We start from the raw sequence: 72089 nt of genomic DNA, 5'->3' as shown, positions 1-72089 counted from the left end.
TGACAGAGGGGCTCTACGATCCCTCCAGATTGTGCAAACCCCAACATCAGCCCACAGATGGACGTTCCCTACCCCAGGAGTCTCCCCAGAAAGTCTCCCTGGGTCAGCCTGTGTGTGGCAGAGGTCCCCATCTGTCCTCAGCCGGTGCAGACAGGCACCTGGAGCTGTGGCAATGTCACTCTGCAGTCCCCGGACTAGGTTGTTATCTCTGTCTAGCAACAGGAAGGGACACTCCGGGTGGAGGATCCACAGATACAGGAGGCGTGGACTGGCGTCTGGCCCTTCGTGGGAGCCGTCCCATGAGCACGCACAGGTCCCGTCTGCCAGCCAAGTTCCCCGGGCTTCCAGGTCGGAGAACAATGTGCAGAACCACAGTGCGTAACCTGACTCTTGTTTGCACCCGAGACCGTCTGTTTTTCAGATCAGGATTAGGAAAGAGTCAACAGTAAGTCCCAGGTCTTGGGGGGAGTATTATGAAGTGCTCATCGGAATGAAAACAGAAGTTAAAACAGTTCAACATGGAGAAAAGCTTTCCTCCCTCACTCACAAACTGCAAGGCACAGAAGTGCTGATGCTGTCTAAACAGACACGGTATTAGGCATCTGAGATGGAGAAGAGTTGAAGTCCAAACCCCTGATGCAAACCATCCACAGCAGACACCCCAGCAGGGGCTATCTGAACTGACCTCGGCGATGATTAACCTGGGTTTGCACCTGTTCTCTGAGCCGTTTTCCACTGGACAGAACACAGTTCTACGTTGTGTTCTTCTTCACTGAAGTTGTTTTGTGCATGACTCACATTAAAATGAGTGTGAGAAGGTTTCTTGGTAAAACCCCTGGGAGGCTTTGAGTGGGGAGTTTTCAACGGTAGTTGCCCCAAGCAAGGAAGCTGGAGTGGGTTGAATGGTGGCCCCTCAAAAACTACGTCCACGTCCTACCCTGAGACTCTGTAATTGTGACCTTATTGGGAAAAGAACCTTTACAGATGTACTTAAAGTTCCAGATCTCAAATGAGGTCATCCTGCATTACACAAATGGGCCCTAAATTCAATGACGAGTGTCCTTGAGAGAGACAGAAGAGAAGACACAGGCACAGAGGGGAAGGCCACATGTAGGCAGGGAACGGGGTGAGGCAGCCACAAGCCCACTGCCCGGAGCCACTGACGCTGGGAGAGGCAGGAGGAATCTCTCCCCAGAGCCTGCGGGGTGAGCGTGGCCCTGCCGATACCGTGGTCGCAGACTTGCAGCCTCCAGAACTGCGAGAGAATACATTTTGTTGATTTAAGCCACCAGTTTGTAGCGCCTTGTCACAGCAGCCCTGGGCCGTACATACGGCCTCCACGAGGGAACACAGCACTTCTGATAGCTCAGTTCCGGACTGCAAGGCCCTGAGCACGCCGTGCCCTGCTCCTACCCCAGAACCGCGAGATAAGTAGATGCTGTTTTAAGCCACTAAAATTGTGGTCCATTTGTTACGGCAGCAACAGGGTACTAGGACAGTAGGGATGTCACATGAGTGACCCATAGGGCACGTGGCCCACCCAGACAGTCAGGGAAGGCCTTGAGTAGTGGCTCGAGGCTGACAGTGAGTCAGTGGATTGTGGAAAAAGACCCTGGGGGGTGCAGAGAAGGCTCAGAGACCATGGCCTGGAGCGCAGGACGAGTGGCCGTAGTTCTCACAGTCGCAGCTCTAGGGAGGGGACACCATCTGAGACCTAAAGCTCAGAGAACAGAAAATCCAAAGTGTGGTGGGAGGTGGTGGCCTCCATGGAAGCTGGAGGCAGCTGTTCCCTGGGACGATGACGGTAGCAGCCTGGAGGCCCCGTGACTGACATCTCCTTACGTCACCCAACAGTTCTGGGGAAACAAAGTCAGCCGTGGGAGAACAGCACTTTCCTGCGGGGTCCTGCCTTCCTGGACAATTTCCTGGAGCGCACAGGGCCTGACACCGGCCTCCGAGTTTCTCAATGATGACAGCAGCAAATCCCTCAAGAAAACCACGTGTTACCCTAGTTTCTTCCCGAAGGAAATTCTAGTCTGTCTAAAACATGCTAGTCAGACTCTGGTGACATTAAACAAACTGGCAGCTCTCAAAATACCCTGGGTGGCCAGCTGGAGTTGCACATGTTTTATGCACCGATAATCACGGCTAACCCACAGCACGCGTGTGATGCATAGACGGGCCCAGAGAGGCTGCACCTGGAGCCTAGGGCCACAGAGCACGGAGGGACACACCTGTCAGGTGGCCAGTGAGGACAGCCCGACTCGAAGGCCAAACACCAGCAGATTCTGCACATGGAGACAAAGTCTCCTTTCTCAATTGAACGGTGGATTGTCTAAGGAACACATCAGCTGAAAGCAAAAAGATAAATTGTGAGGATGTCAGTGTTTACCAGGAATCTTGAACCTTTCTCCATCAGTCTGAAACGTACCCAGGCAGGTCATGCAAATATTCAGAATATATTTGTCCAAATAAGATCTTTTTATGAAACTCAACAGACCAGCTCATAAATGGCAAATTCTTCGTTGCACCTTTCCAGCCACACAGAACAAGACTTCTTTGTTGAAAGTTAAATTCAACTATTATCAATGTTATTCTGTCGCAAAGAGCAGGTCAGGGCTAAGCTGACGTTTCCTCCCGTTGTGACAATACAGAACTTTCCCATTGTCTCGGGCCTCCCTCTTCTCTCTTTATTTCAGTCCTCCATCACACGCGGAAGGCATGTCAGAGTTCACTAAAAACACAACACCCGAAACTCCAAGGCCTCGCACATGTCCCCCTACTATGCACAACTAGGAGCGACATTTTCAGTAAGGGACAGCAATGGATCTGGCCAGCCAAAGACAGCGAACTTGTGTGTAACTAACAGGAGGCTCGTCTAACACAGGCCTACTTTTATAGTTATATTCTGTTTGTCTAGAGAAGAATCACAAGAAATCACACAGTGGTGTGTGACTGGCCTAGTTCTCTGACCCCTCTGACTGGGGACCCTCCGCTGGAGTTATTCCAGGCAGGGGTCCCAACCCCCCAACCCGCCCATCTTCTCCCCACACCTGCCACTGACCAACATACCTGGCACGTGTGAGCAGCTTGTGGGACCCTGGAAAACCCCTTGATCTTTTTGGTGTTTCTTGGTGACTTTAGTTATATTTTCTAATATAACTTTTCTCCACCTTTATTAGTTTCCTACAAACAACTACAAATTCAGCACCTTAAAACATTTATTATCTCACAGTTCTGCAGGGCAGAAGCTGGAAAATCATTCTCGCTGGGCTAGAATCCAGGTGCTGGCCGGGCTGGTTCCTTCCGTAAGGGGGAATCGTCTCTTTGCCTTCCCAGCTTCCAGGGGCCGCCGCGTGCCTTGGCTCGTGGCCCCTTCCTCCATCTGCAAAGGTGGCGGCAAAGCCCGAGGCTCCTCCAACCTCTCTCTGCTTCCATCGTCCCGTCACCTTTTCTGACTCAGACTCTCCTGAGTCCTTCTCAGAAAGTCGCCTGTGGTTACACTGGGCCCACCGGATAATCTAGGAGCGTCTCCCCGCATCAAGGTCCTTAACATAATCACACCTGCAAAGTCCCTTCCGCAGTGTCAGGTGGCACATGTGCAGCTTTTGGGGCCAGGATGTGGACATTTGGGGGGCCATTCCTCTACTGCCCCCCGCCAACTGCATTTTCGCCAGCACGGAGCCGCCATGTCTCACAAGAGGAGTCTTTGTCCCCACTGCCAGCTGGAAGCCCAGCCAGGTCACGCACATCAAGGGGGAGGAAGCGGCTGTGGTTCTCTGGCCTGGCATCCTCTGGTGATGGCATTTATGACCCAACTCTCCAGAAAATCCCTGAAAGTGCCTTTTTCCTGCCCAGCTCTGTGCCCAGATCTGGTGTTTGGAAAACATGGTCACTAGGAACCAAACAAGAATCTGCCTGCCCTGTGCTGTGGGCGTCATCCCAGTATACGGACACCTACTGAGAAGCTCTCAGGTGTCTGCAGATGCCACCAGCCCAGCTGCAGTAACAACCACAGCCACACGGGCCTGTATGCAACCGCTGCAGGTCCGGCAGCACCCAGCCAAGCAGCCCACATCCTTCCCTCTCTGCCCCGGCTCTCCCGGTCCAAACCACCATGCTCTCTCCCAGGGACGACTGCAGCAGTGGCCTGAGCAATCTTCCTGCTTTCCTGCCCACGTGGGCTGCCCAAGAGCCACATCCTTTCTGGCTCAGAGCCCTCCATTGGCCTCCCATTCCACGCAGAGGTACATTCAAAAGGCCCAAGCCCCTCTCCAGCCCCACCTCACTCCCTGCCCCTTCATTCATCTTTTCCAGGATGACATCCTCTCTTCTGTCCCTCATGTGGCTCCTTCCTGCTCCGAGCCGTGGGCTGGGCGATTCCCTCTACTCTGCATCCACCCCCACGACCCACCCCCGGCTGTGGCCAGCATGTTGACTTTCATCACCAGCTGTCTCGTCCTCCTCCAAGGCAACTTCCTACTGCAGAGGCTGGGTGTCATGTCCCCAGTTTTCATATGTTGACATCCAAACTCCAAGTACCTTAGAATGCAACCTTTTTTGGACATGGGGACACAGCGGATGTAATTAGTTCAGATGAGGTTACTGGGGTTGACTCTAGTCCAACATGCCTGGCGTCCTTATAAAAAGGGGAAGTTTGGATACAGACACACACGTGGGAAGGATGCCACGTGAAGGTGAGGGCAGGAATCTGAGCGATGCCTCTGAGAGCCAAGGAACACCAGTGACGGCCAGCAACGCAGCAGACGCTGGAGGCCAGGCCTGGGACACATTCCCCTTTGCAGGCTCAGAGGGAACCAGCCCTGCTGAAGCCTTGAGCTTGGGCTTCCGGCCTCCAGAACTGTGTGGTTAAGCCACCCGGTGTGTGGCACTTCTGTGGCTGCCCTAGGAAACTGACAGACTGGGAAAGCTACGGTCCTGTTTCCCCGACCCTGTGAGGCTAGGACTGGGAGAGCTGGCCCCGCCGACTCAATGCCCTGCGTGAGGTTTGGAGGGCAGCAGTGAGCGGAGGTGGGTGGCTGTCTTGCTGTGACCTGGGTGTTACTCCTGGGCGGCCCAGCCACGGCAGCTCTGGGGTCCCTGCAGCAGCGTCCAGAGGCGTCACTTTGTGAGTGTCCAGAGGCAGTGCCGGTGGCAGCAGCAGGCTGCTTTCAGGCCCCTGGATCCAGCTGTGACACGTGGCTGTGGCTGCCACCCCAGCTGCGATTCCCCAGTGTTCCCGACAGTGGCAGTGAGCGCAGCTCCTGGCAAGCCACCGTGGTGTGATTTTGTCACTGGGACAGACCTGACAAAGCAGATTAAAAAGAACTTAAATGGTTTTCTTCCTTCTCTTCCTTCTTTCTTTTAACAATTTTACTTTAAGTATTCGTCATCTAGAAGCACAGCTGCTCAAGGACACCAGGTGGCCCAAATCCTACAAATAGCCACGTGACCCAGTGCCGGACGCCAGAGGTCCAGACCCACGCAAAACTGGTGCAGACCAGCGCAGGCGACCTCCGGTTTCCTTTGACTCATTAATATATCATTATAATGCCAAACGCCGCTCCCCCCATGAGAAACTCGCCACTGTGCACACCTGTGACATGTGAAGCCGTGTGCGTGTGAACGCCACCTGGGCATGCCGACACACTCCTCCGCGCCGCACCAACGGTTTGAAATGCCAACATCTCCCTTTGCTCAGGGAGAAGGTGCTTAAAGCACAGCTCTCCCTTCTCCACTCTCTGGCTAAAGGATTGAAAACCGGAATGCCTGCCCAGTTGGATGTTCTTTCTTTGCAGCTGGTAGAAAGCAGGGAGAGAGCAGAGTTGTCCGGTGATCATTTGGGAGCCATTCTGGAGGCCCGGCCCTTTGAAGGATGCTGAAAGCCCTGCACGAAATCCTGTTCTGCCCAGCGCAGCCAGGAGCTGCCCTTTCTGCCGCCGGACGCTGGCTGGCGGCTCACCTTTAGACTCAGGCACGACTTTCCTTGAAGACCCGTCGACCACCCCACCCCCGCCCTGGCTGCGCTGCGTTTTCGTGGCGCTCGCAGATTTAAGGGAGGTGCGCCTGCTTCCCTGTGTGCCCACTGCCTGGACTGCCACCTCCATGGGAACACTGATCTGGTCACCTCGGGCCCTTCCCCCACGTCCTCATGACTAGAGCAGGGCTTGGCGCACAGTGGGCGCTTTTTGCACATTTGTAGAAGAAAGAGAGAAAAAGAATTTCTAAGTTTGGCTTCTCCTTTAAGAAGCTGCCGAAGGCATTTTTTGAACACCTAAAATACGTGAAATAGGGCTGCCTGGGTTAAATGTTGGAAGAACTACAGTGAAGACGACTCTGCAGTTGCTGACTTTCCTCCTCCGCTCTGGAATGTTACGCTTTGCGGTTTCGAGTAAGAAATGCACAGTTCCCCGGAACGTGCGATAGATTACTTTTTAAAAAAGTCACTGGCGTAACGGAGGTTCTGTAAGGCAGGATCCACAGGACGAGGTGGAAACTAGACGTCTGTGCCTGTCACTGGCTCGTGGCCATGGTCACCGCGGACCACCTGGAAGCCCCTCACACGGTCGTGCTCCTCCTCACGGCAGCCCGAGGCATCTGGCAAGGTGGGGGCTTCACCTGGAATATTACATTTTTATTAAAAACTTGATTTTGGCTTTCTAAGGGATGCTCTGGGCTGCCCCATACCAGGGTTGGCAAATGATGGCCCACTTGTTTTTGCCAAATGGAGTTTTGTTGGCATTCAGCCAGGTCTGTTTGTTTGCATGTTGTCTATAGTGGCTTTCCAGGTTTGAGTCTTTTATGGGCCACAAATCCTAAAATATTACCCATCCCCGGCCCCTTAAGAAAATGTCAGCTCCTTCTCTAAACACACCCGCTGGCCCAGTGGCCGCTGGCCCTGCCCACAGCCTTGCTGTGGCCTTTGTGCATGGGTCAGGGACCAACCGAGCCCCCTGGAGGCCCCTGGCCGCTCCTTCCTGGGGGGTGGGAGCCCGGGGTTCCCAGTCCGAGTGGCAGCTCTGGCAGGTGAAACAAGGCGCAGATGCAAGCAGGAGTGACCTGTGCCAGCTCCAGGCTTGGGCGGTGAAGCACCCCCTGGGCAGTTCTCCATCTCGCCCCTCTCCCCACAGCAACCAGAGAGTCCCGGAGAGCTGGAGCCACGGCCCCTGGCTGGCAGAGGAGGGTGGAATCCGCACCCTGATGAGTATGGTGGTCTTTTGTGGAAATAATGTGCATTTCTCAAAGGTTAAATAAAAGGGTGCACTGGCCCCAAATCTCAGATGGACATTTTTGAATTTAACTAGAGAAAAAAACACAGCTAAGATCAACTGTCCTTTTCTTCAGCAAAGACGGCAATTCATTATGCCTCTGAGCACGTTAATGAGTCCCCGAGACTCCAACACCTCTTCCTGCCACTACTGATGATGGTGACGGTGACGATGACAGCAAGAACGAAGAGAACATTGTCCGTGTGCAGGCGCAGTGGCGACTGCTCTCCAAGCATTTTCCTATTTAATCTGGACAACACCTATGAGGCAGGGAGTGTTCCGATCCCCGTTTTAAGAAGGAGGAACCTGAGGCTTAGGGAGGGTAAGTGACTGGCTCAAGGTCACCCACAGCTATCAAGTGACACACCTTGGATATAAATCCAGGCTCCTTTTGTGGGGTATGGAGGGAGTCAGAAAACACAGAGGTAACAGACTCTGACTGACACCGTGTCCTTGCGATGGGAACAGGTTGAGAGACACAGGGCAGCTGTCTGGGTGTCAGGGGAGAAGGGGTGGCCACCTCCAGCCATCCAGCCAAGGAGGTCGGGGGACATGCTAGCCCCTGCCTTTATTTCCATTAGCAACCTCAAAGCCACCCCTTGAGATGATGAGAATAATAATATTTAAATGTGGATAAAAGCTTCTAGCTGATTTTATTAATCTGAAACATAACATCTACGTAAGAATTTGCAACATGATTTGCAAACTTAATTGTTTCTTCCAACCAGATTATGTCCCCAAGTCTGTCCTTTAGGGAAATTCCAGAACCTACACTGATGTCGAGCTCCCTGCCCACCTACAGCCCAGCCCACCTGTGGCCACACCTGATTAGCAGGCCAGGTGTAGGGGCAGAGCAGGGCTGAGGGGCTTCACCGTCCCCCCCATAACAAGGCACTCAGTGCTCTGCCTATTTTCCTGGGTAGAAATCACCTCTCAGGGATTTGACTTCATGAAACTGACTACATGAAACTGACTACATGAAACTGTGTCTCATGTTTCAGTGGCTTTGGTTTGCTTTTGAAAATTTGGTGGGAAGTTTCATGACATGAATCAAATTATTAAATTTAGTTATTTAAGTTAAATTATCACATCCTGTTACCTGATCGGGACCGCTATAGAAACCAGCATGCTGGGAGAAAGGACAAAGGCACCTAAGGCACCTTGCCACGTGGATTGTGTTGGCAGTGCCCTGAGATGGCGCCACCAAGAATCGAGACAGATTTGAGACCTTACTGCGTTTCAGCCTGGCTGTGGGCACTTGCAGAACTGTAACTCTTAGCATCCTCGTTGTGCTTTGTGATTATCAAAATATCTTCCCAAATCCCGCATGGATCAGGACACCCTTAAGCCTCCAGGCCCAAGGTCATGAAGCCACACGGAGGTGGTTTCAGGTACAGAGCAGAGAACATTGAGGATGCACCGAGTTGTCCGAGATCTGTGGGCCCTGGGGAGGTCCACAGCCACAGGGAGAAAGCCCCTGCCTCAGTGGTTCTCAATCAGGGGCAATCTTCCCCTCAGGGACTTTTGGCCCTGTCTGGAGTGGGGCCAGGACTGCAGTAAGGCCAGGCACAAGGAGACAGAAAGAATCTCCAATCATAGGGCCACGAAAGCGCAGGTGCCTTGCTCTCCTGCCTTTGTCCTGCCGCTGGCCTGGAGACATTCTTGGTTGTCACCAAGGGGCGAGGGGATCCTACTGGCATTTCATGAACAATGCCCAGGGGTCCTGCTAAGCGTCCTACACTGCACAGGACAGCCCATTCAACAAACAATGACCCAGCCCCAGATGTCAATAGTGCCGAGCTTGAGAGCCTCTGCTCTAGTTTAGTGTGTTTAATGAAGAAACAAAAGCCATGGTTGATTCTGGAATTCTAAACTCGTATGACAGCCAACCGCCAGCTTCCACCCCGCTATAATTACCCAGGCAAAGTGAGTTAGCAGTCTGAGGCTCCCCATAAAACTAGCCCTCTAATTGTTGTGGTTTAGCAGCCTGAGACCGCGGGCTGAGCAGGAGAGGACGAGGTCAGGCCCTGCGGAAGCCAGACACAGCCACACCTGCGGGCAGCGAGGAGCGAGCACCTAGCGGGTGCAGCGGGGCTCCGGTTCACAGAGAATGCCATCTCCAAGGCCAGTCACTATTATGACGTCACTTTAGGAAGGAAATAGGTAAAGCTAAACTGTCGACTTAAATATCCCCAACTGTCTAACAAATGGGAAGCCCAGCGTTATTTTATTCCAGTAAAACCCAATGACGTAGGGTTGACAATTATTGCCCCATTGGTTGATGAGCACTCTGAGGTTTAGAGGAGTCCCATGGCCCACGGGAGGTGACACGGCCAAGCGACGGTCCTGGGCAGCTGGGGCCCATCTCCTGGACCCGTGCCAGGGCCACTTGCTTTCTTCAGAGCTCAGGAAAGACAATGGCACCCGCTGCTCGGCACTGAACGCCCGTCCCTCCCGGAGGCCAGGTGAGGCTCTCGGACAGACTCAGCACTGGGCGCCTTAGCAGAGCAGGCTTCGTGCAGGGACAGCTGTGGCCTCTGCTCACACCGACAGGGACCGCAACAGCAGACACAGCCCGCACAGCCTGCAGCAGACAGACCACGCGTCTGGGCTTGGGGGTCCTGGTTTGGATGAAGGCGCTGAGGGGTCTGTTTTGTTTGAACAAAAGAGGCCGTGTCAGTTTCAGAGCCACTTTTCTCTTCAATCACGCACGGCCGTGTCCTTCCACGCCTCTCTCGGAGGATCAGCCGCATGGGTAATGGGATTAGAGCTTTGATCTCGGATTTTGTGTCATTTATTCTGCCAATTTCTGATTCATCCCTCCCAATGGTTTTGCCGCAGTCTCTTCCTGACTCATGTAAAGTAGGATCCGGATCAGACCCAGCCTGTTGTGAAACAGAAATGAAGAAACAGTGTTAAGACGCGAAGGCTCTGTCCGAGAAGTGTCCTTCGTGGACATGTACGTGGGCTCAGGCTCCTGTGCCTGTTTTGTTGAGCACATGCACACGTGCACCCAGAAACCGGCGGCTGCTTCTGGTGGGCACCGTGCCCCCTCCTTCCCTGGAGCCCCCACCCAGCGCCCCGGCCCTGCTGTGTTGCCCACACGTTGGGTCCACCCCGCAGAGCTGACCCCAACCACCCTCTGGAGGACCCTGTGTCAGGGCCTGGGCTTACACCTTTGCAAGTGCGTGTTTGTTGTGACTTGAACTTTCCTCTAATGGAAATCTAACTTTTAGGCCTAATGGAGGTGACCACAAGGCCAAGCAGCCCCTTTTTGCTGGTGGCCAAACCTTCATGATGAGGGCCCAGCCCACTGCCTTGCAAGAGTGACAGGTGTGCCAAAGGGCTTATGGGCTGGATTCGAAGCTCCCACTTCAAGGAGGAGGACCCTGTTGAATTTTCCACGGTAATACTGGAGCAGAAGCTTAGATCAGAGACAGTCCTCGAGGAGAGATCTCAAGCTTGGGGGCTGTTTGCTTTGCCATGTCTGGTGGTGTCACTGGGCCTGGGTCCGCCATTACTTCCAAGTGGCCCACCCACCCCCTGTGGTCAGGGGACAAGTCTGCCATCAGAAGGGAGGGAGGGGGTCTGGGAAGGCAAAGCTGGCATCCCCTCCAAAGGGAGGGAACCGGCCTTCCTGCGGGGCCTACCCTTGGGGGCCTTATCCAAGGCCCACTTGACCTCTCCTCCCGCTGACCCCACCCCAGCCTCCCCACAGTGCCCACTCACACCCCCTTAGGGCTCAGTCACCGTCTCCCCGACATTGCGTTTATTGATGGGCAGTTCTCGTCATGGCTGCTAAGGGAACGAGTGACTTCACTTAACACAGCCTGGCGGTACATGCTGAGTGATTGAAGGAAGGAAGGAAGGAAGGCATGGTGATCTGTTCTCACAGCTGTCTGCTACGACAATAAAAAGTCATTGCTTTTGTCATGCTACGATCACCAAGCCCCCTTTCCTGCCCTCAACCCCAGGAAGCCGGATTTCAGCTGAACCCTGGCCTCACACAAAGGCAAGCCCCGGGCAGGTGTTGTCACCCTGTTGTCGGTGTTGTCCTTGTTCACCAGGGCACTGGGGCTGCTGGGAGAGGACCCCAGAGAGGAACCAGCAGCTCAGAAGAGCCCAGACCTGGCCCGTCCCAGGCAGGGAGTGTGCCCCCCCCCAAGAGGGACATGCAGCAGCCACAGGTGTGCCCCAGACACCTGCCCTCATGCCCCTCCACAGAGCAGCCCTGTGTCTGTGGCCTCGTCTCCTGGGCTCCTGGTTTCTTCCACTTTGTCCACTAGAGCCCTTAGCACAGTAATGATCATTATTTTAAATTCCTGATCTGATAATTCCAACACCTCTGCCATACCTGAGTCGGATTCTGATGCGTGCTCTTTTTTCTCCAAACTCCTTTTGTGACTTTAGTATTCCTCCTAACTTTTTAGTGAAAGCCACATATGTGCACTGGGTCCACAGTTCCCACGCAGGCTTCTGCCCCCATAAATTGGGACTGTCTGCATCTGCCTGTCTGTCTCTCTAAGTTTGGGGGCAGAGGTTTGCCCTGTGACCTCAGTTTTCTGATGGATCTAAGAAGAATGTTGATTTTCAGTTCGTTGAGCTTTCTTCCAGTTGTGTGGGCAGGAGTGACGGCTTCCAAGCTCCTTATGAGCTGAACCAGAAACCGAAAATTCCCCCACTCCTCCATCCCCAGAATCCACACCACCTTCCGCCATCTGTCCATGCACTGCCTCCCAGCCTTTGAGAACCCCGTGGACTCCACCTGGGGTCCTCCCCCTGCTCCCCATCTGCATGTTGCCAACATCTCTTAGGTCTGGCTACAGGCCGTTTGCTCTGACAGTTCTCCCTGACGCCCAGGTGGGATGGCCAAGGCCCTGGCTCCATCTCCCTACTGGCACATCAGATACTGCCCATGACATGGCTCATCGAGCGCCGTCTCTCTTATGAGACTGAAAGTACCTTGAGCACAAAGAACGTGGACTTGGTATCTTTCCATCCCCAAGAGTGGAACTGGTCAGATAAAGATCTACAACTTTAAATCTCTGTCATATGGCCAACCCATCCTGCATGCATTTCCAAAACTGTATTATCTTGACATTACTAGAGTATCTTTGGGGGAAGTGGCTGTCACTGTTTACCAAAATATCACAAAATACAGCTGCTTAAGGTAGAGATTACGAAGCTGAGGACAGGATCAGTGTAAAAGAAGTAGCACCATTGTGGTGCTAGGAATTACCTTAAGAATTTGGGGAAGGGCAAGGAGAAGTATTATAGAAAGGCTTGGCAGACAGGGGAGGGAAGCTGAAGACAGTGAGAGCCTGGAACGGAGCAAATGACCATGGGGCGTTTTTAGGCACAGAAATGCTTCTTCCCAAAGTTGTTGGTGTTGCTGCAGCATAAATGCGCCAGTGGCCAAATCTGCACACGTACACGACGCTTTGTGTGAGTGCACGCAGGAGGGAGAGACCCTGTGCTCCATGTCTTAGCAGACACAGTGAGAAAGGAACAGGGATTGCAGAACAAAGGAGAGACAGTCCCTAAGTGGAACCAACTCAGCCAACGCAGGAATTCAGAGTATGGGGCTTCCCACGACCCGCAGAACAGGTTTGAAAACCTGCAGAACGGATTTTGAAAAGGTCAAGTTGCCCCGTTGCCTGTGCGGTGCAGATGCAGGACAAACACAGGGACAGGTGCAGCCTGTGCAGCCGCGCTTCAGGGAGAACCTGATGGTGTGGACTCTATTTGCGACGCGAGGGTCCAATCGAGGCAAAGCTGTGTGGGGGAAGGAGGCCCTTGTGGGATTGTTTGTTCTGTTGTGTTTTGCAAAGGAGACTCCACAGTGACTTCATCTGCCCCAGATGGGGGCAACTGGCAGGAATTTGCCGCTATGGTCTGTTGGCCAAGAGCCGGGCAGCCATGCAGGGGGTTGAGGGACAGATACTCTGAGCCACTGGGCCCTCCAGCCAGCCTCCCGGTGTGGGCCTGGTCAGAGGGCCCAGGGTGACTGGGCCTCCCTGAGGGGTGGAGCCTGGGCTCAGGGATGACCAGGAGTGGGACCACCTGCCTGGGCTGTCAGCCTGCCCTCACCTGGGTGCCAGCTGGCCCAGCCCTGGTGCCCAAGGTTGATTAACCCAGGAATAAAAAGTCAGTCTCTCTCTCTCTCTTTCTCATTTCTATTATTTCTGTCCTGGAGCCAAGGTTCTGAGAAGCCTGCACCCTCAGATCCCATCTGTAAATCTTCTAGTCAAACTCCCTCCAGTAATCCCATTATCTAATACCCTAGATGTTCTCCAAACACATAATAGAACACTAATATGACTGCCGGGGGGCGTCCCCAGAGATTGCAAGGAAACTCTGCAAAAGCAGAGCAAATCCAAACCAAACAAACCCTTCTGCACGAGGCCAAGGAGCTGGAGTAAGTTGTAAGGAAACATCAGTAATATTGTTTGGGAAAACAAAGAGTCATATAACGCATGGCTTTTCAAAGAAAGTTATTGAATGCTTTCAAATAGCTCGAACAACAGCACTCGGCAGATTAAAAGCCGTAGCTGTACCTGCAGGTGCATTTCAAGCTCAGATATCTGATTCCGGGTCCCAGGCCCTGGAAGGGCGGCAGGCCCAGCTCAGACATAACCATTCTTGCTTAATGCCTTTTTCAAAGCCCGTGTAATTCATTGCTGGAGTTGCCTTTCATGTTTAGGTTGTCTCGCTTTCTTTGTTCTTAGCAAAAAACCAACCAACACCAGCCGGCCAAGCATTCTTTAGAATCATGAAATCACAGAATGTTAATATTGGGAGGCAGCTTGGAAGTCCAGACTCCAATCCTTCTGCTTTTCAGAAAAGCTAACTGGGGCCGAAGAAGGAAAGCAAATGGTTCTTTGGGCCAAAGGAGGAGAGATCCACAGCAGGGAAGGGGCAGCCCTTGGAGAAGAACCAGATTCTTACATAAAATACCACTTCCTGATTTCACATCACCTGGACTTAACAATAATGACACCACTATTTGATTTTTATTTTTAGTTCATTAAGAGCTCTCAGTTGACCTCTCTTTTGACATCTGCAATCTGCCTCTAAATGCAGGCATTAGGAACCACATGTTTCAGAGTAGGAAGCCAAGACTTAGAGAGATTCAGTGATTGGGCCAAGATTCCAAGGATGGGGACTTATGACTAGGCTAGCCATGGCCTTGTCAGTTTTGAGAGTTTACTGGTCACCGGTGTGAACTGTGACTGTCCCAGGCAAATCAGGGGCTGGGTCACCTCGTCTGTGACCTCAAGCCCACGCAAGTCCCATTTGGCCACCTGGTCCCCAGCCCCACCCTTCCATTGCATTAGGCCTCATATTTTTCAAAACACTTTTATGGTTCTCTGGTGCTAAGTGACCGGGGGAGTTAGGCAGGGTGGACATGTGCGTCATTGACACAAGAGGAAACGGAGCATCCAGAATCAGCTTTTTAGAGGCCATGTAAACCAGAAGGATTTGCCTGGGTGCAAAGGCGAGCGTCCTGGATCCAGCAGTAGTTCCGAGGATCCTGAGTCCCGCTGCAGACCTGGGATCCTCAGTCCCACTCTGGAATTCTCTTTCCCACATACATTTCCTCCACCCAAGAAAGGAGAGAGTAAGGAAATATTTAATAGATTAGTAACATAGGAGACCAAAAAAGTTTTTTTCAAGTAAGAGAGAGAAATGACGGTGGAGGGAAGAGTCATCCACGTGGAGTCTGGCCTTCAGGGGTCCGGCATGTCAGAGTGGGTCCCAAACAGCAGGCCCATCCCACCGGGTCTGGGCCCCACAGTCCACAGAGCATGTGGCCAACTGTACCCTAAAAAGAATGAAGCCTCAGCCTGGTTATGCTGGCTCTCTTGGCCACACGACAGCCTAAATTGGGGGCCCAAAATCTGGCAGCCCATGGAAGTCACCTGGAAGCCGGGGGCCATCCCGGATCTGGGATCTGTGGGACCAGAGTCTGGTTTGAACCAGCTCTCGAGGCAACCCGGATGGGCAGCCAGATGGGAAGTAGGGATTTGGGTTTTTTTGTTTTTCTTTTTTATTTCAAAATATTATGGGAGTACAAACGTTGAGGTTACATATATTGCCTTGGCACCATTCGAGTCATAGCTACAAATGTGCCCCTCCGCAGACAGTGCGTACCGCACCAAGTAGGTGTGAATTTAGCCATCCCCTCCCCCCGCCCAGAAATAGGGGCTTGAATGCGATTGATTTTTATCACCGTGTGTGCAGAGTAATTCCTGAGATCTGCCTGTTATGTTGCATGAGATAATGCAAGGAAAAGCATTTTACAAACTTAAAAAATAAACTATGTAATTACTATTTTTACAATGTGGTTTTAGGTATTTGGGTAAAGCACGGATTTAGTTGAGACCCTGTCCCTGTCCCTTAGGGAGCGGTGGGACCTCAGGCAAGTCACGCAACCTTCCCAACCCTTGGTTTTCTCAGCTGTAAAATGACGGTGATGGTTGAATGAACATTGCAGGCAATGGTCAGGGTCAAATTATATGGTTTATATAAATTGCCTCGTACATTAGGGACACTTGGAAAATGGTAGCTTTGGGGGAATGTTGTTTTGTTATCTCTATTCCTTGGTAGTTTGGGCACTTCACAGCGTGAAGGGTGGATGTCTGCTTCTCTCACTACATTGCGAATCAGTAGCCCAGCTCAAGCCAGCACAGTGGCCGTTTGCCTGCACTTGGCACCCAGCCCTGCAGTCTAAGATGGCATCTTGCTGGTCTGGGTCTAAGGCAATTGCAGGATCACTCCCTTATTGAGTATTTTCCCCAGCTCAGGGTCAGACTCAGATGCTCTAGGGGAAACAAAGGAGTCCAGTGAAATCTCTTCCTGAGAGTAAAGTAGGAGAATCACCATGGCAACTCAAACCTGAAAACGGGGAAGTCATGCCAACGGTGCAGAAGGAATTCAAAGGTGTGGGCAGGAAAGTCTCATGTCGGGGAAGGTATCTCAGCTAGACTTTGATGAACGGTGGGATTTGTGCATGTGGAGATGGCTGGAAGGGCTCCCTGAGCGAAGGGAACCGTCTAGATGAGAGCTCAGAGGCTCAGAGGAGGACACGGTGGCTCTGAGTCAGGGTGGGCGTGAGAGTTCAGCAGGCTGGCGGTGATGTGCCCACACTCATGGGGCAAGGAACAGCGTGACACCTGCCCTGCCCACCCCCACTCTGCCTGCCCAGGAGATTGGGGCTCCCAGGTGGGATAGGCCCCTTCCTAATCCCTGCCAGGTGTTTCATTCCATAGGCTGACCTGAAGCCACAGCCACAGCTTTAGCTTTACAATTAAGACACTACTGACTCCATGAACATCCGGAGGTGCTTATCCCAAGAATTTTCAAAGTTAGACTGGAGAGGCCAGGACACCAGAAGGTACCATGGAGGCACAGGACAAGGGTGAAACCACATGATGTAAAAGTGACATCCCAGCCCTGGTCTTTCTGGTGGTCGGCACCAGAGTCACATTTGGATTGGCAAAGAGCAGGGATTGGTTCTAAGGGCTACAACAACCAGCCTGCACAACTTCATGTACGACGCACTCTGTATTGGTTTTGAACTGAGAGTTCCCGCCCGAGTACTCCACGCTCTGCCTCGGCTCTGAACTGCATTGCGAGACCATGATCTTAGGCAGTCAAATGAAATGTGGAGTATTTCTTTCTCTGCAAGACAGCGGATGCCTCCATTGGAGAGAAGTTGGAAGTGCAGAGGAGAAAGCAAAGCAATGGTGTTTCAAGATAACAATCCCTTGTCATGGAAGGTGGTCCCAGCAAGGTAGGCGTGGGATCCGATCTCATTCGCCGTCTTGCCAGCCGCATCTGGTACCTGGACGTGCTCGATGAACAACGTTTTAATGCACAAAGGAGGAGAAACTCCTCCAGCTCTAATGAAAGTAAGTGTTTCTGTGGAGCTGTAGCAGTTACTAGGAGCAGAGGCACTTGCTTGGCACTTAGACCTTTGTATTTCTTTTAGTCATTAATCCAACTCCAGGTAGAACATTTATCAGGCTAGAAGACCCTGTTTTGACATCAATTGAACTGTTGGCATTTTGTGTCAAAAGCACAGGTGGACTGTACGGTGTCTTCTCTGAGATAGTTTCACGTGGAGGGAGCGTGGCAGGAGCATGCCTTCTGAACCCACACCAGGCTTCCTCCACCTGGAGTTCACTTTTGGGTGCTGGGAGAAAGCAGGTCCCTAGGCCTGCCAAACCAGTTTCCCCGGGACAGGACGGTGTCAGAAATCTGCATTTTTGAAAGATCCTCAGAAGAATGTAGTGAACACTGACATTTGAGAATGACCCTGACTTCATCCAGCAGCACACCCTTCCCCCAGGGAGGGCTCCTTCTGGGGCACGTGGTGTCCACAGGGCCACAGCCACCCCTCCCAGGACCACACATTGACCTCTTTTAGTGACAGAAGCATCCTGGCTACCAACAAATGCCCTGGCACCAAAACCAAAGTACAGCAGGAAGAGGGACGCCAGCCAGGCCATTCTGTGCTTGATGGCCAAGTTCCTTGCAGAAAGAAAAATAAAAAGACCTATCATTTATGTCTACGGTGAGCAGAGCTGACCCCACAGCCTCCAACACAGTGAGTAAGCAAGTTTACAAGTTCTTGAAATAAATTTAAGCAGCATTGCAGTATAATTATCTTTTCAAAACTGTATTTCATAACCACAAGTTTGGCCTCCACCGAGGCCGTTCCGGAGATGCCGTTACCCACCCTGCTAGCAGCCCCCAGCGCACCTCAGATGATCCCCTCGCCAGCCTCTGCAGCCAGCTCTCTACTCTTCCCTGTGTGTCCCCAATGCCACATTCCTCTGGCTGTGGCCGTGTGTCCTCACCCTTGGCCATCCGCCCTGATAAAGGAAAGCGTTTTACCTTCTGAGAGAAGCCTTCGCAGATTGCAAGAGAGCCCGTTCCTCCCACCTCCCCGCCCCAGCAAAGCCCGTGAACATTGGCAGATCCCCGAATTACTAAAGCTGTGAGGGAGGAATAGAAACACAATGAAAGAAGAATCAAGAATCGAATAACAAATTTGTTTTCCAATTTCTCTAGTTCCTACTGGGCTTAAGCAGAAGCTCTCTGTGAACGCACAGTCAAGGTGACCTGGGAGCCTTTCCTACTGGATTAGACGAGCACAAACCAGGGCTAACCTGCGGGACACAGGCACGTCTTGGCAGAGGGAGCCACGCTGCGTGGGACGAGGATGGGAAAGGGTACTCAGGCCTTGTCCCAGGGCACGGAGGGCACCTCTGCCTGCTGTCCATGTGTCCAGGTGCCCAGGGGACAGAATGCACCCTGCATGTGAGAGCCACAGGGCTGCATGCACTCAGCCCCCTACCCCAGGCTCAGTTTGTGGATTCGGCCAGGTGACCCCAGAGAGCCGGCTGTTCCGGGGGGGTTCGTGTAGGTTCAGGACTCCTTCTTCACCTGACCGTGGCTCCACCGCACAGGGCATTCGTTGGCATTTCAGCAAATCCCAGTTTGGTTTGGGGCTGCCTCCCCATCCCTAGAACCTTTCTGGGATACTTGGAATGCGGTGGGTTTTCAGGAGGAATCCAAGAGCGTCCCCTGCCCAGCCCCCGACAGTCTCTGTCATGTCCTGGTTAGCGGAACCAGGGATGTGCTGAGTGACCCAGCATGTCCCCACATTTTCAGGGAAACAGTGCAGCTTGACAGAAAGGAGTCTGAGCTTCCTTTTCATGAACGAGTCGGGATGACAGGTGGAGAAGGGTGTCTCCAGACTCCCGAAGTCCCCAGCCCTTCACAGGAGAGTTGGGACCACAGATCAACTCTCCCTTGAGAAATGGCCATCTGTCATTGCAGTTTTGCTTGTACCACAATGTAAGTCCAAAAGCAGCAACTCTCTGTGAGAAGGCCAACCAGGGCACCCAGGGCCCAGGGCAGGAGGAGAGCACCCAGCTGGCCCAGCAGGTCCACGGCTGCCTCGTGACGCTGGGACACCTCGGGGCAGCAGCTCAGGGAGGACATCACCAGCTCTTTGATCCTGTGACTCATGCACTGGCCCGTGGGTGAGTTCTGGGCCTCGATCGCACACTTCCTCAGTTTCCCCAGCTGTCAGCGAGAACAGGAGTGTGATTCTTGTCTGGACCAAGGTGCGCACGAAGGTTATTACCGCAGCCTTTAGGACGTGCCTGCAGCTTGACCCTGCCCCGCCTAAGGGTTACGAAAGCAGCCCAGAACACCTGCCATGCCCCGGCCCCAGCAGCAAGTCCTGAGCGAACCTGGGGCACAGGCAGCTACATCCCTCCTTTCAGCGTGTGCCGGCCACAGGGGATTCTGCAGCCCTCTGCACAACCCGTTCTTCCAGGAGCTCCCTGTCTAGGCACCAAGCGTGCCCGTGCACAGTTCCCGGCCGCCCCACCCGCTAAACAAGCCCTGCTCGGGCTGTCTTGGTTGAAGCAGGAACTACCTAACTCCATCTGGAATTTCTTTTCACTAGCGCCATTATAAAAAAACAGCTGAATACTCAAGAAATGCCCCAAGTATGAGAAAATGGTGGAACTGGGGTGGTCCAATGGCCCCTTGGTCCAATGGGGGGGGCATTGGCCAATGCGGGGGATCCAATGGTCCCCTTCCCCCAAGACTATGAGCACAGTCAAAGTTCAATCAAGTGGAATACTCAAAAAACAAGGAATCTAAGTTCATTTTACTGTCTGGTTGAAGAAGACCATTGCAATCTCTGCACATCTATGGGGTGAAGTCCAGGGTATCTTCCTGCCTTAGCAAGCAAGTGGAGTGAATACAATCACTCTTGCTTATTCGAATGTGGGGTCTGCACTGGAGGTCACATGTCTATGACAATCCCACAAGACCTAGAGATGGAGACACTCTTGGCCTCTCTCTGGCATTGCTTAGAATGTGATTGCTTCTTTCTCCACAGAATTATTTGCCCCCCAAAAAAGTCCAGTTAGCTGAGAATTCTAGTTAGCAGTTAATACAGGTATTATGATAAAATACATGTACACATTGGTCCAGAGCAACACTGTCCAGTAGAACTTTCTGTGCTGATGTTAATAACGTTCCGTGTCTGTGCTATACAAATGGTAGCCGCTCACCACTATTGCCATAGAGGAACTGGATTTTAAATTTAATTTTAATTATTGTAAATCTAAATGGCCACCCGTGGTTCGTGGCTGGCATCCCGTATGGTGCAGGAAGGCCGTGACAGGAGGCTCACGGGAGCACCTGGAACGAGGCTGTCTGGATTCAGACACAGCAGCCCAGCCTCACCGTGTGACGTGGGAATTCAGCGACACAAGCCGGGGGGAGCCCGGTGCTCCGTGCCTGGCCGGCGCAGGTTCTCTGCAAAGCTTGCCCGTGTTATTCTGACGCACCCCTGGGCCAGGGCTAGGTCAGGCTGGCTGTTGCCTCTCCATCCTCTCGGTTTCCACATTCCACCATCCCTTTAGACTCCTCCTCACCCAGGCACTGTAGTGGGCTGGACTGTGTCCTCAAAAGGGATATGTTCAAGTCCTAACCCCGAACCTAGGAATGTGGCCTTGCTTTGAAGCAGAGTTTTTGCAGATGTGATCAGTTTAAGGATCTTGAGGTGAAACCCTCCTGGATTCAGGGTGGGCCCTACATTCAGTGACGTAGGACACACCTGTAGGAAGAGGAGAGGACGCACAGAGACCCAGAGACACACCCCGGAAGACAGAGGCAGAGACTGGGTGGGGCACCTGCAGGCCAGGGGACACCAAGGAATCCCTGGAGCTGCCAGAGCTGCGACAAGCCTTGGAAGGATTCTCCCCTAAAACTTCAGAGGGAACGTGGTCCTGCTGACTCTGATTTCAAATTTTGGAAATGCAGAACTGTAAACGAATAAGTTTCTGTTGTTTCAAGCCTCTCAGTTTGGGGTAATTTGTTGTGACATCCGTAGGAAATGAACACAGGTGCCATTAAGTCACTTTGCTGAAAACCAGGCTTCCTTAGTTGGTGTCTCGCTTCTTTAGGAAATTATTTAGAATGGAAGGGACCCACTATGTGAATGCAGGCCCATCTAAAAAGTACCAAAGCATTCAGTTTGGTTTGACTCCTTGAAAAGGGTTAAATTTCTTAGTCTCATCATGAGGACCCAGTGCAATTAGGAGACTTGAGGGAAGACAGGACAGGATTCAGCAGTGGCCGGGGGCGAGAGGGTCGCAGAGCTGCCAGGACCTAGTGGGAACCTGCACACAGATGGCTGGGGCAGGGCCGCATCAGCGCGTGCCTGCGGCCACCACCACGGCCCACAGCCACCCCTGCTGTGGTGCAGAACACGAGATCTGACCCTGGGTTGGAGGTCAGGGGGTCTGTGAACTCGGATGGGAAGGAAATTCCATTTTCATGTTCACCGATCTCTCCCTGCACATTAGCATGTTTTTCCATCGGGAGCTCAGGCAGCAGAGCGCAGCGGTGGACATCCCTGTGGTTGTCAAAATCACAGGTATTTGCATCCTGCTCTGCAGTCGCCATGGGCATCATCAATAACTTCTAGCTTATCTCCACCCAGACAACTCAATCTTGTTTTTAATGTATTGGTAAAGATATACGTGGGTTATCATATCACAGTTATGGGGGGTTTGTTATATTTTGTTATATTTCAGTATAATGGTTTCCTTGGTAATCCTACATACTTTATTTCGTGCATTTGAAGTTCTTATTCTGGGCAGGGGTCCATAGGCTTCACGAGGCTGCCCAAAGCGTCCGTGATACACAGAGTATGAAGAACTCCTGACTTAGCAATTGGAAACCTACACACGTGCTGTTGTGTCTCTTTTAAGATGCGCTCTGTGCAGTTGGGACTGTTAAAGATACACTGTCACGTGAAGAAGGCAGGTGATTTCCTACGGCACAAATAGAAGCAAGTAGATTTCTCTCTCTTTTAGAACAACACAATTGATAAATAGCCAATAATCTCCGCTCAATTGGCACGAGTCAGCTGCCCGAAGGGAACAAGCGTATTCATCTTTGTGAACTGGTTTACTATGACGCTGCCTCATTTCCAGGAATCAGATGGTTAAAATGATATATTTGTGTGGTTTGGCATTTGGAGCTTCGCTCTGGCTTCGCTGGTAACTGCCAACATCTGCAAATTATTATGTGCTTAAAAAAAAAATCAACCACCACTGCAGGCTGCCCCCATGGTCCAGGCTGGGCCAGGCCTCCTGCCAGGCCACAGGGCAGAGTTCTTGGACTAGGAGGCGGCTGGGCCAAGCCCAGGTTTCCTAGTTATCCCTTGGAGACCGTTGTGGGTAGGACCAGGTGCACAATATGCGCGTGACAGCCTCTCGGTTCCCAGCGCTGGTTCATACTCGTCTATTTGAGGTGACACCAAAAAGCTGTGGCTGAGAAAACTAAAAATGTGCCCATGTCAGAGGTTATCCATGTCAAGAGACTTTTATTTCTTAGGCTCATATTGGCCCAAAGCCCCCAGAGGTGAATTCTGTATTTGGGTGCTTTTTTCTAAATGCAGAAACACAGGCTCTGGCCAGTCATGGAAGACACATCAAACTGTTGGAGAGGCCCAAGCCTGGTGCTCAGAAACTTGGCAGGTCCAGGCACCTCCCCAGGAATTCACCCCTTGCTCGGCTAAGCCGGCTGGCTCTCGTGACTGGCTCGGAACAGCAGAGCAGATGTGTGTGTGGGAAGCAAGCCTCGCCCCACATCTGTCCTCCGGCGGGAAGACCTGGGTGTTCGCAGATAGAGCTGGAGTCCCCTAGTGGGTGGCGCAGACAATTAGCTGGCGCTGCGTCACATGTACCCTAATTATAGGGGGGATAGGGTAAAACCCCAAGTGATAAGCACGCCACTGCTTCGGGTGGCTCTGTAATTTTTCCTCTGTTCATTTTCTCCATAACTCATGAGAGTGTCATAAGGGTTAATTAAAAAGAGCATGAGTGGCCTCGTGTCACATGTAACTGAACAAAAATTGTTGAGTCCCTGCTTATGCATGGACAAGGCTGGGGGAAGAGCACACCACTGAACTTCCAGTGGCATTGGGCACTCAAACAGAGACAGCAAAGGGTTTAGGTAAAACAGACACACGCTGCACATCTGTCCATCATAACAATGCAAATTGGGACACACCCAGATGGATTATATAAACAATGAGGATGGAAGGCAAAGGGGTAATTCCGGGCAGACTTCCTGGAAGAGCTGAGCTCTTAAAAGCCACAATGTGCACAGTTTGAGGGGAGCAATAGGGAAAACCGAGAGCACTAGAACCAAGGAAAGAGGGAATCAAGATCAAAGGGCAAGAACCCCAAGCCACATGGCTGGAACCTCAGGGCAAGGAACCGAACTCAAGGAAAGAGTCTCCTTCAGAGATGACACCTGCTGGGGAAGGGAGGTGTCGAGGGGAGGAGGAAGTCTCACCCCAAGCTATAAGCAAACGTCTGGTGACAGGGACCCCTTGTCTGCAACCCATGTCAAAGCAACCAAGCCTTCCATAAATACCATCCAGTGTGGCTAAAACACCAAAAGAACGAAGCTGGTGACATCTAGGATTGGTGCATGGTGGGCAATGAATAAAATCCTGCTGTCTGACTTACGAACTTTGACCTCAAACTCATCACCTGTGGGCCTTGTGGATGAGCTCAATGAGACAGAGTTAGTTCTCAATTGTTCATGACGGAGACGTGCATCATCCTGAGCCATGGGTAACTGTTTTCCAAGTGTTCTTGTATGCATATTCGATCACATGGAAATCACTCTGTATTTCTGGACCACACAACGACTGATGGAGTTGAGGGGGGAGGGTGGTGAACACCCGAGCACTTCCTTACCCGTAGCAGGAGTGGGTGTGACAGCCACATGATCCCAGAGCAGGGAAACTGGCAGAGGCAGCCAGAATCCCCTGATCTAGGCGCCTTGCTGACAGTACCTCAAGCCACCCTTTTAATTCAGGACTTCATAATGACAATCAAAATGACCAACAAAGTGACTCCCAGTGCTGGGAATCACTTGATGTCCAAGTGGGTCCTTGGCTTCACACACGGAAGAACTCAGAAGTGAGCAGACAGTGTAAAATGAAAGCAAGTTTTATTTGAGAAAGTATAGACGGTCTACTCCGCAGACGAGCAGAGGCTAGTCTCCCTGTGGCAAAGAATCAGCCCCATGGTTCCTTTGGCCCCTCTGTTTAATCTAATCACAGGCTAAACAGGGGGAGGAATATTCGTGTTATTTCTTGGAAAGGGGCGGTGTTTTCCTGGAAATAGGGTGATGCCCTCCTTTTGACTAAATATGACCCAACAGGAAGTGTCATGGCGTCAGGTGCACAACAGAAGTGGGAGGTTTCCTTAGAAATTTTATGGTAATTTTATGGTAATGAGGGTAGAATGAAGCTGTAAGGTCAAGAAGCGGTCAATTCCTCCGCCTCCTTGGTGCTAACCCGTTGGAACTTGTCCTGCCTCCGTCTCGTTTTGATCAGGGTAGCTCAAAACGTTGTTTCGAGACTTCCTGACTCAGTTAAGCAATCCCTGAAGCGGTGCCCCACAACAATGCCCAAAGCAGCACCCGCCAGTTCCCCGTTTCAGAAAGACCACTGGGTGATGACACCCCAGGGGACGGCATCATAGAGAGCATAGTACATAGATAATAGAACACAGTGTTATCTACACACACACTCACACTCACTCACACACCCAGTTAGGAGCATCTGACAGTGCAGTGTCCCCAAGCCTGTGGTGGGCGTGAGAAATAGCCCAAGTCTGGCCAGATCCTCTCCTTGCTTTTTTGCTCGAAGTTTGCTAATCCCAGTAGACATAGCGATGCTCTCTGCTTTTGTGTCCCCCACTCCAGAGGGTGTTGGAACAGCCTCTTCCTGCATTCAGGATCTGAAATTAACCACAGAGAACATGTTTTGTCTACAATCAAGTGAAGGTGGCCATATGAGGTTTGCTGGGGCTGCCATAGCAAAGCACCACAAACCAGGAGGCTTAAAACAACAGAAATTTATTCTCTCACAGTTCTGGAGACCAAATGTCTGAAATTCAGGTGTCAGCAGGGTTGATTCTACGAACTGTGAGGAGAGTCTGTTCCATCTGTGCCTTTAGCACCTGGTGCGGCCGGCAGTCCTTGGCTTGCGGGCACATCGCCCGTCTCTGCCTCTGCAGTCTCGTGGTCTCCCTGCTCTGCGTGTGTCTGTGTCTCTCCTCTTCTTATAAAGGACACCAGTCACAGTGGATTAAGGGCCCACCGTACTCCAGTATGACTTCATCTTAACCAGTTACGTCTGCCTATTTCCAGATAAGGTCACACTCTGAAGCACCAGGGGTTAGGGCTTCGACATATCTTTTGAGGGGACACAATTCAACCCACAGCAGTCAAGCACATAAACCCCATTGTCCGTGCACATAGCCCTCTGCCTGCCGTTTCTCATGAGTACTTTTCTGTCCGAGGTTGAAAATTAAGGCCGTTCCCTCCCTGCCAAGGGATGCTGCACACAGCCCCGGCTACCACTGCTGGTTGCTACATCCCTCATGGTCTTCAGTCCTGTGACAATAGGCTGCATTTCATGTTTACACACACACACACACATACATAGACATGAGCACCATTGGCAGGAAAAGAATGATTTCTAAATTGGGTCTGTTTGAAAGAGTCTCCCCTGAGAAGGATCACCAGATTTAGCAAATAAAAAAAAACGGGATACCCAAAGTGAGTCCCATGCAATATTTGGAACACACTTACACTATAAAAATTAGGACATTTAATGTCACTGGTTATCCTGTATTTTATCTGGCAGCCCACACCCCCGCCACAAGGAAATCGTCCACGTGTATGTCCTGAACATTCCCCACCTCCGGCTCTGTCCTCGCTCCTTCTCCCAGTCACTCCCCATCTCCCTCCACTCAGCCCCTGGCAACCACTCAGGGCTTCTGTGCAACCCCACGGAGGCGGGGACACTGCCAGATACAAGGAGCAGCAAAGGGGGACCAAGAAGGAATTAAAATTTGTAGCAGGTAATCCCAAAGTAGCTCAGGCAGCATGGTCATCGTTCGACTGCAAAACAATGATGTCTTTGTCTTCACCGCTGTGCTCCTCGGTGCACCACGCAGGTGGGAGAGCCGCGGAGCACACACCCACAGAGGAAGAACCTGCCCACGTGCACCCCGGGCTTCCCTGCACATAGAGGGGTTCTGTCTGCAAAGAACTTAAAAAAATGTGGATGGAATTGCACTTCCAGAAATCAAGCGTCAGTGTCTTTTTTATATAATGACTTCCCTTCTTTCGGGGTGATACTCAGTAGTGGGATTACTGGATCAAATGGCTGGTCTACTTTTAGTGCTCCGAGGAATCTCCATACTATTTTCTCTTTTTTCCCCCTTCCATTTTTCAATTTATTTTAAAAATCAAGCTATAATTCACATAACATGAAATTTCCCATTGGAAACCACTGTGTACAACTCGGCAGTTTTCAGTAGATTCACAAAGTGTGCAACTGTCACCAATATCCGATTCCAAAACTTGTTTAGCACCTCAAAAACAAACCCGTGCCCATGAACAGTCACTCCCCTACCTCCCTGCACCCAGCGCCTGGCAGCCACTCACCTGCTCTCTGTCCCCATGAATTGGAGTGTGCTGGCTATTTCATGTAAGTGGGGTCATAGAGCATGTGGCACTCTGGGACTGTCTTCCTCCACTTAGCACAATGCTTTCAAGCTTCCTCCACGTTGCAGGAGGAATCAGTACTACGTTCCTTTTCCTGGCTGAATACTGTCCCACTGTATGGCTCTGTGTCACATTTTGTTTATCCTTTCATCTGCTGATGGACCTTTGGGTTGTTTCCCCTTTTGGGGTCTCATGAATAAAGTGGCTGTGAACATCCACGGCAAGCTTTTGGGTGGACTATGATTCCAGTTTGCTCCAGTTTATACCTAGGAGTGGAACTGTTTGGTCATTTGATAACTCCATGCTGAACTTTTCGAGGAATCACAAAACCTTTTTCTAAAGTGGCTGCATCATCGTATGTAGGTACCGATGTCTCCACATCCTCACCAGTGCTTGCCATCGGGTGTCCTGGTGGGTGTGAAGTGGCACCTTACCGTGGTTCCGGTTTGCATTTCCCTAGGGACTGACGATGTCGGGCAGCAGTTCACGTGCTTATGCTTCCTGGCCGTGTGTGTATCTTCTTTGGAGAGCTGTCTACTAGATTCTTTGCCCATTTTTAAATTCATCTTTTTATTGTTGAGTTACATAGCCAACATATAGTTACCTAGTCCTTACATGTTCTGGATGCAGGTCTCTTATCAGATACACAATTTGCAGATATTTTCTGCCATTTTTTTTTTTTGTTGTTGTTTTTCATTTTCTTGGTAGTGTCCTTTGAACCACACCAGGTTTTAATTTTGATGAAGTCCAATTTATCTATTTGCTGGCACTTTTGGTGTTCTACGTCAGAAACCGTTGCTTAATCAAATGTTACAAAGATGTACACCTATATTTTCTTCTAAAAGCTTTGCAGTTTTTGCTGTTACATTTAGGTCATTGATCCATTTTGAGTTAATTTTTATCTATCATATGAGGAAGGGGAGCACCTTTATTCTTTTGCATGTGGATATCTAATTGTTCCAGCACCAGTTGTTGAAAAGGCCATTGTCTCTCCTTTGACTTTTCTTGGCACCCTTGTAAAAAAACAATTGACCACAATATATGAGTTTATGTCTGTACTTTCAATTTTATTGTGTTGATCTATGTATTTGTCCTTGTGCCAGTACCACACAGTCTTGACTACGTTTGCTTTTTATTAAGTCTTGAAATCAAGAAGTATGAGTCCTCCAACTTTGTTCTTCTTTTTCAAGACTGTTTTGGCTGTTTTGGTTCCCTTGTATTTCTATGAATTTTAGGCTTGTTAATTTCTGCACAAAAAGGCAACTGGGTCTTCCTCCTATTTTTAACGGTCCCCAGTATTCTTTCTTTTCTCACTAAATTGTTTTTCTGTTTCACTTGCATTTCTTGGCTTTCACGATAGTTGGACTCAAGTTTTGCTTCTTACTCATTGACTATTGAACAGGTCAGTGAATCATGGACTGCAGAGTGTTCAGGGTTCTGGCATTTATTGTCATTTATCCAGCCCAGGGGTGGGGGGATTTCCTCTTCTCCCTTCCTCTCGCCCTTTCTCTCCTTTGCTCCTTTCATCTTCCTTCTTTCCTTCCTTCTTCCTACCTTCTTTTCTATTCTTTCTCCTTTCTCCCTCCCTCCCTTATGTTCTGTCTGCCTTCCTTTCTGTAGGTTGGACACTTACTGGAACTATGGATGTTAATAGAGTCTAACTTCTGAATAAATGAGAATAGCTACTTATCTTTTTCTACTTGCAGCCTAAAACTCAAATATTTAAAGGTGGAAATTCAAAATATTTTTTGAAAGGATTATTCCAGTGATGAACCTGTCCCTTGTGATTTGGCTTCTTATATAAAATACAGAAAATCTAATTTTTGTAATAAAAAAACTTATTGAACAATTAATTTTCATATAACATAATTATTAGTTCACGCTCTTTCTGAAAGTAATCACTATCTATAAATATTTCCAGGTTTGTGCTTTGCAAACTACATTTTAGCATTAAGTTATAAGATGAGGAAATGGAGTTTATTATAGATTTAAACTGGCCTTATGTTAGTCTAATATGAACCTTCTCTGAAATGTTACCTTAACTTGGGAGAGCACATTGACATACTCTTTGCTCTGTAAATCTTGTAATCACTTCCGTTCTTAACCACAAATTCTGACCTGTCCAGTTTCTTTTAATTTTTTTTATTTCAGAGTATTACAGGGGTACAAACATTTTGGTTACATAAATTGCCTTTGCACTGCCCAACAAGCGTGCTCATATCCCAGACAGTGCACACTGCACCCGTTAGGTGTGGATTCACCCATCCCTTCCTCCCTGCTGCCTCCTGCCCCACACCCTATGAATGCTACTTCCCAGATGTGCACATTAGGGTTGATCAATTAGTACCAATTTAATGGTGAGTACATATGGTGTTTGTTTCTCCATTCCTAAAAAAAAAAAAAAGTACTGGACCAGATGGTTTCACACCCAAATTCAACCAGACCTACAAAGAACTGGTGTCTACCCTGCAGAAATTATTCCACAACATTAGGAAGAAAGGAATCCTCCCCAACACATTTTACGAAGCCAACATCACCCTGATACCAAATCTAGGAAAGGACTCAACAAAAAAAGAAAACTACAGACCAATATCCCTTATGAATATAGACGCAAAACTTCTCAATAAAATCCTAGCAAATTGAATTCAGCTGCTCATCAAAAAAATAATTCATCACGACCAAGTGGGCTTCATCCCAGAGATGCAGGGATGGTTCAACATACGCAAATCTATAAATGTGATTCATCACGTAAATAGAGGAAAAACAAAGACCAGATGATCCTCTCAATACACACAGAAAAGGCATTAGACAAAATCCGTACTATTTTCCACAGAGGTTATCCCGCAGCACAATTCACAATTGCAAAGATGTGAATCCACATAAGTGCGCATCAACTGATGAGTGGATGAAGAAAATGTGGTATATATGTGCCGTGGAGAACTACTCAGCCATAAAAAAGAATAAAATACTGTCTTTTGCAGCAACTTGGATGAAACCAGAGGCCATCATCCTGGATGAAGTATCTCAGGAATGGAAAACCAAATACCACATGTTCTCACTTACAAGTGGGAGTTAAACGAGGGCCGCACGTGGTCATACAGACTGGAGACCGAGAAGAGGGGAGGTCAGGGAGGGGGGATGAAAAAGCATCTATGGGGTGCAATGTTCACTATTCAGGTGACAGGTAGACTAAAAGCCCAGACTTCACCATTACACAATTTTTTTGGTACCAAAAAACCATTTGCACTTCCTGAATCTATTGAAATAAATTTTTTTTAAAAAAGGAAATCAAGTGTCAGACTCACTCACACAGCCTGGCTCCCTGTACGCCAGCCCTCCACCGACATCAGAGCTGGCCTTTCCACGGGAGGGCGCCGGCCGGTCAGATCCCTCCCACCTGCTTTCCGCCAGGCGAGCACACGCTGAACCCAGCAGCCGGGACCCCCGAGCAACCGAAACGGGCTCTTCAGAGACTCCAGCTACTTCTTTCCCAACCCCTCACACCGAAACTGCTTTTCCAGTTAGACAGAGGTGTGTGCCCACGCAAGAAGAGCACGTGTGTGCGCATTGAATGAAAAGCAGCTTGTTCAGAGTTCGTCCAAGGCTTTGGGACTCGAACTTGGCTTTGAGAATCTCGACTGCAGAGCGCACCGCTTTGGGGAGGCGTCTGGCGGGCAGAACACAGAAGCAGAAGCCTGGAACGCCGCTCGTCCACACTACCCCGACTGACACAGGAGGTCCTGCAGAGGCAACACGTTTCTCTGGGGGTGTTTTTTCTTCATCTACAAAGAAGTAGAAATAGAAGGGAAAAGAATATGAGACCAAAAAAGCTTATTATTACCCAAGAGGGTCATTGGAATTGACTCAAGTCAGTGAAACGCTTTGAAGATTAATGGGCCCGTATAAATGTTAATTTGTTATGAAGTTTCTCCTACGACATTCAGCAGAGCACGGAAGACTTGCCTATAAACGCAGTGTGGAGTCCCGGGTTATAGTTAATGCCTGCAAAGCTCTCTGCATGGAGCGTTAGGAGGAGCGATTCCAGCGCTGTTTCTTGCACGCAGAAGTGGGACTGTGATGGACCCGGTCCCTGACACAGTCGCGGCCTGGGAAGCAGACAGACCAGAGGGAACGTTAGGGACAATTGTCCCCTAATACAGGAAGAGGGAGTGGAGCCACTTTTGGAGACCTCGGAGAGTCCCTTGAGAGGAAAGAGGCGACAAAACTCCTCCTGTCCACCACCCTCTACGGCCGCTTGCAGTCCGGTCTGTTTCAGCAAGGACAAGACGTGCAGCGGCCCCTCGCAGAGACTCAGAGGCCCCGAAGCTGGCAAGTCCCTCCCTGGGGGCTCCTGCAGGAACTCACCTCACACTTACAGTGACAGCGATCAGGCTGACCCCAAAAATCCTCTCAGGAAAATGAGAATTAAACCAAATCAACAGGACTTTACCCAAAGCCCCAGTTTCACAAACTGGGAAGCAGCTGGGCCTCAGGGTGGCCCAGGGGTCCTGGTGGCCTGGTAGCAGCAACTCCGCAGAATCGTCTCACGCCTCCTCGGTGCTGGACGGCCCCCGCGGAGGGGAGCTGGGGCTGGGAAACCCGAGGGTCACAAGAAGCATAAGAACTGGTGACTAAAAGAATAATAATGGTCACATTCGGATTCCAAAGTGTTTCGGGTGAAGTCTGCACACTCCATAGCGGTGTGTAAAGATTACACAAACGATGCCAGTGTAGTGTGGCCCGGCTACTGTCATGAGCTGAACTATGTCCCCCCAAGATCGGTATGTTGAAGCCCAGGCCCCAGGACCTCACAGTGGGACTCCGTCCGGAGACGAGGCCTTGAAACAGGTCATCCAGTTAAAGTGAGGCCGTGAGGGCGGGCCCGGACCCAATCCGACTGGTGTCCTTACAAGGACAGGGGATTTGGACACACAGAGGGACTCCAGGAACACTCAGAGGAAAGGCTCCGTGTGCCAAGGAGGGGGCTCAGGAGAAACCAAACCCGCAGGCACCAGGTCTTGGACATCCAGCATCTGGAACTGTGAGAAAACAAGTTTCTGTTGTCTAAACCCCCAGTCCGCGGTATTTCGTGACGACAGCCCTAGCAAACCAACACTGCTGCCCTCAGAGAGCAGAGGCCGCGGGGTGCCCGCCAGCCTGGATGCCTGGGGCAGCACACGCCACACTTGGGGTCCTGGGTGCAGCAACCCCACCCCTGGCTCCTGGACACCAGCTCAGGGCCACAGCTCCAGTGATCCGCAACAGATGGGAGGTAGTAAGGTGAACGCTCACTGGAGATATCCCCTCCTCCAAGCAGCCTTCCCTGACTGCAGCCCCCACCTCCAGGCTCTCCGAGAACCCTAAAGTCCCATGTATTGGAACATTTTCCACACCGTGTGGTAACTCCTCAGCCACCTCAGCCCAGCCTCAGGAGACCCTTTTCTCAATGACATTTTCCCCCTTTGTCCCTCAACCTAGCTCAGGACCTGGCACTCAACGAGCAGGGCTCTTTTATTTAACAGCTGTCAGCTGACCGTGACACGCAGGCCCCGGAGACAGCAGGGCAGACCAGCCTGGCCCCTGCAGAGCTGATGCACTGCATGAGGAGGAGGCCGAGCCCAGTGGCAGATCCATGTGGACAGGATCCCCCCCAACCCAGGAGTGCAGGGCACCGTGAGAGCACAGGGTCAGGAACCTAATCTGTCTGGGGGCGGGGGCGGTGGGATGAGCACCCCTGGGGTGTTCACAGAAGCTGAAACCTGCTCGGGGGTTAGGACACGACTGGGCGAGGGAGGAAAAGTGTTCTGGCAGAGGGAACAGCGTGCGTGGCGGCCCAGCGGTCCCAGTGGCTGGGAGAAGTTCGGGAGGGCTGCTGGGAAAAGCCTAAGGAGGTGTGGAGGGGCTCAGCTAGGGTGCAGAGGTTGGGAAGGGCAAGGCCACGAAGGGCCCTTGTGGACCAGGTCGGGGCTATGGGATCTATTGGCCAAGGGGAGCAGCTTCTTGGGGTTCTCTGCAGGCTCCCAGCCCTCTGGTCCCCACTGCCCAGTAACCTTCAAATGCCATGACCCCAGCCCCTGGCATTCTGCCCTAAGGACGGCCACAGACGAGAAGATTGGCCTTCCAAGCTTCCCCATCAATCCCCCGGAGAGGCTCGGGCAGCACAAAGCCTAGCGGAGCCTCCTGCCGTGCCCAGAACCCACCTGTTGCCTGCAGGAGCCCCGTGTGGTCCATGGCACCCTGCGTCCCTGTCCTCTCCTCCTTGGGGCCTCTCTCTCTCCTTGCGTCATCTGGGGAGCTTCCTGCCCGAAATGAGGGGTCGAGATGGGAACATTGTGCTACCTGAGACACACAGCCCGCCGCGCTCTGAACGAGAGAAGCGCCAGGACCCAGGCACCGTTGTCAAAAGGTGGCCAGTTGGGTCTCCGCTCCGGGAAGACTCCAGTCTGGGGCCCATGGGGACGGGACAAGCTTCTGCACAATCTGGCCCACTGGCTATAAAACATAGAGGTGGCTTTGGAGAGGGGAAAATATCACATTGCCAGAACGTCCTTGGTCGCAATGAATGGCCTGGGGACAGGTGGAACAATTCACCCCAGAGACAGCCTGATGGAGGAAGTGGACAGGACACCACGGGGCTTTCCAAACAAAAGGAGGAAGAGGCCAAGATAAGGGTCTGGGACATGCGGCCAACGAGGGGAGGAAATGAGCACTTCCGAACTGCGGTCGGACGTGCTTTCCACCGCGTGTATGGGAACTGGAGCCTACACATACCCCTGTCCGTGTCACCCCGGTCAGGGGCAGGGACTTCGTTTGCAGCCTTTTGTCCTTGCAGATGACATGGCTCCTGCACGTACCTTGGTGACAGCGTACTTTGCATATGTTTTGACATAAACAGCGTTTGCTTTTAACGCATTTTTTAAATTAAGTGATGTAAAAATACTGAAATAAGATGGTAAAGATTGTTTGGATGCTGAAGAGAAGTACAGAAATCTTTCTAGAATAGACTTATTCGTCACGCGTGGTAAACATTGCAGCAGCAGCAGCGCGTGGTGTGAACGCAGCGGGAGGGCCACAGGACCTGCCGCCTGCAGCACTGAATCAGTCAGTACCGGCTCTCAAGAATGTGTGTGAAATGGTTAAATGAATGAACGAAGGCGGGGCTGGCATTGGTGTATTTACAGTCACCTACTAACCAACCCTCCGAATAAGCTTCAGTAGTCGCACAACTCACTAGTGGCGCACTAAGGTCTGAAATGCAGAACATTCCGCATTCTCTCCCCCTCACTTTCTTTTCTGAAGTTTCTAACGAATGAAACAAAACATTCATGTGTGCAAGTAGTACCTGGCGACCTGCCTCTGTACACATTCCTTCCCCACTCGCTCGGAGCCTCGGTTCCTGGTCTGTACTTGTCCCCAAATCGTGTCCAGACTCGAGATGCCCAGAAGTCAGCTAATCCAGGGATCAACAACAGGCCTCGGTCCGGGCAGACCTTTTGCCTCTTCAAAGAGCTGTTCACCGCGACCTTCATTTTATTTCACCAACCTTGTGCGCTGGGACAGCCATAGTCTCATAATATCCTCTGTCTCTCTCTCATACGTGCACACACGTGTACGAGCATGAACACTCCCCCCCACACGTTCACCCCACCCAGGGACTGCAAGGCCTTCGCCTCCGGAGAGTAAGTGAAGAGCTCACAGCACTGCGCACCAGGCACCAGGGCCTGAGCCCGCCGCAGCTCCCTCCCCAGCCCGCAGCGTCCCCTCCTCCCCTGCAGGGCAGCATCCCGCCTGCAGCAGCCCGAGTCCTCCCTCTGCAGGCTGTGTTTAGACAGGGAAAGTGTCCCCAAACGTGCTGTGTACAGAGAGGCCGCGGCCCACCTGCTGGGTGACTCTGTCACATGTTTGTGTTTATCTTTTTTTTTACATAAAAAAATTCCAGATGACTTATTGATTACAAATGCCAATATCCTAGCAATTGGTAGGGTCAGATCACTCTGATCACACTACGTGGATTGAAAAGGAAGCCTGACACACTTCATACGCATGTGACTTGTGCAGGCGCGCTCTCTCTCTCTCTCTCTCTGTCTCTGTGTGTCTCTTTGTCTCTTTCTGTTTCTCCGAGTCTTTTTCTGACTGTCTCTGTCTCTCCCTGTCTCTGTCTGTGTCCCTCTCTCTGTGTGTCTCTGTCCCTATGTGCCTCTTTGTCTCCCTGTCTCTCTCTGTTTCTCTCTGAATGTCTCCGTCTCTCCCCCCCTCCCTCTCCATCTCTCTCTATTACACACGCACACACACGCACACACACACGCACACACACGCACACACATGCACACACACACCACTCTGACTCAACCCAACCCTTCAGCTCCCAGGCCACTCAAACACTGATGTCACTGACACTAGGTTCCTACAAGCCCCCGCCGATTGCCCACCCTCCGGGCACTAACGCAGTGAGGATGGGGTAACTATGGAACACCTGACTCCCCACCTGACCGCAGCCAGGCCCAGCTCAGAGAAGGGAGTGGGGCGCATTCCCCAGGGTGAGTGTGAGCACAGGCCATGGCAGTGCGGGTGGGGAGGGGTGGACACGCACAGGGGGGCCAGGGAGAGCGCGAGGCAGCGGGGTGGAGTGGTCCTGCGTCGCTGGCTCCAGACACCGGTTAGGTCGTGCTGCTACTCACCAGAGCGAGAGACAAGGAGGAGAAACTGGCCTGGAGAGGCCACGGCCAGCCAGTGGAGTCTGGGGCACTTGGGGTTAAGAGGTGAGTGGAGGAGACACCAGCACAAATTATTAAAAGAAGGGATTCGGAGAATTCTCTTTCATGCGACGCGTGCTTGCCACAATAGAGCACCTTGGGCGTCCGGTGCTGTTCTGGTCATGGGGCTGCAGCCCACCTGCAGGAAGCCGAGCTGGGAGGGAGGGGCCTTGGGAGACAGAAAAAAGGCAGGAGAGAGATCTGTGGCGCAGCAGGTGGGAATAAACGCTGGAGAGAAGCCACTGGGGGCAAGGGAAGAAAGTGTAGGGGTGGCTGCAAATCAGTCTGCTCCGGCCACCATGACAAAGCACCACAGACTGAGTGGCTTACAAAACAGTAACTCATTTTCTTGGCTTGGTGTGGTGGCTCACGCCTGTGCTCCCAGCACTCTGAGAGGCTGAGGCAGGAGGATTGCTTGAAGGCAGCTGTTTGAGTCCAGCCTGAGCAAGAGAAAGACCCCGTCTCTACAAAAAATTTAAAAAATTAGCTGGGTGTGGTGGTGCACACCTATAGTCCCAGCTGCTTGGGAGGCTGAGGCAGGAGGCTGGCTTGAGCCCAGGAGTTTGAGGTTGCTGTGAGCTATCATGACACCACTGCACTCTAGCCCAGGTGACAGAGCTAGACCCTGTCTCAAAAGAAAAGGGAAAAAATTCATTTTTTCACAATTCTGGAGTCTGGAAATCAGAGATCAAGGTGAGGCAGGGTAGGTTTCTCCTGAGGCTTCGCTTGTAGATGACATCTTCTCCCCTCTATATCCTCATGGGGCCATCCCTCTGTGTGTGTCTGTGTCCTAATCTCCTCTTCTTATAAGGACGCCAGTCAGTTTGAGTTAGAGCCCAACCAGATGACCTCATTTTGCCTTAACTACCTCCTTAAAGATGCTGTCTCCAAATCCAGTCACATTTTTGGGTACTGGGATTTAGGGCTTGAACAAATGGATTTTGAGGGGGACACAGTTCAGCCCCTAACAGGTATGAGGGTGTGCTGGAGACCTTCTGTCCGTCCCTGCAGATTCACTCTCCCTGCTCCTCCACTCTGCCCTGTGCCCATGGCGGTGTCTCATGAAGAGGGAGCACCTCAAGGGAGCACAAGGAGGGGGCAGTATGCTTTGGTATTTGTCCTGGCACCTCCCTGTGGGGGTGCCTTGGGTTGGTGGCACCTCCTACCAGAGGCCACAGCACCTGCCAGGAGATGCCCCTGCTCCATCCAGCTCTCACCTGCCCTTGGCCCTTCACACGGAGCATTAGTACGGGCTCCCCACTGTTGCTATTCCTGGGGTGCTGCACCACCTAAACCCTGCCCCCAGCTTTGGCAAATGGTCCCTTTATTAAACCCCCATCTCAAATTACCATAGTCACCGGGCCACCTGACCTACATGGGGGGGTCAGAGCGGGAAGAATCAGAGAAATAAAAGGGAAATCAAGAAAAAGTGGTGTCCCAGAAGCCAGGGAAATTTCAAGTATGATCTCTGACAAGAGCCGCAGGGGGTAAGAATTTGAAGAGAAGCCACGAAGGTGGGAGGATGCGGGGCGTGAGCAGCTGTGGTGGCTGGAGCAGTGGCAGCCGCGATGCCCACTGAGGAGAGAGAAACTCTAGCTAAGCAGAAGCGGAGGTGGGTTTCACAGTCAGAGAACACACCCCCAGCCCGTTCATACCACGCTCCACATTCAGTGAGCACTTGTTGCCTTGAAGCACTGAAGAGGCCCCAGTCCTGCATGTAGGACACGCGTGTGAGTGTGTGTGTGTGTGTGTGCACGCACACATATGTATATGGACACATACACACGGGCAAATGAATGAAATGCCATTTGGGGCCTACAATTACAGGGTTTTATTCAATGACTAAAGCTGTACAATTCCCAGGATATAGGGCCAAACGGTAAATATTAATGTAGCTTTGAAGATAACACCTTATCTATGAAAGCTACACCTTTCCAGAGGTGTGTTTTATATTACCCTTAATTTATGATATAATCTCTATATTTTTGTTATTTTTGGTGCTGAGGTGGCAGATCTTTTTTAAAAGTCCTTTCTTTTTTTAAAATAGACTTTGTTTTTTAAAGCAGTTCTAGGTTCACAGCAGAATTGAGCAGAGAGTACAGAAAGTTCCTATGTATCCCCCTCACACACACGGCCTCCACCACTGTCAACAGCCCACATCGTAAAGTCCATTTTGCAAATATGTTTTAATCCATTTATACAACCATATCATTTCTCCAAAATCTTCCTGACAACAACAGCATTACTATGTGCCTGCTGGCTAGGAGTGAGGGCCAAAATGTTGAAGACTTTCTTGCAAATTGTTTTGAAAGCCGAGAGTTGTGCCTACAATAGACATCCCGCTGCGTCCCCCTGTCTCGGCTGCGCTGCCCGGATAACCACAGCCGAGTACTTCAGCCGGTTCAGCCACTTGCTTTCTGGGCCTCCAAAGTCTGCCTTTTTCTCCCTTTGTAAGGGGAGACATCCCAGTCTCCGCGAGTGCACCTGGGAAGCAGAGAGCCAGCGACGGCTGCTTGTCCCACGTCCCCATGGAGGCAGAACCGTGACGCTGCCATTTACTCACACTGCAGAAACACCTGGGCACAACTTTCTCCAGCCAGCTACAGGAACAAGTGGCTTCATCTCAAAGTAAAACTTAAAAAAGAAAAAAAAAAAATCTAAAGAGAATTGGGATCTAGCCAGTCTTCCAACCAGGGCTAAAATCAGAAGCTGGATTCAAAAATGGACACAGGACTTGAATAGACATTTCTCCAAAGTAGACACACAGATGGCTGATAAACACATGAGAAGACCTTCCACGTCCCTAATCATTAGGAAAAAGCAAATCAAAATCGTAATGTGATACTGGTTTTTGCCCATTAGGATAGCTAGTGTAAAAATAAAAAAAAATTAAAAAATAACAAGTGGTGTTGAGGATTTGGAGAAATCGGAGCCCTGTGCATTGCTGGTAGGAATATAAATGGAGAAGGGGCTGTGCGATGCAGCCGGCGGTTCCTCAAAAATTAAGCAGAATGACCACAGAATACAGCAATTCCACTTTCGGGAATCCACACAAAAGAACTGAAAGCAAGGAATTGTACAGATATTTATATACCAAGTTTTGTTATTTACAATAACCAAAAGGTAGAAACTACCCAAATGTCTGACTCTAGATGCATAAATAAACAAAATGTGATACACACATATAATGAAATCTCTATTACTCAGCCTGAAGGAGGAATGAACTTCTGAAACATTCTACAACATGAACGAACCTTGAGGATATCATGCTAAGTGAACAAGCCAGACACAAAAGGACAAATACCATATAATTCCATTTATATGAGTTCCAAGAACCATCAACTCACAGAGACAGTAGGATCGTGGTTACCAGGAGATGGGAGAAAGAGGAGAGGGGGAGTTCGTGTGCTATGGGGACTGAGTTTCAGTTTTGCAAGATAAAAAATGTTCTGCAGGTGGATGGTGGTGATGTTTACACAGCAATGTGAATGTCCTTAGTGCCACTAAATTGTACACTCAAAAAGAGTTAAAATGGCAAATCTTGAATTATGTATATTTTACCACAATTGTCAAAAAAAAAAAATTTAACTCTTTAAAAAAAAATAAAAATCAGAGGCTGACAGGCTTTTTTGCACCGAGTTTTCCTATCGGAGCAGGGAGGGGACAGGGCGGCATCCTGTGTGAGAGCCACAGGGGACAGCAGCCTCAGGAGGGAGGTGCAGCCTCGGTCTCTCCTGCCGTCTCCCTCATAGGCGAGGACACACAGGTCAGCGGCGTGGCCGACATCTAGCCCCGAGACCCTCGTGCTCACCGGCCCATGGCGCAGGCCCGGCCCCACCCCCTCGCAGAGGCCCAGCACAGGGCAGGCGCAACCTCTGTCTCCGGTCATAGGTGCAATCTTTGCTCCAGACGTCCAGATGTCCTCGAACTCAAAAAAGAACATTATCAATGGCTGACAGAGGTAAAATTAGAAGTATCTCTGTAAATTAGAAAATAACGTGAAAGACTTCCTCAGTCTACATTTCTAGGCTTCCTAGGTCTAGACTTCTACAAAAACCCACCATTAGTACTAACTTCTCACCTCGTTATCCCATCTTGTCCCAGAGCCCCGAGCAGCACGCGCACGAGTGGAGCCGCCGGGGACTGGAAGACCAGGGTGAAGTGCAGGCTGCAGAAACCCCAGTTCAGCTGGCACCACTGATGGCATCATCGGTTCCCATGCAGCCTGAGGGAGGTTTGCCTTTACAAGAAAACCCGCATTCCCAATCCCATGAGGCCTCCTTGGAATATTCTAGGCAGGGATGGAGATGCACCCGGGTGCTTAGAATAGTGCAGGGGCAAGAAGGCCATAAGTCCATCTCCCCACCCTGAGGTAGGGCCACCGTGGGCACTGCTTGTCCCCCTTCCAGGGGCAACAAAGGCAGGGAGGTCGCATCACTGTCGTGCTGAGCATCACGGGCCAGAGATGTCGGTTTCTTCTCACCTGGCTCCCCCGCCGCAGGCAGGCTGCTTCCTCGCACCCCGTCCGACAGCCCTTCCTCTTGTCCAGGGGTGATGCTCACTCCCTGTCCCCTGCCCTCCTGTGGAACAGGTGCTTTAAACTTGAGTCACCTCAGTGACTTCTGGGAAGCCGCACAGCCCTGCCGGGGACTGTCACAATGGGACACTGCCAAGTGCCAGACACGTGGGGACCCAGCCTTGACCACGGTGAGATCCCTGCGGGCTGCTGGAGACACAGGTCCCAGGGACCACCTCGCCTTTCTGACTCGGGACATCTGCGTGGGGCCTGAGAATCTGCATTTCCAATGAGTCCAGGGTGGCGCTGATGCTGCTGGTGCAGGAACCGCTGGGATAGGACAAGGACGCTCCTCTCGGGAGACAGAGGACAGCCAGGAAGACGGGATGAAAGCGGTTTGCTACTCCCTCCCACACCAAGATTGAAATGAAGGCCGCCAGTCACCGCTGTCCCAGACCCACGGCAGATGCGGCTCTCCAGGGCGGTGTGCCAGGAGCCGGCAGGGACCGGCTGTGAGACCGCAACCCCGGAGCCCGCTGGCCAGGTTTCCCATGTGAACCTGGAGTCCTTACGCTGAGGACACTTAACAGACCAAAACCAATCCCAAGTGTCACGGTTTCTCCAATGGGCAGAGGCAAGCGTGACCCCAGCCCACGCTGAACGGAGGGGCAGCCGTGCTCTGTGACGTGGCCACAGCAAGCCCTGCGTCGTGGTACTGCAGCTGCTCCCCCTTGGCCGTGGTGTTTGAAGGCAGAACCCTAAAAGCCATTTCATGGGATTCATGCCCCTAGAGTTCAGTGACCCTGACTCCCTCCAAGGAATATTCCAGGTCATCTACTCAAGGCCAGTCCCGCACCGGGCCGCTCTATGGCTCCCTTCTCAGGGACCACAGCCCGAGCCACCTGGCAGCACGAGTGATCCCTGCTGAAAAGGTGGCTCCCGGCCTCCGCTGCTCACTGGGCTCCTCTGGGTGGGGAGCCGGGCTTCCCCAGGGACGCTGACTCAGAAGGTCCCACGTGCAGGCCAGGTGGGGGAGCTGCCCAGGGCATCGAGAGACACAGGCCCTTCGTGGGAGTCGCCCAGTGGCCCAGGACAGGTGTGCTGTGAGAGAAGAGAGGCCAGGATTCCCCTGAGCTCAGCTCCACAGACCTGGAGCATTTTGTGCCAAGAGACTCCATGGGGGGAAGGGAGCAGGGAGGTGAAGGAACGAGAAGAGGAAACCAGCCTGCAGCCGGCTACTCACCATCTGGAGGGAAATGACCGGAATCGTGTCCTCAGACCCCCCACCCTGAGAACCAGTCCCGGCTCTCCAGCCAGGCCAGGACTCCCAGCCTGCGCCTCCGGAGCTTCCGGGCTCTGCCTGCTGGACATTTCTGGAGGAGACACACCTGCCCTCTGTTGCCCCAAGACCAGCCCTGGCACCCACCCCCTGCAGCCCCTACCTTGGTCCTCCAGCCTCCTCCAGCCACCCTACCTCACTCCTGCTGCAGACCCCGCTCCTCGGACACGCCCCGTGGCCCGCTGGCCTGTCCGGACCCCTGAGAGCTTCCAGGGGCCTGCACCTGGGGGGGCCCTGGCCTCCCTGATTCGCCACTTTTCTGCTTCTCTAAAACCCTCCACTATGGCCCCGCTGATGGAGTCAGGGCTCCTCTTACCTTCACGTGACGTCTTCCTCCTGTCTGCCGCGCCCAGCCCTCCGTCTGCCTGCAGCCAAACCCTCCCGTCCTCAGAAGCCCAGCGCGCCCCCAGGACTCTCTTCTTTAAGACTTTCCAACTCCCAGGCAGAAAACACACCTTTCCTCTCCAGTGACCGGGAAGCAGACACTGTTCCCCAACCACGACTGCTTGTAACGCTTAAAACAGAGAGAGAGAAAGAGATGACAGACAGAGACGCAGGTATTATACACAGATATGTGCCATCATTAATTGTTACTTGAGTGTTACTCTTCCAAACTAACCCCCCGACACACACACACACACACACACACACACACGCACTGCCCCCTCCTCTCCACCCAGGGCTGGGATGTCTCCGCAGGCGAGTGCTCTGACCAACTCAGAATCACTAATCGATGTTGTATCACAGTCATTATTTGTGAATATTAATAGATAAGCATACTGTTATACCATGGTGTTACTATGCATGTGTATATGTATTTATGGTAGGCAAAATAACGTCCCCCCAAAATATGTCCATGTCCCAACCCCTGGAACCTAGAAATACGTTACTCTACAAGGCGTGAGGGACCTGGCAGAGGTGACAAAGGAGGAGATGGGCAAGTTGGCCTGGGCTGTCCGGGTGAGCTTATCTAATCCCATGAGCCCTGAAAAGTGGAAGCCAGTTCCTAGCTGTGGTCACAGAGAAAGGTGACAACGGGAGGGGCAGAGATGGAGGGAGGGGCCACGAGCCTAGGGGCCGGTAGGAGGAGGCTGGAGAGCGCAAGACAGCGAGTCCCCAGGAAGGAGCGCAGCGGCCGACACCCGATGTTAGACCTGCGAGGCCCGCCTCACACCGCTGACCGCCGAACTGCAGGATTCTACGTCTGCACTGTTTTAAGCCACTATGTTCGTAATAAGTTGTCACAGTGGCAGCGGAACTAACACAGTTACTCTATCGTGTGTACGTGTATGTGCACATGTACACGTATCCCTGCTGCCCCAGAGTTCTCGAGGACAAGACACATGCCTAACTCACCTCTGTGTCCCTTCTGGAACCCAGAAAGGGCCATCACAGAGCGGGCATGTCATATGTGTTTGTGCAATTCCACCGATATATTAGTAATTTTTAAATGACCCAGAATGTGAGTCATCGGGAGACCCCAGGGAGGGCCCCTCTCCTTGCTGAGACTGGGGGAGGCCAAGTCTGGGCAGGTGGCTGGAGGGATGGGGACGGGCCAGGCAGGTGCTGGGTGCCAGGATGCAGGAGAGGTGACCACGGGCAGGGAGGAGACGCCCTGCTAGGGAACCCTGATCCCAGTCAGTGGCCAGGACGCCGGCTCGCCGCTGAGCCTGAAGAGCCGGGTCACAGACACAGAACCCGACGTCCCAGCCCCAAGCAGCCGGGCCAGGTGTGCCACGACACCACAGCTCTAATGACCCCAACAGCTGGCTTAATTCAACCTCTGATAAGGGACAAAGAAACACTGAAATAATAAACACAGAGAACAGCTCTTGTGCAATTAAGCCAAGGTGATAAGAGAAAATGGGTGGGTAGTTTCCCTTCAAGGATTACTGAAACATGGTCCAAGGCCTTGGATGGCCTTCATCTGGTGGACAAGTGAAGTCATGGTCGGTACGAGCCAGGCAGCACCGACACAAAGGGGAGCAACACGCGTCCAGTCTAGGAGAAGGAAGAATAGCTAAGGTTTCTTGGGAATACAATCTGACAGGTGCTTTACGCATATTAGGCAATTAGTCTTCACAGCAGCAGGTGAGGAATCCGCCACGATGCCCACTTTACAGAAGAAAACGCAGTCTTAGGAGGTCAAATACTTAACCCTGGGTCAGAGGTTAGGTAATTCACCAGGGTCATTCCGTGGGTGTTTCAGGGCTGTGTGTCCACCTGACCCCAAGCCTGTCCATTTTCCTCTGCCACAGCCAGACCCCAGGCAGCTGGGGTTCGGGTTTGGGAGGCAGTAGGGTGTGGTGCTTAGGAAGTGGGCTCTGGAACCAACTGCCTGGCTCCTGACCATGTCTCCTCGCTCTGCCTCTGTCCCCTCATCTGTAAAATGAGGGTGACACCTGTTATCACGCTGTGTTGTAAAGAGCCACTGAATTAGTGCCAGAGTACCCAGCCCGTGGTACTTGCTCAGTAATGTTAGCTCTTTCTTTTAAATTCTCTTAGTCTCAGATTTGTCACTGAGTAGCTTTGGGACCTTGAGCAACTTACTTTCTTTGCACCAGTATAGAGGAAGGTGACCGTCCTTCGAGAAGCCAATTATGTGGTCGGTAAATACCCAGCTTCTAGGAAGGAGAAGTCCCAAGGGAGGAGACCACTCCTGCACCCCTCACAGGTGATATGCACGCGATCCTACTTTCTAGACGTTGGTCTTCTGTTTCCCGGTCATGCTAAGGGCCGATACTGTGAAAATAGTCTCTATCACGCAGAACCTTCTCGTCACAAGATAATGTCTTACACAGGATGGAATCATTTTCTGAAAGCCCTAAGCTCACCCGAGAAACATCTGGAGCCTTCTTAGAAGCCAGAGCTAAAGGCCAGGGTGACTTGCGTGGCTGCAGTGGTATCATCATCTCTCTCCCAGCTTTATGTCACCAACACATGTGTTGCACGAGTGTAATTCAGGGCTGCGTGTGTGAGCAGCCTGCTTGCCCTGAGGCACAAATTGCCCTTATTAGAAACAAGCCCTCAAGAAATGAGAACCACTCTGGAAACACCAGCATTAAGTACCCCCAGCTTGGTTGTTGGCTTCAGGATTTTCCCAAATAGCAACATCTGTTACCAAGGAAATGACAATATTGCTACAGCCCTCTAGTAGCCACCATTTTACAGCACTCAACAGGCGAGGTGGTGTTCTCGCACCTGCTCGCTCACTCTGTCCTCCCAGCATCAGCGGAGGAGACAGGCAGCTGGGAGCACTGTCCTGCTTGGGTCACACAGTGGCGGCAGAGCTGTGGCAACACAGATCTCCCACCCCAGCCCCCTCGGCATTGGGCTGACCAAGGGAGACACCAGGTTCCTCTGTGCTGAAGCCACAGCCCCTCCACGTACCCCTTCTCGCTTATCTCTCGAGCACACTCTGCGCAAAGAGGAAAAGAGCCTCCGAGACAAATCAAGATCCACATCCAGCTTGGACGGTGGGCCGACGCCAGCTCTCTTCTCAAAGCCCCGGCACGCAGAGGCCCAGCCTGCAGCAGGAAGCGGGTGGGAGGGAGATGGGGACGCTGAGGCCCGGCCACTCCCTGCCAGGTGCTGCAATGTGTTTCCTTTCATGCTTGCAGACACCGGCCCCTGGACAAAAGTCTTCCCAGCTACAGTCATTCCTGGGATGCCATAAAAAATGATCACAAATGAGGTGCCAATTCTGTTGTTCTTAAGACAACAGAAATGTATTCTCTTACCGTTCTGCAGGCAGGACCGGGCTCCCTCTGAAGGCTCCAGGGAGGATTCCCTCCTGGCCTCTCCTGGCTTCTGGTGCTGCCGGCACTCCTTGGCCTTCCCTGGCTGCAGCTGCATCACCGCAGTCTCTGTCCCCATCTTCTCATGGCCTGCTCCCCCCCCCCCATGTCCTCTCCTCTTCCTACAGCGACACCAGCCATTGCATTTAAGGCCAACCCTCACCCAGCATGAGCTTATCTTGACTGAACTAGTTATATCTGCAAAGACCCTGCTTCCAAACAAGGTCGTGTTCTGAGGTTCTGGGTGGATGTGAAATTGGGGGAGACTCTTCAATCCGCTTAGCAGCATCCTACACCCCTCTCCTCTGCCACGCCTCTCCCTACAACAAGCAGCTGGAGAGCCCACGGGGTGTGGGGATCAAATCAACACCAGGCACCTGGTAGTAGGAAGTCAACTGACACCAGGAAGGCTTGGGCAGGTGGGGCTCGGGTCCCATCTCTCCCTTCCTATCCCCACCCCTCAGCTCTTTCTTTGGGGGTAAGTATCTGGTTCTTCCCTAGAAACCAACACAAATAGCCGAGACCCTCCCATCCACGGAATACCCCAGCTTCTTCCACAGCTAAAGAACTCCTGATGTAGTAGGACATAGTGACTTAAATTTGTTTTCCATTTATTTAGATGTGGGATCTAAAATTTCCAAAAAATATGGATTGTGGGGCAGGGTAGGGTGGGATGCAGGGACATCAAGCTTGACTTTGTCCCTACTTGGGTCACCACTGCAATGCTTCCTGGGGTCCACATAAGCTGAAAAAGACCCATTCCTGCAACTTCCACAGCCCTCCTTCCCCAGAGACTCAGCCTTGCACGGAATGCTGAGCAACCAGCTGTCCAGCCTTGGGTTGCTGAGTGCTCTGCTGCCCGAGTTATGTGAGCCTCTATCCTGGAAACCCCTGCAGCTGGGGTCAGAGGTCCTGGCTGGGCGTCCGGGTTTTATCACCCTGGACAAGTCCATGGGTTCCTCCGCCAGAGTTTTCCCCCGGTGATAGGGAGAGGGAGGAGGGTGGAACATGCAGCTCACGGGGCAGCCCTGTGACCGCCGATGGGGACGACCGCCGTGAGAGGTCTCCACAAGCTCCACTCGCCACGTGACCCTTCCTTATCCTGAGTTATCAGAAGGCACCAAATGCCTGTTGAGATACACTCAGCGGGTCAGATAACAGTTCCCCCAGCACAAGTTTCTTGGCGAAGGAAAAACCCGAAGAGCAGCATGGGCTACAGATCACTCGGAAGACACACCGCTCCGTGTGGTCGAAGAGATTCAAGATTTAGACTTGACGAACTGAGCCAAGTATGAAGGGTGTCCCTGTTTTCCCACTGGGTTTAGTCAAACAGCTGGTCTCCCCCTTCCCTCCTGCTTCCCCCCTGGTGAAAAGACATCATCGGTCGTGCACTTTCTGTGTCCTCTCTTCCGCCAGCCCTGCACGTTCCAGGGAGTCCTTCTGCCCTTCAGCAACATGACACTCGATGAAGAAAAAGCAAACTGAGTCAACTCTAGCAGAGTGCACCTGCACAGCACAGCCAGCTGTCCCCAGGGGAACTCTCACCTCACTCTGCACTTGGAACGCTTCTTTTTTTATCCTCAACTAAATATAGGAGCTGGCCAGCAGAACAGAATAACAGGAAAGCTCACCCCAGAGCCCTGGAGCCTCCCACCTTGTCCCACCCAGCTTCCAGCTTCCGCCTTCCTCGGCCAAAATCCTGACGGCCTGACCCGCCCATGGAACGTTCTACAGTTCCCAGCAGCAGATGGCAAAGATTCAGAGCCTCCTGCTGGAGCACATGTCGCACCGGCGTCACACCTGCGGGACCAGGGCCAGCGGGACCACACGGGCCAAGGCCGCTCACCAAGAAGAGCCCAAGCGTGTACTTCCCCATTACCCTTGAGGCACATGAAGAATTCAAACGTTTGTGCTTTAGAGTAACGTTCCCTAGACAGGTGGTATTCCATGGGCTGCACATTTTCAAGAAAAATGTTTCAATGTTATATTTTCACTTCAGTGATAATATAAATATTAAAAAATATTTTACCTTCATAAATCCACAATTGAAAATTTCATAGACTAAGACTCACTCAGTGTTTGACACATGAGAGGGAATTCATGATTTTTTTTTTTCCCCCTTTAAATGGGATCTAAGCGTTACTCAAGTTTGGAGGGGAAAAGAAAAGAACAGTACGAGAATGTAATCTCTAACCTGGTGGTTCTCAAAGTGTGTTCCCCGGACCAGCAGTGGCAGTACCGCCTGGGAATTTGTTAGAAATGCAAATTCCTGGGCCTCACCCAGATCTTCTGAATTAGAAACTCTGAAATCTGTGTTTTAACAAGGCCTCCAGGGGTTTCTGACACAACTTACGCCTGAGAGCTGTTGCAATCTAATGAATATTCAAACTGTTGTGCTAGAGCCTGGAGTGCTCACATGTCTTACCATGTACTTTTATCTGAACCTGGAGCATTTCTGCACACATTTTCACCTGCCACCTATTTCACTTTGGAATGGGTCCCTTTTGACCAATCATATAATGCCTCGGATCCCAGGAGAGGCTTCGACACAACCCCTGGTGTTGCCATAGGTTGTGGTAACATGGTCACACGGCTTTCGTCATTCCTGGGACGCTTGCTAAACAGCAGGCACTGTGCAAATTCACGGAATCCTCCCAACTACCTCTGAGATTTAAAATCACAAACCAAAAAAAACCCTACTCTTATCCTCACTTCACAGATGAGAAAACTGAGGCCACAGAGCTTAAACAACTTGCCCAAGCTCACGCAGCCGATGGAGACAGAGTTGGAGCTGGAGGTCACGTGGCCGGTCCCTCATCTCACAGATGAAGCTACTAAGGCCTCGGGGTGCAGGGTGATGGCGCAGGGTGCCCCAGCCAGTTACGGCAGAGCCAGGACACGCCCTGAGGTCTACCGTATTGTACTTCTCACTTAGAAAGCCGCAGGTCCTGGCTGCCAAAGGAGGGACAGGGCTTAGGTCGCGGGTCCACAAGTACTTCGTTCCACTTCAAAAGCATTTGCAGTTCCCAAAATGTAAGAATTAGAGACCTGACCTGCTGAGAACAAAAGGCTTTTGAATTTCAATTAATAGTGAGCCAAATAATTATCTTCTTTGGAAGAGCATATTTTAACAGGAATAACTCAAGCGCTAATAAATCAGCCTTTTCAAGGAAGTCATGACTTTTCCCGCGTGTCAGATCAAAGAGGATTCCTGCTCTAATGGATGGAGGCTGCGTCTGTTCCCTGTCAGGCTGGGGGCCGAGCTGTCCCCCGCTGGAAACCTGTCTCTTTTTTCCTTTTTTCTTCCTCTGCCACCCTTTACTTTTGTTTTCAGGTGCTCTCTGCCCCCACCTGGCTCCTGTCTCTGCACACCTTCTGCTTTCACAAAGGGTGAGTTTCCATTTTTTTCTTTCTGGAATGTTCTAACGCAGTTGGTGTCTGTCCCTCCCCCTGTGTCCAGGACTAGTTTTGAGCTCTAACCATCTTCACGGATCTGCCCGTGTTTCCTTAACAAAACACACCTGTGAATGGAAGGCCCCATTTGTGCACCACCTTGGCCCCGTGAACGATTGTTTTTCCTTGTGTGACCACAAAGTGGCTTTCAGCAGAGATTTGTTTTTCCCAAAACACTTGGACTCTGGGGTCGAGCCCCTCTGGCGTTCCTGGGGTCATGGTTAACAATACGCCTGTATTGTGCACCCTCCCACACAAGGCAAGGTGCCGCCAGCAGTGTCCCTACGCCCCAGGAGGCCATGCAAACTCCCTGGGACACAGGACAATGTTGAATTCAGGAGCATAATGTGCTCATTGAGTAGTCTCAGAAGTTCCCATCCTGGAGCAGCCACAGACCCGGGGTGAGAGAGCCTGGAAGTACAATAAGGGCTCTGGGAACTCAGATGTCAATCCAGCATTGTCTGAAAACTGAGTAAGTCTGATCGACTGGTTTTCAATCATATGTGGGTGCTATTGGCAAGACCCAAATGCCTTTAAAAAGTTGGGAATTTATAAAACCTTTTTGACACTAGTTGTTTTCTCGATCCACAAATATCAAACTATCCTGTGGATCTTTAAGATGTGTCACTAAGGACCCTCATTCCAAACACTGAGAGCCCCTGGTCCAGGCAGTCGGTGCCCCGACAGCTGAAGGTGTGGGGTGGTCACCCCGGCAGGGCTCTCTAGGGGAGGGGGCTTCTGGTCTGGGCCCTGAAACGGGACTTGGATGAGTGGGTGGCACGTGGGAAAGGCCTGCGTTCCCCAAAGGGAAGTGCCTGAGGAAAGGTGTGGAGGAAGAAACAGTCTGACCTTGGCTTTCATTTGTTCTCTCTTGCATTTTCTATTAGCATCTGAGGACCAGAAAAGGGCATTGTTCTAGCTGCATGCGTGGGCAGAGAGCTGCATCTCTCTGAACCCAGCTTCCCCTCACAGTCCCGCCAGGCCTGGCTCACGTCCCACCTGGCCAGCCCAGACCGGCCAGTTGAAAATACGGCCCCTGGAGCCCAAGCGTCACCTCTGAGCATAGCCGTGCACCCGAGCTCAGGGGACTGACCCCAGCCCCGTCACACCCACACCCCCACTAAGGGAAGCAGACCTGCTCTGCTCCCATTGTGTTTTTGGGGGTGGGAGGCAGAGATTTGGAAAGGAAGTTGAATCACCTAAAATGCCAGCAGACAGACTTATATTTGCACAAACTATGACAACATGCTGGGAAGGTGTTCTTTGTGCCGTGAAGGCATTTTGATCCCATAAATAAAACAGTGCAGTCCTGATTGCTGACTGCCGAGAAGAGACAAAGTTGCTGAGAGGCCAACTCCACACACCTCCCAAATAAGAATATTCTCTTGAAATATTCAGACGTAGAGACTGGCCGTCAGGGGCCCGGAGGAGGCTCTGCTGGAGGCAGAAGCCAGTCCAACCCGGGCCTTGTGCCCTCATTCCGGACAGCCTCTGACTGTGGGACAATTGGGACAAGCTGACACTGTGTGGGGCTCTGGCCTTTGTCTGCCCCAACCTTGCAGCCAGGGCATCCCCGCAGCTCCAAGGACCAGTAACACTGGCAGTCCCCTTCCGCCAGGCAGCCTGCTTGGTACCCAGGCCAGTTTGGGCTTCTGCTGTTCCAGGAGTTCCCAAACAGACACCCCCTCATCCTTCAGACTCCCTGGATCCCTTGGTCACTGCATGACTGTCTGTGGCCCCGGCCTGGGGGCAGATGCTGGGGCAGATGTTGAACAAGACAGAGCCACTTGGACAGATCTCATGGGGCTTAAGTCTGCCAGAGAGACGCTGAACAGTTTCACACGTGGCTATTTAGTGACAACTGATATCAGTGCTACCAAGGAAAAGAGTGCTGAGCTGCAGAAGGACAATGATGGCTGGTCTGGGGCATGGGAGAACACACAGGGCCATCCTTCTGGAATGTTCTGATGGGCATGCCACACGTGCTTCAAGTTTGCTCTGGCAGCCACTGGAAAATGGGTGGGAAGGAGCCGGGATGGGCGCCAGGAGGACACTGGGACACTCTCTGCAGCCATGGAGGTGAGAAGCGAGGACCGCCTGGCCCTGGGGGCGCCATGGAGGCTGGGCACGGAAGCTGTCAGTGGAGGGGAGGGCAGTGTGTTTCAGGGGGCCCAGAGAAACAGAACCAACAGAAGACATATGGATGTGCAAAGAGATTTACTATAAGGAATTGGCTCACTCGGTTTTGGAGGCTGGGGAATCGCACGGTCTGCAGCCGGCAGACGGGGCACCCAGGGGAGCCGGTGGTGCAGCCGAGGTCCGAGTCCAGAGGCCTGAGGACCGGAGCGCCCGTGGCGTAAGCTCCAGTCTGAAAGCTGCGGGCTCAAGACCAGGAAGAGCCCGTGTTTCAGTTTGAGTCCAAAGGCAGAGACATGCCAATTCCTAGTGCACAGGCCAGCAGGCAGGAGGAAGTCTCTCTCCCTCGGGGGAGGCCAGGCCTTCGACTGATTGAGCAAGGCCCACCCACCATCTGCTTTGCTCGGTCTACTGAATCAAACATTAAATCCATCCAGAAACACCCTCACAGGAACACCCAGAACAATGTTAGGCCACATGTCTGGGCACCCCACAGCCCAGTCAAGTTGACGTGGAATGAGCCATCGCGGGGAGGGACAGAGATGCTGAGGAACAGGGCCCTGCACCCGGGAAGGGGAGGCGGGACTGCGCAGACGGTCTGACACGTCGAGTCTTGCACGCAGGCAGGGGGCTCAGATGAGGGGACGAGCAAGGCAAAGCTGGGGCGGCACAGCTATGTGGAGGTTTTTTTTTGAGGGGGGGGCAGGCGATTGTGAACTCCCTGAAGGAAAGAGAGGCTGGAGCTCAAAGCATATCCAGGACGGAGCCCTGAGGAGCCCGAGGAACCCCACTGCTGGGAGTCTGAGCAGACAGGAGGGAGCTGAAGGTGAAGATGCCTCAGCAGACGGGGGTGGGCTGGCCCAGGTGGGTCATAGTCTCCTCTGGGGACCCTGTGCCAGCCCACCTGATTGCTGGCCCCTCATCCGTCGGCCCGTTCACCTGACAGTACGGTTCTAGGTACCCCCTCGCTGCCGCTTCTGAAGGGTCACCTCAGTCACCTCCTGCTAGCTCGGCCCCCTGACCTGTGCCCTGGGGGAGGCCCTGCTCCTCCAGACACGCGCTCAGGCCAAAGGGGCTGAGTGAGGAGTGGCAGGTGTGGCTGGAAAAGATGGAGATGCAAGGAGGGTGTGTGAGCGTGCATGAGTGTGTATGTGAGTGTGTGTGTGTGTGAGTGTGCGTGTGAGTGCATGTGTATGTATGTGAGTGTCTGCGTGTGAGTGTATGTGTATGTATGTGAGTGCATGTGTATGTATGTGAGTGTATGTGTATGTATGTGAGTGTGTGCGTGTGTGTACTGAGCTTGAGTATATGAGTGAGCATGTGAATGCGTATTTGAGAGAATGTATGTGTGTACTGTGTGAGTGTGCATGAGTGTGGATTGTGAGCATGAGTGTGTAAATATGTGTCTGTGTTTGAGATTGTGTACCTGTGTGGGTGTGCATGAGCGTGTGTGCAAGTGTGCGCATGGGAGTGTGTATGTGTGTGTTCCTGAGCATCAGTGTGAGACTGTGGACACCTGGTGAGAGTGTGCATTGTGTGGATGTGCACGAGTGTGTGTGAGTGTGTGAGTGTGAGCACGTGTGAGTGCGTGTGGGGCGAGGCTGCAGCAGGCGTGTCTCATAAACCTCCCTGTGGAGCAGCTCGCAGAGCAGGAGCTGCCCGCACGCCGGGAGCTGTGCCCTGCAGCAGGCCAGGGTTTCTGTGGGTGAGGGCGTGGCGGGGCATGCTGTTGGGACGAGTCCACCCTGCTGGTGGACTTGCTGGACGCTGGGAGCCGTGTTGCCTCACAGGCACGTCTTATAAAGGAAATCAGTTTGCTTTGCCTTAAGCCGAGTCTGGGAGGCCCAGGGGTGACAGGCAGCTGGAGAGGAGGACTCTTGTAAGGCCACACCGGCCTTACGAGAAATCACATGAGCAGTCACCAGGCTGCAGACAAAGAAGCAAAGGCTCTGCCTACTGTTGTGGTTTTTGCTTTTCTGGAAAGTTTACTTTGCACATTTTTAAGTCGTTACATAATACTATATTCACAGGCAAAGTTCACTCAGCACTCTGGAGGGCTTCTGAGCTGTAAAGTCCACTGAGTGTTACTAAGTATATCCTTCCTCCTTGAATGAAATTGCCCATCTTCTCTGACTTAGGTTTCCTCATCAAGACCATTTCTTTCCCTACTTGGAGATTTTCCACCAAGGATCCAACAGGAGTGTCTGTCGGTAAATTACGCAGATGCGCAATCCAGCAGCTCGTTTGCTTCCTTCCAGCATTTGGAGTGAGCTACTTCCTGCTCCGCTTCCCGTCTCTCTCACATTTACTGGATCTTATTTTGGGGGATTAACCAGTTGCCTAAACCCACAAGCATCTCTCAATTGGGTTCACTAGAGCTTCTTTTTTGGACATCAACAAATAAAAAAAAAAACCCACACAGACACACACAAATCATGTTAAGATGAATATTTTACTCAATGGCAGAAGCCTATGTTACTCATCAAAACTTTGAGATAATTGGGGTTCCCGGGACCTCGATCTTCCTACACGAAGTAGCAGAGCAGCTGATCAAACAAGAATCAGACAAGCAAGTCTCACTTTTGGATCAATCGATGGTGCAAGGGCTGGACCCAATCATTCACCTTTCCCCTTTGTTCCCCAGGTTAAAAAACAACAAATACCTGTGAACGACCACCTGGGCTTTCCTGAAAGTTTCTCTCATTGTTGATGAGCGTTTGTCTTTTTTTTTTTTTTTATTTCATGTGCCTAAGGAGAAGTGAGCCGATCACAAGAGAACGTATCCAACGGGAGCACCTGCTCAGGAATGTTACGGGGAGGATAAATGCATAGGTAGGGCTGTGGGTTCCTGGGGAAGGACGCTGGGTAACTACAGTACAGGCCACAGGATTATCAACATGAGGGCGATGATGACTCTGTAACCACCGGTGACTACAGCATTAACATCCAAACAAAGATAATAACAGGTTAACAAGTTAAAGCGGGACAAGCGTGGCTTGCCCAAGAATGCTTTCTCATCCCACCAAGTCAACACTTGGTGCAACTTCTTGACTTTTCAAACTCTGCTAGCTTCAAGATGCTTTCCCTGCCTTTCTTCCAACACCTGCCACCTAATCCCAGACGAAATTATCTGCGGAGGGTTCATCCGCTCAATATACATGTAAGTTATTTGAGGATGTTAAGTTTATTAAGCTTAAAAATACGGTTTTTCAAAAAAAAAATAAAAAATAAAAAAATACTGTTTTTCCACAAAGGTGGGTCAGTACAAAAATATTGTCCCAGGAAAAAGAAGCCCGTGGTCTAGGGCCAGAGACTCGCAAACTTTTTCTGTCGGGGCTAGAGAGTAAATATTTTCGGCTTTGTGGACCATTCAGCCTTTCTTGCAACTACTCAGCTCTGCCACCGTAGTGCACACAACAGCCATAGGTGACATGTAAATGAATGGGCGTGAGTGTTGTCTTATTCCACTTTCTGTTGCTTATAACGAAATACCTGAAACTGAGAGTAATTTATAAAGAAAAGAAATGTATTTTTTACCGTTGTGGAGGCTGAGAAGTCCCAGGCTATATCTGGAGGGAGGCTTCTTGCTGGTGGGGACTCTCTGCAGAGTCCCAAGGTGGCAGAAGGTCCCACGTGGCAAGGTGGGAGAGAATGCTAGCTCAGGTGTCTCCTCCTCTTCTTATAAAGCCAACAGTTCCCCTCCAATGATGCCATTCATCCATTAATCCATTAGTGGATTAATCTCAATCACCTCTTAAAAGTTCCACCTCTCAAAACTGCCACATTGGGGATGAAGTTTCAACGTGAGTTTTGGAGGTGACATTAGCAAGTCACTTCCAATAAAACTGTTTATGGGTGCTAAAACTTAAATATCATATAATTTTCATGTGTCACAAAATACTATTTTTCTTTGGATTTTTTTTCCCCAATATTAAAATATAAAAACCATTGTTAGCTTGTGGGTCAGACAAAAACAGGTAATGGGGCTGGATTTGGCCTGTGGGCTGCAAGTCTAGAGCACCTGTATCAGTAAAAACACCTTGTGCACACACCTCTAGTAATACACAGGCACTCTACATTGTGTATGTGATAGTACAAACTCAAAAAATGAGCAAAGTGAGATTGAAAAACATAAACTGACATTCTAGAATTTTCTTGCTGAACAACTTCAGTGGATCATCTTATGAAGTCCTGGCAAGGCATGAACCCACTTTGGAGACATCTGAGCCAGAAAACGAGAAGGAAAACTCCTGTAAGATTTAAGTTTTCTATTAGCCCACTGTTTGCAGCAATAAAGGAACTATTGGGACATTGGACATTTCAGTCTGAGATAGTTTGGTAAATGAAGACATGCCAGCATGAATTCACAAAGCCTAGATGTGAGAACTGGAAAAAATCTTAGTATTTCAAGATTTGAGTAGGGCCGTGCTTGGATCCTTCAGCTCAAAATCTGCGGAAGCACTTTGGTTTGCTTAGTCAAACCTATGCAATGAGGAAAAAGTTCAGTATTTTATCTTGATGGAGAAGGAGGATGTGGAAGGCCCTCCATCTGCCCACTCCCCTTTTTTTTTTCTTTTTGAGAGCTTTAAACCATTCCAATTTCTTTTTCAAAGTCTGACAATAAAGCCAGGGGGTCCCCCTAGCCTTGTCATTACTGGACACCCCTGGAGACCATGCATGGGGGATCCTCCTGGTCTATCTCTGCAGCACGTGGTCCCGGCCTAAGCCTGGATCCGTCAACAATCTGAGCCACCACTCAGCTTCCTGAAATCTGCCCCCAGACAAGCTCAGAACCAGGGATTGACTCGAGAATGAACTAAACAATTCTCCCCCCACCACCCCATGCCCCCGTCACACACACACACACACACACACACACACACCCCTAAAGACAAGCCAGTGAAGCCAGACCCAAGGGGGAGAGTGTGAGGAATGAAGCCTGTCAATCATCATTACTGCCCCTGCAAGATATGGAAAGTTGTGGAGAACAGGCTAAAGCTTCGAGAATTTCCACTAAGGACTGCGGCCACAGACATCGCTCCCACATGCAAGGTGACCGCGTGGCCTGGGCTGTCCGGGACAGTGCCCACTGCAAACACTCCATCCCTGTGACTTTTACATAACTGAACTCACAGATCAGGAACACAGACCGTGGTCAGCAGAGATGTGGCCATGGACCGTCTGCACATGAACTTACATTTCTTCAAATTGCGCCAAGTGCGTGTTCAGTCCCTTGGTCAGACACGCCCTATGCGCCCTCTTGCTCCCACTTTGGGATATCGAGAGCCCTGATTAATCACATCTGAAAACTTCTGAAGAGTTTAATACCAGGAACCATAGCTCATGGGACATTATGAAAATTTGTAGAAACTCTAAATGAACCAATATTAAGATAAAAATCCTGGTGAATTATCCATGTATTCTAGAAGATTAAAATCAGGAAAACAGAGGGAAATGGATGGCTGGCGCTTGACACTGAGTAAGGCCCAGTCCCTGTCCCCTGCCCAGGTGGCACTTCTCCTGCCCGCCTGCGGTGGCACCCGGCATCAGCAATTATCTCTGCCCACGGGGGGACCGCATGTCTCCAGCGAATCCTGGTCCCTGGTCAGGAGAAAACCTCAGGCTTTCTGAATCTCCAGCCCTGGCTCGGGCAGGACAAAGACAAAGACGGGGCTCAACTCCCAAATAAATTCCTCGCTGCTGTCCTGCAGAGTGATAATTGCCCATAATGAACAAATTACAGTAATTAAGGGCAGTTGTGCAAAACCTTTGACTGAGGTAGCAACCCTTCACCCTCGAATTGCAAGGCCTTTTCTAAATATTAATTAGAGGCCACCTTTGCTAGGGCAGGGCGCTCCCACTTTAGAGATGGGGAAAACTGAGGCACAGAGTGGCCCATTTCTTACTCCATTTCGTGAGACAAACGCACACATTTTAACCAGTTTAAATTAAATCTTGTACATCATCTGTAAGGGGTTAGTTAAATAAATTACCTAGCCCTTTTGAGGAATGGTAGGTGGTTGTAAAAGGTCATGTTTTCAGACATGGGAAAATGCTTATTATGAAATTTTAAATGAAAATAAGGAGGATGGAGGCTGTGTTCGTAGGGGGTTCTCAGTCGTGTGTGAAAACGTGGGTGCCCGTCTGCGTGGCTGTGGGATCCGCGTGTCAAGACTAGACCATAATGTTAACACGGTTAGCAGTTTGGGGCAGGATTCAAGATATTTTAGGTTGCCTTTTGTACTTTTCTGTGATTTCTAGATTTTCAGCAATAATCATTTGATCTTTTATAAGAAACAAGATAAAGGTTTTAAAGAGTTTTAAAGATTTTCTTAATTTAAAAGATAAAGATATTTTAAAAGACTTTTCTATTCTTTGTTTTAAGTCAGCCCCCCTAGTCCTCCCATATCAACTCTTTCAATGCATGTGAGATGTTGACTTTGCAGCCCTCTTCTCAAAGTGACACAGTTCCCCGTCACCTTTACTTGTTTGCGGTGATCCAGCAGGACCCCGTGGGCGGGACTCTGGTCAGTTGTCAGCTCCCTGGAATTCACCTGGAGAGGTTGCAAACGTCCAGCCAGGTCTGGAGACGCAGCCCGGGCCAAATCCCAGGTCTCAGCAGACACCATGCAGAAGGGGCCCGGGACCACCCATGGCCCCTGCTTAGAGCCCAGAGCATGACCTTTGGTGGCTGAAACGGCCATGTGTGCCAAGTGCCTCCCTCTTAGCCCACCCAGTGTTCTGGTGGTCAGGGAGAGGGGAGAGGACAGCCTCAACATCAAAGACATAGCAACTGCCTGGTGACATCCTGTCCAGCCAGCCGGAGGTGTCAGCTCGAGGCTGGACTCCGCTTCCTGCTGTGAAGGCAGCTGCTGTCCTCTTGCCTTCAAGGCAGGGGTGAAAGGTTCGCACCATCCTGCAAACACCACTCTCCAGCCTTTAACCTCCACCCCCAAACAAAACAGCAACAAGACGTCAGGAGGCAACACTGAAACCCACAGGCGGTGTGGAAGGACATTTGCCCACTAGCAAAATTTACCCACCGCACCCAGAAAGGAAAGAGCCATCCCCCACTTAATCGCCTTTGGATTTGACCCTAGATGCTCCGGCTGTTGGCCGCTGCCAAGGCGCAGGGACAGGGAGCCAGGGAGTCCCCGCATTGCTCAGCGCCTCTGAGCACAGGCTGACTCTCTCCGCAGCTATCTGGGGAATTTGGGCGCACTGGGTTGGAGTGGGGACAGCAGTTCACACTGGGCAAGAGCAGCGGCCTCGACTTGTTTCTGGCTTTTGACTCTGCAAGGAAATCTGGGCACGTTTGATTTATCTTTGTGGGTATCGGAGACTCAAAGCACCGCCTCCTGCTGGTCACGGCTCCTGCAGAGCCATGACACATCTTGCAGGGAACCTTGCACAAAAGTCCTATCTCCATGAAGCTGTGCATGGACTGCAGTTTCTAGTGGGAGCAAGGGTGCGTGGGGCTGAGGAAGGCTGGGTGGGCGGTGGCTGGGGTGCGGGGAGAAGGGGGCAAGGTGGTGGGCAACCCACTTACAGGACCCTCCAGGGCAGAAGAGCTGTGGGAGCCGGGCCAGGGGCCCCCTGAGAGAGCCCTGAACACACCTGCAGGGAGGAAGGGGGAGGCAGAGGACAGACCTGGGCCGCCCTGCCGAGGGCTGAGCTGGGGAAGGGAGCAGAGCAGGAAGGAAGCAGGTCTGAGGGCCCAGGGGTCCCCACCCTCTAAGCTGCCTCCAAAAAATCCCCTGGACTCCCTCCCACCTCCCACCCGGCCTGCCAGGGTTTATTGACAGTCTCTTACGTGAAGCTCCAAACTTGAGAAAACAGAGCCTCCGCACCAAGAGGCTTACACCCCGCTGGGGAGAACCCCCGCATTTTGAGGGAAAATGAAGATCTGCAGGATAGTGGAGAGGAACGTGGGGGCCCCTGCCCAACCCTCCCTTCCCCAGGCTGGGCTGCCCCCCGAGATACCCCGAGGGCGGCTCCAGCCCCTCACACCTGGCTGGCCTTCCAGTGGTTCTGGTTCTTTCCTCCGCCCCATCCACCTCTCCCCCAACGCACCGCCAGCCCCCAGCACCTTCCCCAGGACCCGCCGGGGCCCCACCTGCAGCTCGGCTTGGGACAGCCCCCATCCCATCCCCAGGAACCTACACCCCGGAATTCGGCCAGTGCTCCATGGTCAGACCCATCCGCACCAAAATGGGCTGAAGGACCCGAGGGGAGAAAGCAAGGTCCGGTCTCCCAGCTGGACAGGCGTGTTCAGTCGCTGGGGGGAGATGTCAATAACAGCATCTGTTGGTATTAATCCCACAGACAGGGGACAGGGACAGAGCACAGAGTGGGGAATCCGGGAGGCTTGGCTTCCCACCCCCGTCCTGACTCTTGTCACTGTGCAACACACGGTCCAGCCTCCTTTTCCTCATTTATAAAAAGTTGTTGATGAAATACCCTGGAGATTCATTCCAACTGTAGAATCAAAGGGATGATGACAATGACAGGCCGAGTGACCTCAGGAACTGCTTCCTGGGCAAATGCAAGCTCACGTGCTGTTAGCCATGTCCTCCCCTCCCCTCCCCATCCCCATCCTCCCAGAGGGGGCTGGGTGAGTGTTGGGTGGGGCTGAGGCCGAGTCACTGAGCTGGAGCAGGTGAGCCAAGCCCCCACGGGGGCCCCTGTCCTGCATGCCGGTCTATCACGTACATCAGAGAGAAACCTCCAAGTGCCAATTTATGGGTGGTTGAGAGGAGAATATAATTCATGGGCCAAAGATACAGAAATGTCTTTTCCAGGGAGAGGCAAGCCACGGTACCCCCCTCCAGGGCCTTAACACCTCCTTCCTGCCCCTACAGGGCCTGGTGCCGTGGGAGGATCTAACCTAACAGCCCAGCCAACACCGTCAACTCAGCTCAAAATTCAGCCCAGGGAGAGAAACTGACCAAAAGGGGAGTGGGAGCCGAGGGAAGAAAAATCATCTTTTTGTGCCACCAAAGAACACCCACGAACACGACGACGTCATGAACCAGGCGGTGAAGATGAGCTGTCATGGCGGCATTAATCAGTCCCAGCTGAACCAGCCGCGCTGAAACTATGATGCAGATTCCGCCCAGCCAGAGGCAGAACCTCCGAAGATCAAGGCTTCCGTGCCACGGAAGGCCACCTTCCGCAGCACGCTGCACGCTCGCCCACGCTCCCGGGGCTGCAGCGTCAGGAACAAAAATGACATCCCAGAGTTAATGAGGTATGGCTGTTCCAAGGCCCATCCAAGGGTTAATTAAGGCCTCACTGAGCTGCATACCTGAGTCTCAACACACGGGCTGAACTCCAAACCTGAGCGCCAAGGACACGTGGCCAAATGCAGAGGAGGAATGTGAGGCTGCCCACGCGGCCACTGCGAGCTGGATGAGGTGAAGTCTTTGGATTCCATTCCTCCAGAGAAGACTGCGCTGGCCCGGGCTGGAGGAAGGCCAGGGCCTCTGCCCACGGCAGCCCATCCAAGGTTAAAGCCCAGCCACGGCCCCTCCTCTCAAGCCCGGCTCAACCCCTCACCCCCCACCCCGGACACAGGGCTGAGCCGGGCGGGGTCCATGGTCAGCACGACGTATTCCTGAGATCTGAGTTTCTCTGCCGCACTTGCGAGAATGTGGACTTGGAGTCTCTGTTAGTCTCCAAGGGCTGCCACAGCAAAATATCACAACAGAAATTGATAGTCTCACAGTTCTGGAGGCCAGAAGTCCAAAACCCAGGTGTCAACAAGGCCGTGCTCCCTCTGAGACGGGGTGGGGTCCCCTGTTTCCTCTGCCAGCTATTGGCAGTGACCGTCTGTCCTTGGCGCTGCTTGGCTTGCAGCTGCCTTGCTCCAATCTCCACCGTCACACTCCTGTGTGTCCGTCTGCACGTGACATTTTCCTCTCCTTAGATCCGGTTATATTAGATTAGAGCCCCCCAACAACCTCATCTTAACTTGATTACATCTGCAAAGACCCTATCTACACACAAGGTCAGGTACCAGGGCTTAGAACATGATATAGCTTTTGAGGGGGCCCAAGTCAGCCTGCAACAGATTCCTCATCCTTGGGCTCAAAAGAAAGAAAGCATTACAGCACAAAAATGTTTACAAAATCAACATCATTGCTTATAAATATATAGAAATAATATGAAGTTACACGATTTGGAGCTCTTGTTTATTGAACTAGTGTGCAGTCATTAAAAATGATTCCTGAGAAATTGTGACAAGATGTGACAAGATGACAAAATATTTCTAAAACTGTGAAGTGATACCTATGGTGACAATTACGTGAAAATATGTGTCATGTGAAGGATGAGGTCTGGGTGGAGAGAGGAGACCACTGTGTTGGAAGTGAGGGATTATGGACAATTTTTCTCTTCACGTTTTTATCTTAAACTTCCGTTTATTTTATACATTTGTACATTGGAAAGAAGGGGGAAAGGATGGGTTTGCGTCACCTCTAACACCCACCAGGTGCAAGATTTGGGGAAGGCATTTAACCCCGGCACTGAGTTTTCTAACAGCACGTTGGGCGAATTTCTGTCCCTTCTGCCTCCAAGAACCGCTGGGGACTCACGTGGCCAACGTGACCTAGTGATCGGCAACCCAGGGTGACTGCGACGTTGGATCGTGTGATTAGAGGACTCGGCTGAGTTCCTGTCGTTGTCCTTGCAAATGCCTGAGGAAGCTCTGTGACCAATTGTCAATATTTTTGACAATAAAGAAGAGGAAGACGAGGAGGAGTCAGTGTTATAAAGAATGAAAACTTAAAGTGAATTCAATCAGCACACATGGGTGTCATGGACAGAAACTTCCAGAAGTTTGGTTCAGTGTCACACAATGTCCCTGCCACAGGCTCAACTGTAAGTCTTCGAGCTACCCCAAGATCTCCAAGAAGAGCTCTGTTTTATGGGCACAACTTCACTATTCACCAAGTCCTACAGCAGTGGAACCCGCAGAGCCCCCCCTGCCTCTCATCCCCCACATGTGACCCATCGGCTCCACGCTGCCTGCGGAGCGCCCACTCCAGGGTGGCACCTGCTGAGGGCAGGGCAGGTCCCAGGACCAGAGTCCTTGCTCTGTGGGCTCCTGTCAGAGAGAGGGAGACCGACAATCAGCAAACAAAATGTCCCAGGTGTGTCAGAGGCCACGAACACCCAGAAAGAAAGACAAGGCAGGATGAGAGCCGAGAGCCAGGGGCGACCTCTCCGAGGAGGAGATGTCTTGACAAGACGCCAGGCAGTGAGGGAACCAGCATCCTCGTACTGGGGGGAAGAACACCTCATTGGAAGGGGTCAGTGAGCACAAAGCCGACAACACAGGACATAGAAATCAGTGAGCACTGGGGGACCCTGGGAGGGTTCATGGAGGGGAGGCAGATAAGTAGGAGATGGCCAGTAGGAAGATGTGGCAAAAGGCAGGTTAACTAAACACTCTCGCTAAGAACTGTGAATATGAGTTCTTCATATGAGCCAGGTGCTGTACTAGGCTCAGAATTTACCACCCTCCGTCCTCGAAGTCACCTCCCTGAGGCAGTATTGTCCCCATCTTGCCAACTAGAGAACGGGGGTTCCGGGAGGCCAAGCAACTTGCCTGAGGCCGCCCGGGCAGGAAGAGGAGGACGCAGGATTGCAACCGCCAGGGTGACTCCAAAGCCAGCGCGCCTGCTCCCTTCCTTCCTGGCACACTTGTAAGGGTTTCCATCCTTAACGTCAAGGCAGAGAGGCCCTTGCACTATGGCTGGATGCAATGAGATGTACGTCATCACTGCTCCCTGGGAGTGACAGAGCAGGGGAGTTTGTTCTGACAAATACGGTGTCTGTCTCAGAACTCTGCAAAGAGGCCCTTCCCCGGCTGGCTGCCAGGCCACGGGGCAGAAGAAGGGTGAGTCCCACACGCTGGGTCAGGGGGAGCTGCAGCCCCTTCCCAGGGCAGAGAGGTGACCTGACAGAGAAACCTGGGGCAGAGACTTCCATCAGGAAGACTGGAGGAAGACAAAGGAAATGGTCACCTGTCCCTAGGGCCACCACCTCTAAACCACCCCTTGTGCCCACAACTTCACCCATTCCTTCCTTGTGGATCCACAGGTGTTCCAAGAACGCTTTGGTGCAGTGCTTCCGAGCTCTGGCTTTAGGGCCAGAAAGCCTGGGGCTCTGAGCCAGGGTTTGCCACCGTGAGCAATCTGATCAATCTCTCTACTTCAGTTTCTGGAAAACTTCCGGGGGGAATGCAGAAATGCGTACAGAAACAAGTGAATGAAGCAGACCTGGAGAAAACTTGCCGGCCTGGAACAGAGAATGGACATGTCTGCTGGGCAAGGCCACTCACACACGATGACCAGTCACCCTGAACTCTGAGTCACGGATTGGAATTGGGGCAGGTCTGGGCGTTAGAATGCAACTCGAAGGTGTTCAGCTGGGTTTCCGGGGAAACTGAGCCCAGCAAACGTAGACTCCTTGTGTAAGATATTTTTAGGAATCCTCCCTGCACTGCTGGACCTTCTGCCCACCTGCTCCGCCAGCCCTGGGCTCACAGTGATTGAAGGGATCTGCTCAGTGGTTCAACACTAGCCCAGCGTGTTATGAGGTCTTATTATCAACTAGCAGCCGGCAGCCTCTGCAGCGGTCTCTGCACTCCTTCTAGATCACAGGCGACAGCGAGGGCGAGCCCAGAGCCGCAAGTCAGAGACGCAGCTGCAGCCAGTAAGAACGTCCTGCACGTGAGCAGACAGCCGCGGCCCCTTGGTGTCTGCAGTATGAAGGATTTTAACTTCTTGCTGGCTTATTTTGTAATTTTTGAATTCTGTATGATTGTGTTCCATTTGAGATAAGAAAAAATTCTTTAAAAAAAATTTTTTAAAAAAAGAAGTTAAGAAAGAACATAAAAGAACCCGGAAGGCGGTAATTACCAGCCATACTACTGGGTTCACAGACTCAGGCATCTCACCGGTAAAACACCCGAGGTTTTCTTTGTTTGCTAAATAATAGAGCTCTTGCTCACAAAACACAGAAGCACATTGTAGGCGAGACATTGACGTGAAGCACTTTCAGGGCCCTCGAAACACAGAACCTAATCAGCTCCCCTCTGTCTGTGGAAGGAGGCTTTTCGCGGCTCTTTGGTTTAAAATAACCCAGTGGATGGCACTTGATTTCGGAAATTGTTCTAAGCACGTGGTTTCCCAGCAGGACACGAAAAGCAATCCCCGAGGAGGAGGCAGAGGGTAGAGTGGGCTTGGTGGCCTCCGTTCAGCCGCAGCCTGTGGTCACTTCTGAACTGCGCCCGGCTCAGGCCCATTGCCCCCACCTGCTGGTCCTCCAGGGGACAGTGGCCGTTCACACCCTCTCCAGGTCGGTGCAGGAAGCTCAGCCCACTCCAGATGCCACTTACCAGTCAATGCGCAGAACACAAACATGTTCCAGCTGGGGAGGGGACATCCCCAGGTAATCGCTGCCCGGCTCCTTAAGGTGACAGAGAAAGAGCACATTGGGGGAAGAAATGACAGTAGGCTCTGCCTAGGCCCCGCCGTCCTCTTCTGTCACTCACCTGCAGGGCAGCCACCTTCAGCCCGCCCCTGCGTCACTGGACTTCTTCAGCCACCTCGCCGGGTGCCCCTGCCCTGCCTCACACAGGGCCCACACAGATTCTTCTACAAAGTGAGTCTGGTGGGAACAGCCAGATGTCCATCGCCTAATAAGCGGCTACGTGAACAAAATATGGTCTATCCAGGCACGGACTGTTCTGCAGCCCTGAGAAAGGGTGAAGTCCGGAACGCACATCAGGACGTCCATGAACTTGGAAAATACTCTGCTGAGTGAAAGAAGCCAGTCACAAAAGACCACGCACTGTAGACTCCATTTACATGAAATGCCCAAATAGGCAAATCCATAGCGATGGAAAGAATTACAGATTGGTGGTTGCTAAGGGCCGGGGGAGGGAGAAGTGGCCGCTCACAGGTTAGGAGGTTCTTTTTGGGGTGATGAAAATATTCTAGAATTAGAAAGTAGTGATGGCTGCACTACATTGTGAATATACTAAAAAACACTGAATTATACACTTTAAAATGATTAAAATGGTGAGTTTTATTGCATGTGCCTTTTGTCTCAATTTTTTTAAAAAGATGTAAGTCAGACCATAACATTACTCAGTCTCAAACCCATCAGCCCAGAGGGTCCCCATCTCACCCCAAAGCCTCACCGGCGGTTCTCACCCCAGCCCCCTGCCTGCCAGCACCTCCCGCCAGGTTCCCTGCACCCACAGCGCTTCGGCCTCCTTCCTGAACCCTGAACTGCCCGAGTACGCCGCTGCCTCAGGGCCTTGGCACCAGCCGTTCCCTTTGCTGGAAACCTCCTCTGGTCTGTCCATGGCTGCCTACTCTATCGGGTGTCATCTCGTGGGACCACCTTCTCTTACGTCCTCGGCTAAAACGCCTCCCACCCGAGGCCCGTCACCCTTTCCTTGCCCTCTTTCTTTTCTCTTGGCACCACCCCTGCTGAAATCATCCACTTGTGTCCCCGACAGCACGTCAGCTGTGTGCGAGCAGGGACCAGGTCTGCTCTGTCACCGTAGGATCCTCAGTGCCCAGAGCAGCGCCTGGTACCTAGTGCTGGATGGGCCCAATAACATAGTGCTATTTATTTCTAAATATAAAAAACTATTAATATATTTTTAGTATCAATATTATCAAGCAAAATAGTCGGCACCACCTGCTACAAGAGAGTCATAGACTCGATGTTACGGGGGTTCAGATACAGGAACAGCTGTTTTCACCTGGGCCTGAGGGCGGAGGCAGGACAGGATGGAAGCAAAGCCACGTGGCTGGCATCACCAGGCTTGGGCAGGGGACAAGGACCACCTCTCTCACACGGGCAGCAACAAGAGGGGGTGACCCTTCCCTCCACCCTTGCTGGTCCTGGCTGTGATCATTTTTAGGATGACTTGCCAATGCATTAGGTGAAAGTGGCATTTTGTATTAATTAACATTTCTTTGCTGGTAAAGTTGACTTTTCTGTTTTTCATATGTATATTAGTCATTTCCATATCTTCTTGTAGCTATCTATAATTATGTTAACTGCTCCTTTTTCCATTGTGTTTGTGGTTTGTTAATTTCTGTTGAAACGGCTCTGTCTTAAAGAGATTGATGCTTACATATACGCACAGGTATATACACATTTGAGATATATATGTATAATACATATATATAGAAATTTCTGGTTTATTGTTTACTTTTTAATTTCAATGTCATTTCTAGATATGTAGTCAAATACTTTTTTTTATTATGCTGTTCTATTTGCTTCTATGTCTAGAACTTTCTTTACCCTAAAAATAGATCAGTAGTCATCCATATTTTCTTTTAACTCTCCTGTAATTTCATTTTCTATACTTAACTTTTAAACATGTGGAATTTTTCTGTTATAGATAACAGAAATATGTACCAAGAATCTCTAAAAGTCTCCCCCCATTAACCCTGCAATTCCACTTCTGCAACCCTCTGCTGAGACTGTTTCTCAGCCTGGTGCGTGGTCCCCCTGCAGTGTGACGTGAGGAGCACTAGGTGAGACCCAAGGCCCCAGTGTCCCTGGGACACATCTCCCTAGATATCCATTGTACTGAAAGGCTTTCGAGTGGAGCTAGAACTAGGTTATTTAACTAATCAGTAATTGAAGACATTATTTTATTTAAATAATTTTTATTGTAGTAGATTTAGGGAGTACAAGTTACATGTATATGTTATATAATGGTGGAGTCTGGTGTACCCACCACCCAAGTAATGTCCATTGTACCCTATGGGTAATTTTCCATCCCTCCCCTCCACCCTCGTGTCTTGTGAGTCTCCAGCATCCATTACACCACCCTGTGTGCGCTTGTGCAGCCACAGCTTAGCTCCCACTTATAAGTGAGAACATCTGAGATACTTCACTTAGGATAATGGCCTCCAGTTCCATCCAAGTTGCTGCAAAAGACATTATTTTGTTCTTTTTATGGCTGAGCAGTACTCCATGTTATGTATGTACCACATTTTCTTTATCCACTCGTCAGTTGATGGGCACTTAGGGTGGATCCATATCTTTCTGATTGTGAACTGTGCTGTGATAAACATATTAGTGCAGTTATCTTTTGATATAATGATTTCTTTCCTTTGGGTAGATATCCAGTAGTGAGATTGCAGGATTGAATGGTAGATCTACTTTTAGTTCTTTGAGGAATCTTTGTACTGATCTCCATGGAGGTTCATTGCACTAATTTACATTCCCACCAACACTATATAAGTGTTCCTTTTTCAACACATCTGTGCCAACATCTCTTGCTTTCTGACTTTTTAATAATGGCCACTCTGATTGGAGTAAGATAGTATCTCATTGTGGTTTTAATTTGCATTTCTCTGATGATTAGTGATGTTGAGCATCTCTTCATATGTTTGTTGGCCATTTGTACATCTTCTTTTGCGAAATGCCTGTTCATGTCATTTGCCCACTTTTTAATGGGTTTTTTTTCTTTCTGAATTGTTTGAGTCCCTTGTAGATTCTGGATATTAGTCCTTTGTTGTTTGCATAATTTGTGAATATTTTCTCACATTCTGTAGGCTGTCTATTTACTCATTTGATTATTTCTTTTGCTGTGCAGAAGCTTTTTTATTTAATTAAGGCCCATTTATTTATTTTAGTTTTTGTTGTGTTTGCTTTTGGGGTCGTAGTCATAAATTCTGTCCCTAGACCAACATCCAGAAGCGGCTTCCCTAGGTTTTCTTCTAGAATTTTTATGGTTTCAAGTCTTACATTTAAGTCTCTTTATCTTGAGTTAATTTTTGTATATGGTGAGAGATAGGGATCTAGTTTCATTCTTCTGCATGTGGCTATCCAATTTTCCTGTCACCATTTATTGAACAGTATGTCCTATCCCTAGCATATGTTTTTGTCTGATTTGTCAAAAATCAATTAACTATAGGTATATGTCTTTATTTCTGAGTTGTCTATTCTGTTCCATTAATCTATGCATCTATTTTTTTGCCAGTACCATGCTGTTTTGGCCTTGTGGTATAATTTCAAGTCAGGCAATGTGTTCTCTTTGCATAAGATTGCTCTGGCTATTTGGGCTCTTTTTTGGTTCCATATGAATTTTAGGATTTTTTTTCCTAATTCTGTGAAAAATGACGTTGGAATTTTGATAGGAATTGCATAGAATCTGTAGATTGCTTTGGGAAGTATGGTTATTTTAACAATATTGATTCTTCCAATTCATGAGTATGGGATGTTTTTCCATTTGTTTGTGTTGTCTATGATTTCTTTCATCAGTGTTTTATAGTTTTCCTTGTAAAGACTTTTACCTACTTGGTTAAATATTAATATATTCCTAAGGGGTTTTTTGGGCAGCTGTTGTAAATGGGATTGAGTTCTTGATTCAGGTCTCAGTTTTATCATTATTGATGTTTAGAAATGCTACTAATTTTTATACATTTCTTTAATAACCTGAGACTTTAGTGAATTCATTTATCAAATCTATGAGTCTTTTGGAGGAGTCGTTAGGGTTTTCTAGATATAAGATCATATCATTAACAAACAGAGATAATTTGACTTTCTCTTTTCCAATGTGGATGCTCTTTATTTATTTCTCTTGCCTGATTGCTTTGGCTAGGATTTCCAGTACTATGTTGAATAGAAATGATGGAATTGAACATCCTTGTCTTATTTGAATTCTTAGAGGGAATGCTTTCAACTTTTCCCATGTGGTATGATGCTGGCTGTGGGTTTGTCATATATGGCTTTTATTATTTTGAGGTTTATTCCTTCTATGTCTAGTTTTTTGAGGATTTTTGTCATGAAGAGGTGCTGGATTTTATTGAATGCTTTTTCTGCATCTATTGAGATGATCATACAGCTAGCAAACTGAATCCAACAGCACATCAAAAAGATAATTCCTCATCCCAGGGATGCAAGGTTGGTTCCACATTCACAAGTCAATAAATGTGATTCACCACATAGACAGAATTGAAGGAATTATTTCAATAGTAAAACAAAACAGTCCACTTTAGCAAAGAAAGCAACAGTCTCATAAAATTTTAAGAAAAAAGTGAAAACCTCTAATTTCCTCTTAGGGGTACACTTTGGCAGGAAGTTGGAGAATCACAATTCAAAGCAACAAATTTGAGATATGCACCAAGATTTATTTTCCAAGATGTTCACTGAAGCATAATTTATTATACAAAAAAAAAAAAAGAAAGAAAACAAACTAAAAATCCAACAGTGGTAAATTGGTTGTATCAATTATCTGATATAATTGATATATAATAAATAAGGTCAATTAAAATTATTTTCGTCAAAATGACTTTAGTTACAACCACTTTTTTCAAAGTTGAATTTCACCATGAGTTAAAAATGCAGAATACAAAACATATCCTCTATATTAGCCCAACTTAGTAATGCTATAAAAACATGGACACAGAAAAAATACCAGGAAGAAAATAGGCCAAAATGTTAACAATGGCAGAATAGCTGGAGATTTTTATTTTCTTCTTTACACTTTTCTGAACTTTCCATTTGCTTCACAATGAATTTCTGATTTTCTACCCAGAAAAAGACACTGTGGGGTTTGTGGTGGTTGCTGTTTAGTTTGGCAGTTAGTTTTGTTTTTGAAAGAAAAATGGAGTGGGGCAGAGCAGCATTGCTCATTTACAGGGCCTCTGGGGAGACTCCCGGGAGTGAGGCCCCTTTTATTCTTGTCTGCATGCTAGGAACAGAGACATATTAATATTTTTACATCTATTTTAACATCACCCTGTGCGGGCCCAGAGGTTGGAACTAGCTCAATGATGTCTGGTGTGTTCCAGTGTGGCATGCACGTCCCTCTCCGCTCCCACTGTGACTTGGAGTCACTTTTGTCTGTTATAAGTTTTTGATCAGCTTCATTTCCAAAACCGCTCACTCATAGGGCAGTTTGTAACGTTCAAGTGAGATGGCTTTTCAGCGTCGTTGCTTGGTTGGGAAATCTTAACACACACACACACACACACACACACACACACACACACGAGTCAAGCCTGCTATCTGTCTGTACTTTTTGAGTCCTTAGTATATGCCAAGCACACAAGTGGAGAAACAGTGCAGGTGTAGCGCCGGGTGAAACGCACAGGCCTGAGTGAATCAGCACCGTCTCCTACCCTCTGTGTGACCTTGGGCAAGGTACTGAACCTCTCTGTGCTTTAGACTGCTCAGCTACCAAACAGAAAGAACAGGCAACCTACCACATAGCTATGGTGAGGGTAAAATGAGTTAACATAGTAAAGTGCTCAGAACTTGGCACATCCTGAGTGCCACCAAGGGTTAGCGACTGTCATTGCCTTGTCTTGATGGCTATATTATTATTATTATCCCCATTTCACAGCAGTGGGGAGAGAGGCTCAGGTCTGTCTGATTCCAGAACCCCTGTCTTCCCATCTCCACTCAGCCTCTACCAGTAACACCCTGGGGGGGGGCCCCAGTGTGAAACTGTCCAACTCCACACCTTGCCCACCACCTCCTTTCTTCCTTTCCTTTCTATCTCCCACCCCTGCCCCTTTTCCATCTGTAAACCAGAACACTAAGACCTAGGGAAAGCTAATAATGAACAAAAGTCACCCACCCGCCAATTTATGCCCAGTGTGCTCAACAGCGAACTCCACGCCTGACCTCAGCATCTCACGCTCGAGGCTGAATCCTCATCATAACATCTTTCCGGCTGCTCAGCCAGGAGCCTCAGAGTCACTCTCCACTCTCCATTATCACCCCCTCATTCCCCCACCTCTGATTAGTCAGGAAATTCTGTTGGCCCTTCCTTCAACATACACCCAGGAGCCGACCACTTCTCATTACTCTCACCCTCGGCGTGCTCCTGGGTTCCTGAGCCAGCGTCCTAGCAGGCCCCACGTCACCCAGCACTAGCTGCACAGGCCTCACGACGGTCTCCGAGGCCCTGCGTGACACCTGCCCCCTCCTTTCCTCTCCCGTCCTCACCCCCTGCTGCCAACACACCAGCCTCCAGCTCACCGCCTTCCTTCCCCCTCCCCAGAACACGCCTGCCCTGGAAGCTGTTCTGCTCCCCCCGCACCTCCTTCCAGCTCCTCCCCCACCTTCTCTTTTCACTGAGCCCTGCCCTAACCACTGTAGTGGGTTGGAGGTGTCCCCCCAAACTTCCTGTCCACGGGGAGCCTGTAACTGTGACTCTATTTCTAAACAGAGTCTTTGTGGATGTCGTTAAGTTAAAGGTCTCAAGATGAGATATCCTAGTTCCAGGGTGGATCCTGCATTCAATGACTGGTGTCCTTATGAGAAGAGGAGACACACAGAGAGACAGGGAGGGCAAGGCCAGAGGAGATGGGGCAGGGACTGGAGTGATGGGGCCACAAGCCAAGGAAGCCTGGAGACACTGACAGCTAGAAAGGGCAGGGAAGGATTTGCCCCTAGAGCTTCCAGAGGAACACGGCCCTGTGATGCCTTGATTCTGGGTTTTGAGACTCTAAAAGTGTGAGAGAATAAACTCCTGTTGTCTAAAGGGCAGCCCCAGGGCACTCACCGCCCATCCCACTGAATACCGCATCCCGCCCACCCCCTCCCACCTGCACGGCCCCACTCCTCCCTCCCAGCTATTCTGTGCCGCTGCTCCTTGCTGCCGCGCTTACCTGTACAGCACACTGTCGTCCCTCACTCGGATCCGTGGATTTCCAGCCGCCTCCCCCGCTGGCATGGAAGGGCTGGGAGAGCAGCGTCTGTGTCGACGCGCCTGGCACAGCACAGGGCTGAATAGATACCCTTCCAGAGACCAGTGGAACAACAAGCGAACTTCTGAAAAATTAGGAAAGACCAGGAAACCCTTTCAGAATCTGCGCAAACTCCCCATCTTCCCCTTCAACCACCCTCAGTTCAACTCCATCAAACTGAGAACCAGCTTTGAAAGCAAAGGTGTCCCAGCTTTTGTTATTTCTCTCTATTTTGTTTAATGACAAGCGTCAAGTGTCGCAATAGTGACTATATCCGTCATCTGTCCCTGCACGGCTGGTAGGATCGGTTCCCACGGCAGGTGGGAGAGCGCCCACCCAAACACTGAGGCAGAAACACTGCAGGGAGTCGTCGGTGGGAATCGTGGCGCCCCCTCCCGGGACCCTTGCTTTGTGTGATCTGCTGTGGTGTGTCGCTCTCACC

Source organism: Eulemur rufifrons, chromosome 7 (assembly GCF_041146395.1).
Source record: "Eulemur rufifrons isolate Redbay chromosome 7, OSU_ERuf_1, whole genome shotgun sequence".
NCBI classification, from domain to species: domain Eukaryota; kingdom Metazoa; phylum Chordata; class Mammalia; order Primates; family Lemuridae; genus Eulemur; species Eulemur rufifrons.
Note: the sequence above shows the minus strand (reverse complement) of the source record.